This window comes from Cetorhinus maximus, chromosome 1 (genome assembly GCF_964194155.1).
Source record: "Cetorhinus maximus chromosome 1, sCetMax3.hap1.1, whole genome shotgun sequence".
Lineage (NCBI taxonomy): Eukaryota > Metazoa > Chordata > Chondrichthyes > Lamniformes > Cetorhinidae > Cetorhinus > Cetorhinus maximus.
In genome coordinates, this window is record NC_135879.1 from 62,887,986 (window position 1) to 62,948,933 (window position 60,948).

Consider the following 60,948-nt stretch of genomic DNA (forward strand, 5'->3'; position numbering starts at 1 on the left):
GCGACACTTGGTACCAAGAACATCTCCCAAATTGTGAATGACCACCTGTGGCCATTAGCGCTGTGAGGGCTTGCAGGTCAGAGCGTAACCCAATCAGAAGATTCTCAACCTGCTAGAAGCCCCTCTCCATGAGAGTCACCAATCTCTCATGGAGGAAGCCTGAAGCTCTGTCCTGAGGTTCATGCCAACACTGACACTCTGCCTGGATTCCTCCGCCACAGAGACCAAGTGAAGCACACACTTATGCAACCCTGCCAGATGCTCCTGCACACCCTGCCACTTGTCCTGCAGCTACTGCATGGTTGACATCTCCAGAGGCACATCATTACTGCCCAACTCAGCATGCGCCTGGTCACCTGCAGTCCTCCGGCTGTTGGAGCCATCGGCACTCTCTGTCCGTGCCATCTCCTCCAGCGACTGTGAAGTGCTCTCTCCACTGTGCCCCGGGACACTAGCCGACGTCACAATCCCCACTGATGTGTTTGTTGGTGCGCTGGTGCCTGGCTCGCTGAAAGGATGTGACCCAAGTTGCAAGTTCTGGCCCTCAGGTGTGGAGGTGGGGCTCTGGACTTGTTGGTGGCAGCCATGCGGTGGTGATGCTGAAATTAACAACAGTGCATCAGTTAGCGTTCAGTCATCCCTTTCCCCCGCAGCCTCATAATGCGCTCACCCTTCAAGAACCTAAGGAGATGAACATTGGTGGGGTGGTAAATAGTCAAGAGGAGGCCCAAACGTTACACGTGCATACAGACTGGCTGGTCAGATGGCCTAAGAAATGCCACATGGAATGTTATGTGGATAAGTGTGTGGTTAAGCACTTGGACAAGACAAGGAAGGTACGGGAATACATGAGTAATGGTAGGACCGTGGGAAGTCACAACAATTACAGGGATCTTGCTGGGCAGACCCGTTAAGGTAGCAGAGCAGGAACATAAGGCGTTTAACAAGGTCAAAGCCAGACTTGCCTTTATTAGTCGAGGAATAGAATGTAGGAAAAGGGAGGTCATGTTGCAAGTGCAGAAAACGCTGTCGAGGCCACATCTACACTTCTGCGTTCAGTTGTGACCTGCGCTTCATGGGAGGGATGGCATTGGAGTGGGGAGAATGCAGAGGTTCCTGACCTGGATGCATGCTGGCCTGGAGAGTTGGAGTTATGAGGAAACATTGCATACACTTGCGACATTTGCCGTGGAGCACAGGAGATTGACAGGTCACATTATTGACCTTCATAACGTCATAAGGGGCATAGAAGGTGGACAGAAGGCAACATTTCCCCTTGGCACAGGGATGACTAACGTGGTGACATTTATTTAAGTTGAGTGCCATGAGGTTGACAGGTGAGGTGCTGAGGACCTTTTGGACAGAGTGATGTGGGACGCACTGGCTGAAAGGGTGGTAGAAGTACAAACCCTTCTAAGATGATATAAGTCTTTAGATGTGCAGCAGCAATGCCATGGCATGTTAGGCCATGGGGATAGTAGTCACAAATGGGATAAGGTGACTTTGGAAGGTGCTAGAGACGCACATCCTCAAGGGGCCGAGGGACCTTTGTGTATGACCCACACGTCTGACTGTATCAGTCTGTGAATGAGCAGTGTTGCTGCATTAACGATTGCTGCAACCATCAGTGCTTTGGATGGTGGGGAGACAGAGTGGATGGAACTGTGGCCCTCAAATACCTGGCTGCTGCACCCCAGCCTCGCCGACACCTGCCTACCTGGCTGCTTGCCTCCTCCCCAGCTCCATGGCCTGCTCCTCATCAGTAGTGAGGTGCTGCAGCACGGTGTGCCCACCACCAGTTCGCTCACGCTCCCAGCTTTTGTTCTCAGTTTTTGCCTGCAGTACTACAGAGAAGAGCATTTATTGGGGCTGAGCACTCATGTACTCTGCACGCGCACGCCGCACTCCAACCACAGTGGCCCATCTGAAGCCTCCAGCGGCTCCTGTCCACACTACTGGTGATCAGTCACCAGAAGATAGTACGGCTGCTCCCAACCCCCTCCCCTAACGGCCACCTTGGACACATTCGGCGTCCATCAATTTGAATAACACATGGGTCTTAGAGACCATGGCAAGGAGGCGCAACTAGGTGCAGCGCCGAGGCCAGCAGATGGCTTTTGGCCACGACACCTTGAGGCTTCCCTTCCACCATCTTATCACCATCAATAAGACATATGTTGGAGTTCTGAGTATGTGTCTAGCTGCCTCCCCTGCAGATTGCCCCCAGACTACTCAAATGCGACAAACACCAACATATGCTGCAGGGAGAACCCATTTTCTCCTCAACCACTAAGGCTGATGTAAGCATGGTCACTGTTTGTTTGCCCACCCAGCGTGCGCCAAATTCCTAATGCAGTAACGACACTAAGACGTAGGTGAAGGGGGCCTCAAAGGCTAAGGCTACCTGCTGGGTCAAATGGCCAAGGCTGACATGGTACTCACCCTTCCAGAGCGCAACAAAACATTGAAGCGCTTGCGGCACTGGGTTCCTGTGCGCTGTACAGCATCTTGAGAGCTTACAGCCTCCGTCACCTCCTGCCACACCTGCATGGTCATGTGGGAAGCCCTCCTCCTCCCATCCTCCGGAAGCAACACCTCCCAGTGGTTTGACACCTCTTCCAGGAGGGCAGCAAGGCAGGCATCGGAGAACTGAGGGGCACAGTGGCCTCCCGCTGGCCTAGCCTGCAGCCTGCCCCCCCTCCTCCTCCTCAGTCCTCACCCTTCTGGTGCCCGGTCGCTGGCCGTGGTGAACAGCCTAAAGGAGGCTGCCTGGCCGTTCTTTATACAGACTGCCGGTTCCCCATTGGAACCGGTGGTCTGAACACACCTGCCGCCGATTTGAATTTCCCGCTGAACACGGGAGTGTGAAATGTGCTGGGCGGGCCTTAATTGGCCCGCCCGTGCAAAATGGCAGCGCGACCTGTTTCGCCGGCGGGGATCGGCTGCCCGCCTGCCACCAATTCAGTTGGGCCCGCCCACCCAACAAACGCAAAATTCAGCCGAGTGTTTTTTTGATCATTGTTTTTGCTTTAATTCCTTGGTTACTGAATGAGGTTATATGTTACTTAAATAAATATAAGCATGTGTGTGTCAGGCATTTTCTACCAGATAGAGTTAGATTCAAGTTCCTGCAGGTATATTTACTGCTTATTGGTTTAGGAGGGTCCCAGTCCCAATTTTGATCTACAACAGTTGTACTGAATTTTATTTTGTTCTGTCGGGCAACAATTGAAGTGAGAATCTATAACAGTCAGTCTCAGAATATCATTGTGTTAGAAAATCAACAAATTTTGGTAAGATTAAAGAATGTGTTTGCTGAAATTGATGATTTTCCAGCAAAATCTGCAAGAAACAAAATCGGCCACAGTCAGGGTTACAATATTTATTCTTACTGCAAGGTGTTGAACTTTGAACAGATGAAATATTGGTCTACTTTTTCTGTTGTGCCAAGTGATCAACTTTTAAAACTGAATAGTACATCAGCAATTTACATTTCTTTAGCGCTCTTTGCAAATGTCAAGCTAGATGTAAAAAGATTTTAAAATCATGAAGAGTTTTAACAAGGGTTTTAAAAGCAGGAAGGGTTGTGATAAAAGTTGAGGCATTAAGGGTGGAATTCCAGGAGCTGGAGCTAAAGTAGCAAGTCACAACCAATGGTGAAACACGGAACACTAGGAACAAGGAGTATATCAGTGTCTGAAATACAAAGATAAAAGCAAAATACTGCGGATGCTGGAATTCTGAAACAAAAACAGAAAATGCTGGAAAAACTCAACAGGTCTAGCAGCATCTGTGGAGAGAGAAGCAGAGTTAACATTTTGAGTCCATATGACCCTTCTTCAGAGCTGAAGAGACGTGGAAATGTGATGAAAGTTATACTGTTTAAGGGAGCATGTGGAGCTGGACAGAAGGCCAACGATAGATGGGGACAAAGGAGAGATTGACAAAGATGTCATGAACTAAAGGACAAAGGGAGTGTTAATGGTAGTGGTAAGGGCTAAAAAAGGTGCTGATAGTGGCAAAGGCAAGAAAGCAGAGTATGATAATAGCTGAACAAGGGGTAGCAGTCTGGAAAAAAAACATGAACAAGTAACAGATGGCTCTTTTGGGGATGGGGTGGAGGGTGGGGGCGGTGGTGGGGAGAAAAAGGATAGAAAATGGGATAGAAGGGGGGATAAAAAAGGGGATAAAACCATGGAGAAATGAATAAAAATAAAAATAAGTGAATAAAAAATAAAAATGAATGTATCCTCAATGAATCTATCCTCACCCCTTTTTTTAATCCCCTTTTTTCTACATTCATTTTTATTTTTTATCCACTTATTTTTATTTTTTTATGCACTCCCCAACTTACTTATGCCGGAATTGTACCAGTAGAGGTGCAGTTTTTGGCTGCATATTCACGATATGGCAGATAACGAGTGGAACAATGAGAAAGCAGTGGGTTGTGGAAGAGAGGCAGTGGTAGACAGTGTTGAAGGAGAATAAGGAGGGACATTGAGCAGTAAGCCACTGTAACAGATGATGTCATTATGTGACTTTGGCCAGTACAATTTCCATGCTGTGGGTGGGGAAGAAGCCTGATTGGAGAGTGGTAGGTGATATGTAAACATAATAATAAAACAATAAAATATTTCAGGATTGTAGAGGGAAAAAGAAAATTGGAGATGGGTTGGCAATTGGAGAGAGTAGAGTGGTTATATTTTTACAGGAGAGGTTAATAGAAATAGATTTGTCCGATATAGGAACATGGATCTGTCAACATCAATTAAAGTAAAAACAGCTTTGTAATTTTTTTGCCACTGATTCCTTATTAGGGTACTGTTTGGCACCTTGCACTATTAACCAGGACATAGTACTTTCCTGCATGTGCAGGATATAGGCACTCTGCTAGCTAAATTTAGGAACTTTATTGATTTCAGCATTTCCATGTTCTAGCAGGATGACAAGGCCATTTAATATTACAATGTGACTGACTTTACTCTATTGCAGGGATCTATATGGGTCCCATCTATCAACATCTTGGGTAGATTTTAACTGTTGGGAGTGTGCCGGCTGCATGGCCTATGGTCCTTACGGGAACTTTGGTCCATTTTAAGAGCAAAGCTTCATTAACGTACAGCCAAAAACATTGGGTCACATAGCCAACTTCTGGGGCAGAGGAAGGTAGGTTCGGGGGAAGACCCCTTCTTGGGACTGGGGAGTCTGGTGTGGCAGCGGCTCAGGCAGTTTTTGTGGAGCCAAAAGAAGCACTGTGGAAGTATTTGCATCACACGAACAGCAGCAGTTCAAAAAGGCAATTCACCACCATTTTCTAAAGGACAATTAGGGCTGGGCAATAAATGCTAGTCTTGCAGTGATGTGCACTGTTGTAATATGGGTTCTTTAGATATCCCAGTGATGAGATCTTGCGATTTATATATTTAAACATGAACCGTTTATTGTTAATCTTTAACTATTTACAGATCCCAGGTTACTGTCATGCATGGTGCTGTTATCTCCATGCAGGCTAGTTCCACGGTGTTCTTTCTAGACTGTTCTCTCAGTCCATTACAATGTGACTCTAGACATCATACTGTGAGCTATTCTCCAGTCCCATGTTAACCCTTGCTCTGTCAAGCACCTTTTCTTTACAATGGCATGCAGACACATATAACATGCATATCCCATAAACAAATTTTAAAGGACTTACCCACAGAGCTCCTCCTTGTCGGAGCACCTGGTGATATTGTGCAAAACATGCACTGTGCATGTTCTGCCCAATACTGTCCAAAATATAAATTGAAGTCCTACGTAAGTCACAGGACCCCAATTTGCATATTAAAATTGCCTGTCGCCTGATTCAGATGGGAACTCCAGCTATCCAGTGGTAAACCCTTCTAAAGTTGGTAATGGTCAGAATAAAAGCAGGGACAGAGAAGCTTTTCTCCACCAATTTAGAATTAACTCCACGTTTTTGCTCAGTGATGCCAGTGAAAATGTATCCACTTGAGTTTCTTTAATTGAAGGAGATACCATTCATTGATGTATGTGACTTATGTTATAATCTCTGCAGAGACCAATAACTTTTGAAAATAAATTCCAGTTAACAGCTGTAAGGATGACATGTCAAGATTTCAGTGGGTTTGGGGAGGGTGAGTGAGTGAGACTGGGAGTGAGTTGGACACACACTCGCACTCTAATGGTCATTTTTAATTACTGATTTTTTTAAAATGATCAAATTATTGCTCTTTATTTGCTCAGCAGGTTGTTCCTTTTCTTCATACCTCAACTTTTAAAAAAAAATTCATGCTGAATGTTGTGCCAAACCTTATGTTTTCGAAATTTGCACATCAGTCCCTTGATTGAGAAAAGTATGGAAATGTAGCCCCCCACGCGAAAAGCTTGGACAAGCCTGCTATAGAGAGACCATTGTCCTGGCATCATAGAAGGACAAACCACATGAGCCCTTGTCAGGCATGACCTCGGAGGATGGAGGCTTGGAGTCGTGGATTGGTTGCCATCCACCAACCATGGAGGCATCCACCTCCCTCCTGTTCATCCTTGCCTCTGACAGTAGTTGATAGCAAATGGCACAGAATGAACGGCAGCTCCATGCCTTGCAGGGATTTCAATGTATGAGACCCATGAGTCGGGAACAAACCTGTTGCCATGTGGGCTTCACCATTAAGAGGAGAACATAACTGAGCGTGGTTTCCATCCAGTTGCCTCATAATTATTAGGGTGTGCCTTTAGTCGGCCAATTATGCTGACCTTGAATTTCACTCACCCAAAAAGACCCTCCTCCCACTTCGAGGAATTGCACTTACCGACTAACTATGTTCTCCAGGTCAGATTTTTGAAAATGGTGTGGGTCACCTTTCCAACTCACTCCAAAATCTTCTACCCTCCCCTGTCACTCACCAACTTTTCCCCCATCACCCACCCAATATCACCATTCCTCTCCCTTCTGTCGCACTATTATCATCCACCTACACATGCCTTCCCTCCCCTCAGAGCTAACACCCGTTACAATCCCCATGCCCACCCTGACCCTGACCCCTCCCATTATCCAAACACCAGTGTAGTCCACCTCCGTGACGCCTGCATGAAATCTTCACCTACCAGACAATCACCCTGGACCTGCTGCCCTATCGCATCCCACTCCCCCCTCTGTGACTGTTCCCTCCGCTGTTCAGTACCCTGAGTTCAATCCCCAGGACCCCACTGTCAACAGCACTGACCCCGCCGCCTAGAACACGCTCTCTCCAACCATCCTTGCCCATAAATTCGCCTCCAGTCAGCCAGCCACAAGACCCCCAGATCCAACAAGAAAGGCCATCCTTCCATTCAATGCCACTGCACCCTTGCATTCCCTTGCTGCCTTTCCCCTTTCCCCGGCCACTCTCTCCCCCCCACTTCCTCGGACACTCCTCACTCCTTCCAAAGACAGTCTCCCCCCTCCCCTACCCTGGATACTCTCCCTCACCCTTTGCCTGCCTCCACTGTCCAGCCTTCGCTCCCCCCTTTTACCCTTCTATCCTCCCCTCCCCTCCAATCTACACTTGCCTCCCTCGTCCAGCCTCCACTCCGCCCTATCCCCCTTCCACCCTTCATCTGCCTCCCATGTCCAGCCGCCGCTCGACTCAACCCCCTTCCACCCTCCACTTGCCTCCCTTGTCCAGCTTCTGCTCCAACCTACCCCCTTCCAGTTCGCCTGCCTACTCTGTCCAGCCTCTGCTCCACCATAACCCCCTTCCACCCTTCACCTGCCTTCCATTTCCAGTCTTCATACAGCTTTTGCTACTGGCACCTGATATGAGTCAAGTTATGAGTGGTCCCCAAGAAGGCGAAAGCAGCTGAACTCAAAGTTGTGGAAGAAGTCAAGCCCGCCAGATGCACACTACTTATATAGTCGTAAAACTAAATGTTCTAATTTCTGATTGGCAGGGAACTTAATTCTGGCAAGGTGGCCTTCCAATGAGCATGCATGGCATGCTAATGCATGCTAAAGGGCATCCCAGTATTGTTCATCATGTTCGACCCTCCTTTAAAGTCCTGAGAACAGAATTCCAAAAGTTAATGTATTTGGGGAGGGCAAACAAAGCAAGGGAATACTCAATAAATGAGAGGATATTGAGAGGGGTTGAGGAAGTGAGAGACCATGGAGTGCATGTCCACTGGTCTCTGAAGGTGGCAGGACAGGTGGATAAAGTGGTAAAGAAAGCATATGGAATGCTTTACTTTATTGGATGAGGTATTGAACACAAAAGCAGGGATTTAATGATGGAACTGAATAAAATGGTTGCTAGGCCAAGCTGGAATTTTGTGTACAGTTCTGGTCACCACATTGCAGGAAGGACATAATTGCTCTGGAGAGAGTACAGAGGAGATTTACAAGAATGTTGCCAGGGCTTGCAAATTGCAACTATGAAGAAAAATTGGATCGGCTAGGGTTACTTTTCTTAAAACAGAGGAGGCTGAGGGGTAACCTAATTGAGGTGTACAAAATTATGAGGGGCCTAGACAGGGTGGACAGGAAAGACCTGTTTCCCCCAGCTGAGGGGTCAATTACTAGGGGATTTAGATTTAAGGTAATTGTTAGAAGGATTAGAGGGGACAGGAGGAAAAGCTTTTTCACCCAGCGGGTGGTGGGCATCTGGAATTTACTGCCTAAATTGGTAGTTGAAACTGAAATGCTCAACTCATTTAAAAGTTACCTGGATCTGCACCTGAAGTGCAGTAACCTGCAAGGCTACGGACCAGGTGCTGGAAAGTGGAATTAAAATGAGCTACTAGTTTCTTTCTTTTCTGTCTTTTGGCCAGCACAGACATGATGGACTGAATGGCCTCTGAATGGCCGATGTTGGGAAACTGATATTTGGCCTCAAACCAAATTATGTCCCCCGGCCTGCCATGCTTCCGCTTAGGTGAGACCAGATAATACTGCCCCATGTCTCCAGCTCTCCAGTTAAGACCGCTTGCTGTTTTATGCTTCCATCTTTTCTATTCTCACTCTATTAAACAAACGTGGGTAGCCTTCTGAACTGCCACTTTCTTTTAGGTGTTCTGGCGATCTCTAAAGCCCATCATTTTAGTTACCTTACTTTCACAACAACAATCTTCCCAGAGTAAACATTGCTTCTAAAATATTAACATAAACCATGAGCTGGATATTTGTCACAGGCAGCATGTGTCAAAAGGAATATGGCCTAGGGTGATGGAAAATTAACACACACAGGAATGTCTGAATGCCTTTGATAGTTCATGTATTCCTGTAACTGACTTCATCCTAATGATTTGATTGATAGACCAATCAGGATGTGTAAAATTTAAGTGATTGACAGGGGACATGAAAGGAACATTAGATTATAATAAAACACAAAAGGGTTGGGGAAAATAAAAGACTCGTTGTTAGGAAAAAGGCCTTGGAATTCGATAAGACCTGATCAGCCAACAATTTCACCATTCAAAGGAATGGTTTCCCTGGTTAATAATTTGCAAAGTTTTTCTGTAACTGCTGCTTCTAAGTGTATATTTATGTATTGTCAGTAATATTTATTATCATATGCTTAATAAACCTGTGAATATCTACCTGTAATGCTGTGAACCCTTGTTATTTTGAGGAGTAGCTTGTAAGTAAGAATGGTCCATCCTCTTAACAATATTGTAAGGATGGAATCATCTTACATTTGACAATGGAATGATTTTTTTAAAGTAGCCCTACATTTTGAATAATTACTGTAAACTAGTATTCCCACATGTTAGAATAGCGTGCAGCCACTCATTGCTCTGCTTGATGCATGAAAATTGCCACTTGAATGACATAACAGAAAATTATTTGCACCTGAGTCACAGCCTTCAGAAAAGGACAACAGGGGAAAAAGGAGCAAAATTTTAAGAGATATAAGGGTATATGTATTGGCATAAACATTAAAACACATAACTACAATTTCCAAAGGTGGGGTTCCAGCATCATCTGTTGAATTATTTCCCCACGGAATAGATCAAGCATTAGTGCAAACACATGAAGGAAGTTATATAACCAGCTGGTGTTAAATTTACAAGATGTAAATGTTTAAATCCTTAAATGGAAATCTGATAAGCAAACTATAATCAATAAGAAATGTAAAATGCAGACAAAGAATAAAGATTGATTATAATAAATATTAAAGTTAAGATTTTTGAATATTCTAAAATAGGATGGCTCAATTTCTACTCCATTAAATGTGATGAGAAAGATTAGGGATAAATACTCTTGGTATCTTAGTCTTGCTGATGGTGAGTACTTTGCAGCACATTTCACTAATTAGCACAAGACTGTATGTTGCTCTGAGTTTTATTCAGACCCCATAGGGATAACATCATTTGTTTATAATAACCAGGCTGGGACATCTATTACTATGCCTGATGTGCTGTTTTTCATTTCTGCTGCATGTGATTAAGTCATCTGGTTTTTAAATCACATGGTTAACTCTGCTACCTCAACAATTTCAGACACCTGTTCAAGTATTAAATGAAGGGAGATGTGGTACATTTGTATTGAAATTGTAAGAAGAATGGGTTTGACAGCTGTGTTATCTCAACAGTTTTCATTTGAATGGTGAAAGGTCACCTGCATGTTAAAAAATCATTAGCATTGTTTGTCACATGTGATGTGCAGTCTTGAAAATTGTTCTGGATTGAGTAAATGAGTTTCATATTCACAATGCCATTTATTTGTGCATTAGTTCCAGTATTATTTAGGAGTAATTGGCAAGTGCACATGCTGTTATCCTGCTAATTTCAATAACCTTAATGAAGCAAAGGTCCTACCTTAAATGATGTACTGTAAAAGGGCACTGTCTTCAGCAAATAATACAGTTAAACCTCTTTTTTGGTTGAGGGATAAAAGGTGGCTACGACATTGAGAAGAACTCCTCTGCTCTTCTTCAAATAGAGTCATGAGATGGAATTTTATATTCCCCTGCAGGCAGATTTGTGCAGTGGGTAGGTGGGTGGGTGGCTGTAAAATTCTTTGGATGGCCTTCCCGCTGGGCTCTCACCCGTCCCGACCTCTAAGCAATTTTACACTGGTGTATGGTGAGGCCTAGGCCGGTTCCCCCCACCGCCCTTGCACAATTGAGGGCCTTAAGTGGCCAATAAATTACCACTTAAGGGCCATTTCCCAACCAGCCTCAATTTTCAGGCTATTGAGAGGAGTTTAACGGCTGTTGCGATCCGAGCTGAGGTAACCCCTGGACAAACCTGATCCTAGAGTGGAACCCAGCTTGATAGATCCTAACTTTCATTTGTTTGTGTAGATACGGAGAGAGTAGCTACAGAACAGAGGCACAGGGGTCAGCTGATGACCTTTTAACGAGAAGGATAAAACATTTATTCAACAAGAAAAGATGAACTATATTACAATACTCCTTCACCCACACCTATAACTTTACAGATGTATGCAGATTTGTAAGGATAACACAAGTTACAAAAGCTATCTTATGCTCTAATGTACACAGTAAGTATACAGCCCATGTAAATCTATGGCATCCTGTGGTTAGACATGCCATACTCTGAAATCAAGTGACAGTTGCCACCTCAACCAGGTGCTATGGATCTCTCCTCAACTCCCCCAGACGCGTGTCACACCGTGAACCAACCAGTCTCACTGAATTCTGTCCTTCACACAAGGGTTTCCAATCTCCACTCTCCAAGACGTCGCCTTGGAATCTTCTCCCAAATTGATGCCTTCTCTCAGATGCCTCCTGCAAGTGTTCACCTCCAGAATTTCAAACTCTCCTAATGTTCCTCTTCCCTGGGTCACCACATGCATTCAAGCTGTCTTCCAGATGCCCTATCTTTCTGACTCAGCCGTCAACAGTATACCACTGCTTCAAATGCCCATAGCAAAGAATTACAGACCGTCAGTTGTCTCTTTGGACCTTCTTGCCTTTTGCAAACTGTTCTTGCTTTAAATCTGCTTTCTGTGGCTTTTGTCTCTTTACATCTGAAGCATGGAGCCTTTCTCTCTACCCCATTCTTAACTTCACTTAACAAGACATTTTCCCAAGTTCCTGTCCTTCGTTTGACTAAAAGGCCATCCTTGGACTTTCTCTTCTTCCACTCCCCTGGATTTTTGAGGTTTTTCTTTGGCTATCTGTCCCCTTTGCTCCAGTCTCTCCTGGCAGCAAATTTCAGAACCAGCTGCACTCAAGTAGCTTCCAAGACAACTGCTGTTTCTCTTCTTCTCTGAGTGTGTGTCTCTGGCCCCTGTTGCTAGGCAACATTCCAATCCTTCCACCCTTGTATGTTTACCTTTTACTTTATCGGAGTCGTAAAACTCCTCTTTAGAAATGCAAGCACCTTTTTAAAGTGAAACTAAAACTCCTTTTGACCTTTCTTAACACACAGATACAGAAATACAAATCAAACTTAAACTTTAAAATTAAAACCATTCCTAACACCCACAAATGCCAATATAACTTACTTAATCTCCATTTCCTAACACCTTCCCCTTTGGAGGAAAGAAAGCTTCACACAGTGAAGGTTTCTTTACAATGGCCTTACATCCACCTCACACAAACCTAACATCATAAACCTCTAACAATAGCTTATTACATACTATACAAATAAATTTTCATTTTGCTTCACAATTAGACATTGTATTGTACAATTACAAAAATGTATTTAAGCAAAGTCAATAAATGTAATAAGATTAGCAAGATTAACCCTTATGTTTCTTTTCCCTCTTATTCCCAGTCTTTAACTCAGCAAAAAATATTTCATTTAAGTCTACAGCCCAATCAATTTTTTTTTTTTGTTCACTGTAGGCACAATCCCATTCTCAAGCTCATTTTCTGAATCCAAATGTGGTAAAGCCTCATTTTGATTTAGCAAAGTCAAAATGGCATTTTTGTGCGTTAACACCTCATTTCTTCTCTGGTCAAAATCTCTTTTTGCCGTTTTAATGATGTTATTGAGAGGCTCTTTATGTTCATACAAAAGGGTTTCGTACTCCTGCTTGGTTTGATCTTTAAACTTTTTATGATATTATTGTTTCTCCAGATCCCATTTCAAACAGATCTTTTCCACTTATTTTTGAGCATTGTCAATTATATTCTCCCTGTGGAGCTTCATAGTTCGTTCCAATCCTTCAATTCTTATACATAATCCACGAACTATATCATTCCACTCCATTCCAGGTTTTGAATGGTCTTTTGCAAACTGTCCACTTGCCTGGGATTCCAACTGCTGTATGTTGCATATTATTACCAGCAAGCACTTGTAAATCTGTTTCTCTGGTCATTGAATTTTCCAGAATATTTTGCGATTTCAGTCTTTTTTGTCGGCAATTCTTGATTTCCAATTCTGCAGACACTTTAGTTGTTTTCATATTGTCCATTACTAAGGTTGATACATCAATAATTTTACTTAGGTCAGTTCTTTGCTCAACTGGACCACAATTCAGCAAAGAGTTTTTATTCACAGGAACAATTTTGGAACTGTCACACTCCATATCACACATCATACTTTCCCTTTCGTCCAGTTTGCTTCAAAGTTCGAGAATCTCATAGCTCGTTTCTCAACAAAGTTCTAACAGTTCGTTAGTTTTGGTTTTTAATTCTGCATTCAACCAAATATTCTGATTCACCAACAATTCCTTTTCTATCGCAAGGCATTTTCCCTGGTATATCATAGCAACTGGTGATGCTTGAAGTTCATCAAGATTTAACTGAAGACTGACCTTTGTTAAGTTTGCTTCTTTAAGTTTCTCATTTAGACATTTTAAGTCCTCAGTCAAGTGTTCTATTTTCTGTGACTGGTTCTCAATTGTTCTCACCAAATTTCTTCTTTCATTAGCAAACTCCTCTTTCACACATGAAAGTTGGTTTTCTACATTAATCAGGTTTTCCTTCAATTGCTTGTTACCTGCAATAAGTGTTTCATTTTTGGCCACATTAGTTTCCTGAAGTTTGTTAAGATCAACATGATCAACTGCCTGCTGCAATACAGTCATTACCACATTACTGTCTCCACTAGACAAATCATTACCCAGAATAAAATCCGCCTCTTCAATAGGTGATTTAGGACTCGTTCCCACCATAACAATTCCATGTACAAAGTGACTTTGTAAGTTAACTTTACACAAAGAAACACGTTCATAAGTTCCATTATTACCTCTTATTAATACTTGTTCCTTCATAAAACTATCCGGAACACAAATTGTATCATCGGCCACCATCAATGATTGGTTTGTCCCTGTATCTCTCAAAATTTTAATCTGCTTACTTATTTTGTTGGAGGAGCAAAGGAACACTTCTCCCTTTGATACAAAACAGCCAGACCCTCTGTTAGCTTGACTTCTTTCACCAGTAATCAAAGATTACTGTGAACCATATCCCCCTTTCCTGTATGTTCTGAGGGAACATGTTTCATCTGTACTACTGCTACAGTTTTAACAACCGTTTGCTTTGCTGACACAACCTTTCCTGAGGATTCCCTAGGCGTTCCTACTACTGCAATAGGTCTACCGTTTAATTTCCAGCAATCTGCCCTAACATGTCCTACCTTGTTACAATGAAAACACTTAGGCGTTCAATGTCATTTCCACCCTCAGCACCTTCCTTATGGTCTGAGGAGAAATTTCCTGAGAATTCCCAACCGTCCCTTCTCCCCTGATTACTTGCCTTCCTTTCACCTTGCCATCTACTATCCTTCTCAAATTGATGGGGATGAGAGAAAAATGGTTTAGATCTGTGAACCAATTCATAATCGTCAGCCATCTCTGCTGCCAGTGTAGCTGTTTTAACCTTCTGGTCTTCAACATGGGTTCTAACTACAAGATGAAGTGAATCTTTAATTTCTTCCAAGAGAATTATGTCCCTAAGAACTTCATACTTTGTCTCCACCCTTTAATGTCCTTATCCAATGATCAAAATTCCTTTGCTTTACCTTTTCAAATTCAATATAGGTCTGCCCAGGCTGTTTTCTTATATTCTGAAATTTCTGCCTGTATGCCTCAGGGACTAATTCATATGCACTCAGATTAGCATTTTTTACTGCATAGTAATCCACCGATACCTGTTCTAAAAGTGAAGCATAAACCTGATGAGCTCTACCTACCAACCTAGACTATAAAAGTAATGTCCAGATTTCTTTTTGCCACTTCATTTGCCGAGCTACCTTTTCAAATGAAATAAAGAATGCATCTACATCCCTTTCCTCAAACTTCGGAGGAGCTTGTACAAATTTAAACATGTCCCCAATGGGTTCTGATCTGGAAATAAGTCCTTCCTCCACTACTAGTGTCTCTTTTTTAACTGGCAGCATTTTAAGCTGGAATTCTCTGACTCTCTCTTTTTCTTTTTCCTCCTTTTCTATCCTCTCCATTTATAACTCCCTTCCCGGTTTTCTTTCTCCTGCCTTTCTGTCTGTCCCCTTTGGAATGCCCTTTCTCTTTCCTTTTCCTCCAATTCAATCTTTTTCATTTGCAACTGAATTTGAGCCCATTTCAACAACCCAACCATTGGAGAACTCAGTCTCTCGGGTATTCCTTCCAACTTTAGATGCTGTGCTATGCCTTCAATTATGTCAGATTTCCTTACCCCTGCAGGTAATCCTAATTGTAACTTATCTGCCAATTCCATCAGCTTACTCTTGGATAATTTCGGTAAACCAGTCAGAGTTATATTTTCCATCTGTAAAAAAGCCTTAACAACCTCCAACACCATTTCGAATTCCAACCTGTATAATACCTCACAGCAACTCCATGTACAGGAGCTTTTTACCTCCACATGCTTGTTAAAAGGATTCACAAATCCCACCAATGTCAAGGATTTTCAGCCCCAGACAAATTATTATTCCGCATCCAATCACCCGCTGTCTGCGTTTCAAATCCCACAAGAGCCCCCACTTGTTATGATTCCCACTGAGGTAACCCCTGGACAAGCCTGATCCCAGAGTGAAACCCAGCTTGACTGATCCTAACTTTTATTTGTTTGTGTAGATACGGGGAGAGCAGCCACTGAACAGAGGCACAGGAGTCAGCTAATGAACCTTTAACAAAATAATAAAACACTTATTCAACAAGAAAAGATGAACTATATTACAAACACCTTCACCCACAACTATACTTTTACAGATGTGTACAGATTTGTAAGGATAACACAAGTTACAAAAGCTATCTTTTATACTTTAATGTTCACCGTAAATACACAGTCCATGTACACCTATGGTGCCCTGTGGTCAGACACACCACACTCTGACCTCAAGTGACAGGTGCCACCTCAACTATGGATCTCTTCTCAACTCCCCCCAGACGCTTGTCACATGTGAGCCAACCAGTCTCACTGAATTTCGTCCTTCACACGAGGATTTCCAATCTCCACTCTCCAAGACCTCGCCTTGGAATCTTCTCCCAAACAAATGTTTTCTTTCATTCACCTTCCACATGAGTTCACCTCCAGGGTTTTGAACTCTCCTTCTGATGTTCCTCTTCCCTGGGTCACCACATGCGTTCATGTTGTCTTCCATGCACTGTCTCTCACCAACTCAGTCTTGACAGTACACCAGTACTTCACATACCCATAGCAAAGAATTACAGACCTTCAATTGTCTCCTTGAACCTTCTTGCTTCTTGCAAGCTATCTCAATTTAAATCTGCTTTCTGCAGCTTTTGCTTCTTTAAATTTGGAGCTCTCTGCCCTTCACTCTTAACTTCACTTAACAAGACCTTTCCCCAAGTTTCTGTCCTTCATTTGACTACAAGGTCTCCTTTGGACTTACCCCTCTTCCATTCTCCTGGATTTTTTGGGGTTTTTCTTCACTAGAGACTTTTTTGTTCTTTTGGGAAATCTGCAGTTCCCTCTCCCAGTGTCCAGTGTCTCTGGGGTCCTGGCTTCAACTGAACTTAAGACTGCTAATTCTTTAGTTCTGTGTGTATGTCTGTGGGAAGAACCTGCCTATCTGGCCCCCTTGTTGCTAGGCAACAACACTATTCTTTCTATGCCTGTGTGTTTACTTTCACTTTATTGGGGCCACAAGCTTCTCATTAAAATGCAAGCAGCCTTTTAAAGTGAAACTAAAACTCCATTTGTCCTTCCTTAACACACAGATACAGAAATACAAATCAAACTTAAACTTCAAAGCTAGAACTCATTCCTAACACCCACAAAATACAAATATAACTTACTTAAACTATCTCTATTTTCTAACTCCCTTGCAAGATGTTCTTGCTTTAAATCTGCTTTCTTCAGCTTTTGTCTCTTTACATCTGAAGCTTGGAGCCTTTCTCTCTGCCCCTCACTCTTAACTTCACTTAACAGGATATTTCCCAGGTTCCTGTCCTTCCTTTGAATAAAAGTTCATCTTTGGGCTTTCTCTTCTTCCACTCCCCTGGATTTTTGAGGTTTTTCTTTAGCTTGGGACTGGATATCTGTCCCCATTGCCCTAGTCTCTCCTGGCAGCAACTTTCAGAACCAACTGCACTCAAACAGCTTCTAAAACAATTGCTGTTTCTCTTCCACTGTGTGTGTGTGTGTGTGTCTCTGGCCCCCTGTTGCTAGGCAACATTCCAATCCTTCTACCCTTGTATGTTTACCTTTACTTTATAGGAGTCATAAAACTCCTCATTAGAAATGCAAGCACCTTTTTAAAGTGAAACTAAAACTCCATTTGACCTTTCTTGACACACAGATATGGAAATACAAATCAAACTTAAACTTTAAAGCTAAAGTTCCTTACACCCACAAATACCAATATAACTTACTTAAACTACCTCTATTTCCTAACAGGGCCTGGAGGGGAAGCCCAAAGTGACCCTGCTCAGGCCTTGGGTGGTAAGTGGGGGAGTGGTGCCTCCTTTAGCAGCCTCCTTTTAACATCGGACGCACCCCCGAAAGGTCTGGCTATTGTGGGTGCTCCTCCATGCTGGCCTCTTCATCAACATGCCTACTCCACTCTGCCCAATCCGCTAAGCCTCACCTGCCCTCCCCTCCCTGCCCTGACACCCCCAAAGCTCCCCTGGCCCTGAGCTCCTGGGACCTGGACTCTGGGGACTGCTTGTAGTCCCAGTCCTGCCCACTGCAGCTTCTGGCGCCTCGGAGACTAGGGCCAATCAGATTGGCCAGCAGGTCTCTGGGGTGGGACTTCTTCCTGAGTGAGGGGCGGAAGTCCCATCTCCGTTAATGCTCATTGGTACTTTAAATGGCTGTAGGGCAACGAATATTGGTGGCTAGTCCTTGGATGGCCGGATGGGAAATTCTGCCATCTGAAAAATTCTGGCCATGACATCTTTTACATTTGCCTGAGAGAACAGACAGGGCCCCAGTTTATCATCTAAAAGACAGCAGTGAAGCACACCCTCAGTAATCTTCTTTCTTCCTGGCAGTCCCTCAGGATTGAGGATGATTTGTTTCCGCCCTGGTTTATGGGTTATAAGCTGGCTGATAATGCACAATCTGCAGACTCTGCCACATGCAGGGAAGGTGGTGCTTGAAGGGTTGGGTGGATGAGTTGTTTGGGGGTTTGTGCCTTCTCTCCGATGCATGAACTTCACCTCTGCAGGCTCCTGGTGAAGTCCTTGAATGTCTTTAGTGCCTTTCTGAATAAGCCTTCTTCATTTTGTTCAGTCACAAGCCTGGGACCCCTATGAATCAGCAGGTATATTTGATCTTTTCAGGGATGCTTTGAGAACATCGCTAAGGTGTGTCCGCTGTCCCCCTGGGATTCTCCTGCCATGACCAAGTTCCGAGTTGAACAGTTGTTTAGGGAGTTGGTGTCAGGCATACGAACAACATATCCCATCCAGCGGAGCTAATTTTGAGTGACTAGTGTCTCAATGCTAGGCATGTTGGCTTGGGTGAGAACACTGCTGTTGGACTGGTTCTCCTGCCACCGGATTTTGAGGATCTTGCAAAGGCACCGCTGATGGTACTTCTCCAGTGGTTTGCGTTGCCTGCTGTATGTTGCCCAAGTCTCCAAAGTACATTCGAGCACAAGGGTCATTGATGCCTGGTAAACCATGACCTTTGCTTCGGATTTGAGATCCTGGTCCTCAAATCTTCTTTTCCTCAGTTCGCTGAAGGCTGAGCTGGCACTTTGCAGGCGATGATGGATTTTGTTGTCTATATCTGTCTTTGTCGAGAGGAGGCTTCTCAAGATATGGAAAATTGTCCACATTTTCTCATATTTTGCCGTTGACTTTAATTGATGGGGGGAGGTGTTGTACTGTGGGAGCTGGTTGGAAGAGGACCTTAGTTTTCTGGGTGGCTAGTGAAAAGTCCATTTTTTTTTATCTCTCAGCACTGCACTGGGAATGTCAGCCTTGGCTATGTGCTCAAGTCTCCAGAGTGTGACTTAATTGCACCCTAAATCTTCTGACGCAGAGATGAGACTGCTACCCTCTGAGACATGGCTGACACATAATGAGCCACCTTTCCATTATTTATGAGGAGTTATTGTTGTTAGAAGGGAGGCCACATCAAAGCAGCTACTTAATATTTTATACAGTTAATAAACATGAGGAAGAGTTAACCATTAGGAAGGGTTTCACAGCAAGGGAATGTGTCAGTTCACATTTACACGTTATGACGCAACATCGAAGAAAGAAAGAATACAATGTCCTCTTGGTCAACAGGTGCCAGTTTTAATGATAATTAGCTCAGTAAATTAATACTGATAATTGTACACATTTATTATCTGTATTTATTCTTTCATGGAATGTGGGCATCACTGACAAGCCCAGCATTTGTTGCCCATCTTGACCAGAGTGGCTTGCTAGGCCATTTCAGAGGGCAATTAAGAGTCCACATTGTGGATCTGAGTCACATGTAAGCCAGACCAGGTAAGGTAAGGATAGCTGATTTCCTTCCCTAAAGGTGCATTAGTGAACAGATGGGTTTTTACAACAATTGACAATGGTTTTGTGGTCACCATTACTGAGACTAACTTTCACTCCCTGATTTTATTAATTGAATTTAAATTCCACCAGCTGTCATGGTGGGATTTGAACCCTTGGTCTAGAACATTAGCCTGGGCTTCTGGAATACAAGTCCAGTGATATTACCACTATGCCACCATCTCCTCCCTTCCTTTAATGCAAACTTTCTTGTGAGTTCTGGTAAAGATCTGGACAACGCCTGGACTCAGATTTTCTCTCAAACTTGCCTTCAAATTCCAGGCCTTGGCTGGACATTAAGACCGTAGGCAGAATTTTCCAGTGCCCCCAGTGGTGAGTTTAATGGTGGCTGGTTGGGGGGGTGTTGAGGGAGAATGCGGCGGGAGCTCCAAAAATCAGTTTCACGCCAGCGTAAAATGACAGCAGGATCTTCCGCTCCTGCCTGCCATGGCAGGTCATAATTCCTGCCAGAGGACAGTGTGAAACCAAGATGAAAGCCTGACCGGAATCGCTCCTCTCACGGCCTACCATCCGCGATGCCAACAGGAAATCATGGCAGTCTAGAACACGTCTGGACCAACGTGGCATTGACATATCAGCACTTACCTGAAGAAGGCCTGGGACTGCCTCCAGAGTTCGGGATGGAGGCCTCCAGTGACCTTGGATCCTGGAACACACAGCAGTGGTGGGGGTATCATCTATCAGGTGTATCTTCCATCTTCAGAGCCTTTGAGGAAGTCCATCTTCCAGCTTCAGAGTGTTCCTAGAGATCTGTCTTCTTTCTTCAGGAAGTCCATCTTCTTGATTCACTGATGAGTCAGTTTTGTACGAATGCCTTTTAAAAATGGTGTCCAGATATGCTGGCGGGGCATGAGCCATCGTGCGAATCATCGCAAAATCCTCCAATGCTTATTTAATGAGGCTGGGGTCCCATGATACAGCACAAATTCCCAGAGACTTTCATGGTGGGAAACACTCCCCATGCTTGAAAGTTAGTCCCAGGAGGGTAAATTCCACCCCATATGTCTGCACTGGACTACATTGGGCTGAACCGTAAGACTTTACTTCTGTCTCTGGTTTGCTCCTTTTTTGGTTCTGTGAGCTTTGGAAAAGATCTGGGAAAAATCTAGATCTAGAACTTCTCTCAGGCCCAGCTTCAAATTTCTGAATTTCTCTTGACATCAAGAAAACATTTCTGCTCTGAACCATATTTTGGCTGTATCGCAAGATATAGCTTCTTCCTCTGAACTGCTACTCTTTTGACATATTTAAAGTGACTTCTATCAATTTACAGCCCTTTCCCCACCACTGCTGTAACTGAGACTTCTATTTCCTGCTGTATCTGTGACTGTCCAATGGTTTATCAGCTTCAGCATGTTCCTGGCCAGAAACTCACTCGCCTGGGCTGAATTACAAACCTCTGCTGCTTCTGGATTTGGTGGTGTCCCCAACTTCGCCATCATCTTTCTGATCCTACAACTGATTCTGTAAACCTCCTGCCACCTCATTCCCACAAAAATACCTTCAATAGTGTATCCTCTGATACATTTCCTTTAAATAGCTCCGGGCCTTCACTCTCTACACCTGTTTCTGAACTTGGACAACAACTTGTCAATGCTCCATGCTGACTCCACCCCACCTATGTCTCTCTCAGCTCGAAGGAAGTTCCAATAATGTGGGTACCAGCTGGAACCAGTTCTGAACAGGGAAATAAGAACAGCTCAAAACTGATGTTCCAGTAAAACATGCCAGTTAATACTGGTGGGCCAGCAGGAGATGCCAGTATTACTTGTGATATAGCTAGTACTAGTCAGAACAGGTTATTTTTCCAGTTTATCTGCTGTTCCATATATTGCACTTATATTAATTGTTTATGCATTTATTTGTCATATTTATTGCTGGTGCAGACTCGAGCATCAACTGATAACTCCCCCTTCCATTGTGTATTTTTGAGGATGGAAATGCTCAATGTTAATAAGTGTGATTCTGCAGATTTGCTGCTGGACAAAACACTCAAAATAAAAGTATGTATAAATAATATGCAGATTTTATTGAGAAAAATGTGAACAATACAAAATTAAATTTAAAATTCAACATTGATCACTGGAAAAAAATGCTGAATGATGGTTTTGGGAAAGGGGGCAACAATTACGTTATTCCAGGATAATAAGAAGGAAAACACATGAACATTATGCCAATTCATTTCGGGCCAATTTGTTTTTCCGGTTCAGATCCATGATTTTTTCTGAGATGTAGCTGTTCAGCTTTGCTTGCTCCTTTGAGACCTTATTCTCGCCCAACCTCTTCTTCAGATGATGAGTGAAACATGCTGCAGATGGGGAAAGAAGAGGGAAAACATAAGCATTGTCTCATTGAAACCATTAAAATTGTGACCGTAGTCAGCATTGTATAATTGAGATAGCTTATCACAGGGGAGAGGTGAGATGAAAACCAAAGGATATGGACATCTACAGTTTACTCTAAGAGTAAACAGTGCTTGTGAACATCTACCTTTGACAGCACTCATTTTCCTGAGTGAGAGCACGGGCTTAGCTGTTTGCTCTGTGCCACTGTAATGAAGCGTGGGCAAACACAACCATATATGGAGCTGCCTCTGAGCACGTCAGAGCCCCACACAGCCGTAGCTGGGGACTTAACAAATAGGGAATTTGTCCTCTGGCTTGTTACACGAGCTCACTACCGCTCAGTGAGCTCCACACCACCCTGCAATTGAACCTGTAGGGAAAAAAAAGGGAACATATCAGTAATCTGCCTGCAGACTAAATTATACAGACTCTGCATGAATACAGATGTGAAATCCACTGCTTTTAAGAATGATTTGTGTGTGAACCAGCACTATTTTTATCTGGCATATTGAGAAAAGCATACTTTCCCATCTATTGGAGTGTAAAGCACCTCTACGTGTGTGCTTGCCTCCCCGACTGTGCGAATAAATGTAGGTGCGGCTTCAATCTGTGCAGGCTTGGACAGAGTTGTTGCTCAGAAAGGCATCATGGGCTGCTGTGTCCACACACGCGATTGCTGTGGTCCCCAGGCTGCAACAGAAAGCAAGGTAAATAGTTAAGCTTATATGATTCCTCCGCAATAAGATAGCTAGCTGTGCCATTAGGGCTACAGTTATCTAAATGCATATTACTCTGCATGTAGGTGTTGAGAAGCTGGTCCTAGAGCTTGCAGTTGAGCCTCGGTACTTTCTGCAACCTTTCTTGGAGGCCTTGATTGATCTCAGAAAACTCCTCCAGCTTCTACTGCCTGCAGCTTCTGAACGGTTAGTAGCTCTTCCCAATTGTTGGCGGGTTCTATGCAATGCTCCAAATACGTTTCTACCCTGGAAGCACTAGCTGTAACACTCTTGGCTGCTAGATGTTGGGACATCACGCTTTGCAGCTTCTTGCTTTGGGCCATCTCTGCTTGGGCAATCTTATCCTTCTATCAGGAAAAAGAATTGAGATGTTCGCAAGCTTGTTAGCATTTTTGACGTGAGCAGGTATACAAGTTCCATGCGCTCTTTGCTTAGAGGCACATTGTTGTTCATACAGGTCTGTGAGATTACAACATCAGCTAACACAATGATAAAGAATGCATTGGGAGCTGCACATATACCCTGGTCGCAATAGCATCTTCTAGTGCTCTCTTTGCTTGTAGGGTTGCGAGGTACTGGTGTCACTTTCCACACTGATGTCCCAAACCTTTGGTATTTGGATGAGTGTGGACTTCATCTGCTCCTTGAGGCCTTCGCGGGACACTGCAGACAAAGAAAGGAAACCTCAACATGTCTCAAGGTACCCTGAGTTTGCAACAGCCATGAGCACAAAGTTTCAGCTTTTTCATTGAAATTTACCTCCAAGCAAAAGGATCTGTGCCTCATCCCCCATCCGGTTCTCCTTCCCAGAACCATAGTCAATTGAAACACCGACACTTGCCTGCACCCACCGTACCTTGTAGACCTTTGACTCATGGTGGGTCTCAAGATCAAACTTTTTAATGTCCTCTTTACTGGACACAATCCTGCAGACTTGCTTATCATCCAGGAATCGGGTGTAAGCAAACTTTTGCTGCACCAGCCATTCTTGGATCCTAAAGTTATGGATTGGATTGGTTTAAGAAAGCAGTACCAAAAGAGTTCTTCTCTCCTGAGTTGCAAGAATATAACCATGTCTCCATTTTACCCCTCTATATCTCCACTCAGCCAACCAATTTCCCTCTCCCCTCCCCTGCTTAGAGGGCAGCAACTTTTAAAATCTATTACAGTAGCTCTTAGAATCTGATCGCATGGACTTGTGAAAAATCAAAGATCAGAAATTGTTAACATCTCTTTTGACCATTCCCTTCCTCCCATATGATCTTTTTAAAAGTTCTCCTTCTCCACCCACTGGATGGCTTGTTTGCGCCAAAATTATCTTACCTGCTTTTCTCTTCACCTTTACTGTTTGATGGAGTAACTGAAATGTGCACTCTGGCTTCCAGCCTCGTTTTTAAACATGAAATTCAAAGTGACCAATCAGCGACCAGCATTGGGGCAGCTACTGGCCAACCGAGTAGGGCGGAACTTCTGTTTTACACGGGAGGGAATGATGGGAGATCTTCAAATCAGGCGCCAAAAAGAATAAAACCATTATCCAACAGGAGCAATCATGGAATTTGTTACAGGTAAGTAAAAATGAGACCTACTTCTTGCTCCCTCGACCCTATTCCCACTGCACAGCTGATCATCCAATTTCCCTGCCTCGTCCCCATGTTAACTGATATTGTTAATGGTTCTCTCTCTTCAGGTGCTGTCCCCTTCTCCTTTAAATGTTCTATCATCAACCCTCTCCTCAAAAAAACCGCCACTTTTATGTCTTGGATAAATGAGTTAATTGGTCAACCGCACTCTAATTGCATGCCTTCCTATGTTCTCATCAATTGCTGCTTGTGATCAATAACAGGGAGACTGATGTAAGAATAAACAGCGATGGTTTATTGAGACATAGGGCAGAGCACCAGATCATACATGCTCACTCAGAAACCTCCAGAACTAGACTTCCAGTTCCCAGTTGCCCACAATTGCCCCCAGTTGTACAGTGATTCGTCAGTGCTGTCACATGATCAGTACACTTGCATTCTCTTAAAAGGGCAGGGTACCTCAATCTACCACGTCCCTCCCCCTTTACTTAAAAGTACAGCTAACAAGCTTAAAACACATTAATTTCCACAATAACTATTTACAGGTCAAGTCTCTCAGGAGGCCTTCTTTGACAGGTTGAGCATCGTAGCCCAACAACCTCGGCTGGTGTTTCCGAGACCACATTTTCGGGGGCAGTTGCCCACTATGTCCCTCAGTGGATGATTTCACCATCTTCGGGTGCAGTCACGTTCACTCCTGCTGCCCCTCCACTCCAAGCTGAAACAGATAAAGGGCAACAAGCACAAAACAATACAACGATGAGCTACATGATGTGTCAGAAGAAAGAAGAAAAGGAAAAAAGAAATCTTTTTGCTTTTCTTTCCAAGGACTGTCAATGATTTCTCTTTTTCTTCCTGCATGTCCTTTCTTTGGTAGCACTGACCCATATTTCTGTCTTCTCTTTAATTTCGCTTTTGGCTGGACTAGACTCAGGCGCAAGCTGAACATGAATGAGCTCAGTAATTGGGTTTTCTGACAGCTCTTCTGAGAATTCAGGGCCTTCTAGCTTTAAAACTTGAGGGCTTTTATGCAACTGCTGCTTTGGCTCTTCCAATTATTTCCTATTCTCATTCATAGTTTCCTGGAGAATTGCTTATTGTTGCCCCTTCTCAGCTAATTTGTTCCTTAACTCAGCCAGAGATAGGCTTAACTCTTCCTTATCTTCTTCATATCTTTTTCAAGGCGCAAATTGGGAGCTGATTGAATTTTGTAGGGCATGAAAGTCCTTTAATAGATTTTCCATTTCCTTTCGAAGGATGCTGACTTCAGCTTGAACTCTGACCCGGGCCTCTGCCATTGGGTCTTTGCTTACTCATTTTTTCTTGCAGCAACTCTTCTGGTTGGGAAATTAGCGGGCCCTCAAGATTTATCTCTCCCAGCCAGTTCCTTCCAAGGAGACTCAGTCCCCTGCCTGACATTACAAATAGGGGTAATTTTGCAGACTGTTCCTCATACTGCACCTTGAATTCACATACCCCTTACACATTTATTTCTTCGTCCATGTATGTCCTCAGCTTTGTGTCCAAAACTCCTAACTTCAAAGGATGGGTTCCTTTACTCAGATATCTAAATGTATGCTCTCCAATGATGGACATCGATGCTCCCATATCAACTTTCATCTTAATGGGTTGTCCGTTAACTGTAATGACTACTTGGATTGGCTTGGTTCTGCCCACTTTGAGGTTATATGATGAATGGATGTCTGATTCTATTTCTTCTGGCTCTTCCATGAGGCGTATTTTATGATTTTTCCTTCTGGCTTTATAGCGTTGTTTTAGCCTTTCTCTGCAGTGCCACATTATGTGGCCATAGCGGTGGCAGGAAAAGCACTTGACTTGTTTGAGTTGTCGTTCGCTCACTGAAGGCCTGGATGTATTTCTCTTTCGTTTTGTGGGTTTTCACTGCAGTACCATTGTTTTTCAATGGTCTGGAGCTAGAGAGGATTTCCTGCCTTTCCGTGAAGTCCAAAGCTTTCGTACCTTTTGTTGTCGGATTGTCCCACTCGACCAGATGGACGGCGCCAATTTGTGTATCTTTTGTAACTTCGGAATTTCTAACAGCACTCTCCATCACAGTAACTAATTCTAATACCTTATTGAAGTCTAGACTAGGTTCAACTAGCAAACGCCTTTGGATAGTATCGTCTCCAATCCCACATATCAGCCGATCTCTCAACATATCACTAATGGACGTTCCGAGTTCGCAATGCTCAGTTAATGCCTTTAAAACAGCCACATAGTCAGCTATTGTCTCCTCTGGAAACCTGTTCCTTGAATTGAACTTGAAGCACTGCATAGTAACTGAAGGCTTTAGTCTCAGGTGGCTCTGTAAAATTTTTATTAACTCATCGAGTTGGGGGTGTCAGGTGACGTAAGGCTACGGATCAGTGGTACATTTTGCTCCCACGTGAGGACAAAAGAATCACCCTCTTCTCCTTCCCCGTGATGTCGTTAGCAGTAAAAAAAGAACTCTAGGCGTTTGACATACTGAGACCAGTCATCTGAAATGGGGTTGAATGGATCAACACGCCCAAACTGCAGCATCGTGAATGACTGCAAGGGGACTGCACTTCCGATAGGCTTTCCAGGTAATGACGAATTCAGGTGTTTGGTTTACTGCGGAGTGGCGCTCTCGCTGGGGTTTCTTATAATATTCTGTCCATAGCCATTTTTCATTTATTTACCGGTTTAAATGCATTGCCGCTTTAAGAGCAGTCACCATTTTTTTTAACGTCATCTCTGCAGCTGTTGGTTTTTCTCTGCTGGGTTTTGCACTCTTTTCAAATCTTGGCAGGATCCCTGCGATTCTGCAGGTTTTAAAAAAATTTTAAACTGCAGGACTGCTTTTTGCTCCGATTGTTGGCTGTCGCCTTTTTTACAAGTACAGATGCTCTTTCCAATGAAATTTGAAATTTATTTTCTTTTGTTCTTTATCCTCGTCACCACTTTTATGTCTTGGGTAAATGAGTTCATTGGCCAACTGAACTCTAACTGCACGCCTTCCTATGTTCTCATCAATTGCTGCTTGCAATCAATAACAGGAAGAGACTGATGTAAGAATAAACAGTGATGGTTTATTGTGACATAGGGCAGAGCACCAGATCATACATGCTCACTCAGAAACCTCCAGAACTAGACTTCCAGTTCCCAGTTGCCCACGCTGTACAGTGATTCATCAGTGCTGTCACATGATCAGTGCACTTGCATTCTCTTAAAGGGGCAGGGTACCTCACGTTACCACAGCCACCTTCCTTGCAAACTATCATCCCATCTTCAACTTCCCTTTCCTTTCCAAAGTCTGTGAATGTGTTGGCCCCTCCCAAATCCATGTCAATCTTTCCAGAATTCAATGTTTGAATCCCTTCCAATAGATTTGCTCCCATTTCACAGTACCACAATGGCACTTTTCAAAGTCACAAATGATATCCTATTGGGGGGGGGGGGTTGTGGATGTTGGGAAGGGAGCCTATGTTTGACACAGGGGACCCAGGAAGGAGGAAGTTTGCCTTTCACTGACCAGCAGCTCGCAGGTTTAAAGCGGCTGGCCTACATGGGCACAGGCCTCTCCAGCTGCCATTATATCAGAGTGGTGGTGGGATGGGGCCCTTAATTGGACATTAATTTCCCACTTAAGGGCCTCAATTGGGCCACAGGTGAGTGACCCACCTAATGTCGCCCCAGCCGCCTGTAAAATCTTGTTGAGGCAGGTCGACCGGTGACGGGTATGTCTTATTTATGGGTCAACTCAGCTGTTTTCCTGCTTGTGGGTGGCCTGTAAAATTCAGCCCATGGTGATAAGTTGACCAAGTTTGGGAAATAAATATTCCAGGGTACACAATATTTCTAAAAGATAGGCAGAATGGCAAAGGAGGAGGCTAGCCCTGATGGTAAAGGGTGACATAAAGGACTTCACTGAGAAGGATCTTGGGCTTGCAAGATCAGGAAGTAGGATCAATATGGGTGGAGATTAGGAATAGTAAGAGTCAGAAAATGCTAGTGGGAGTACTTTGTAGGCACCTAACAGTAGTTATACCCTTGAATGGAGTATTAAACAAGAAATTATTGGAGCATGTAACAAAGGCAATGTAATAATTGTGGGTGACGTTAATCTTCATATTCACTGGACCAATCAAATTAGCAAAGGTGGTCTGGAAGATGAGTTTGTAGAATGCTTTTGTGATTTAAGCCTGGTTTAAGTGGAGCACATCCCAATGGAATCACTCCCTCTTTCCTGAGTACTGGTGCCAGTGCCCATGAATAAAACCCCCTTCTTCCCACACCACACTTTGAGCCATGTGTTTCCTGGAGTGATACATTGTGGAACCAGTTAGGGATAAAGCTATTTTAGATCTAGTGTTGTGTAATGAGGAAGGGTTAGTTAGGAATCTCATAGTAAAAGATCCACTGGGAAATGTTGTGCTTAATGCAATTGAATTCCATATAAAATTTGTCATCGACTAACTCCAATCACAAACAAGAATCTTCAACTTAAAACCAATTGCATAGGTCTGGGGAAGAGCTGGCTAAGGTTGATTGGGCAAATAGACTAAAAGGCATGGTAAATAAACAGTGGAAACATTTAAAGAAACAATTCAAATGTTGAACGAAAATACATTCCATTCAAAAACAAAAATTTAGCAAAAAAGATTCATTTGTACCTTACTAAGGACATGTTATGACACAGCAGTTGGTAAAGGCTGAGTTGTTTAAATCCCAGAGGGAAACTTGAACAACTGTCATAACCTATATTTTCAATTGGTATGTTTGAGGTGCAGCTCTGAATTCAGAAATGAAACCACTAAGCCCCCAAGAGGTTTTTTTTATATAAAACTAAATTAAACATTTATTAATTTAACAAGAAATTAAACGCATACACATGTCTACAAATTACTACCATTATAACTTTTAAACAAGTTCCCAAATTAATCACGCCCAGGTAAATCTTCACCAAGGCAACAATAACCCATAGGCTTTAAACAGACACCAGGCAAAGCACATTTGACCTTACGAATTCAAAATGAGGTTCCTTTGCAGACACAGTCCTAGGCTTACAGGCTGGTTAGATCTTACATGCCTCTGACTCACACACACAAACTCCTCTCGGTTTATACCTAGCTTGCCCTTTGAATGTAAATTTTCTGTTGTATACTAGCTTTTTTAATTTTACCTCTCCTAAAAATAATCCTTTCATTCCACAAATTTTATTATTAATATAAACACAATGCTTGGTGTATCTTAGCTAGATGCAAGATTTTACCCATTCTTTTGAAAGGTTTATTCAACAAATGCAAATGTACTCTTTACCTTCTATCCTTGCATTTATCTAATTAACATCTCAAACTACTGTACATCAAAGCACCCAGATTAGCTGTCTTTAATCCAATTAAGCCATACACAGACACATACACATAGGGCAGGATTTTTAGCTCGGCGGGTGGGCGCGCACCCAACCCGACTGAGCATGAAATGACACGCGATGACGTTGGCTGAGCATGCTGACATCAACGTACAGTCGTGTAATAGTTCGCCAGAGCCGGCAGTCTGTATGCCAATTAAAAGGCCTATTAAGGCCATTAAGTTATCAATTGTGCTCAATTTTTTACTGCCCATTCAACCTAACAGTTGACAGGCAGGCGAAAAGGCCTAGCGGCCTTTGTGTTGTTTTGGAAACCTCATCCATGGGCGGGATGAGATTTCCAAAATCAAATACAAATGAAATAAAAACTTTAATTTTTAATTAAAAACATGTCCCTGCTCATAAGACAGTCACATGAGGGGACATATTGCATTAATTTTTTGTGCTGTTTAATAATTTTTTCAATATATTCTTCATCTCCCTAAGGCAGCTCCGTGCCTCAGGGAGATTATTTAGCGCTCTTTCACGCGCATGTGCGAATTGTGCGCTAGGCCTGCTCGCCTTCCTACCCCCGCCCACACAGTCAGCGCTCAACATTGCTGCTCGCGTATCATGCTGGGCGGGCCTTAATTGGCCCGCCTGCATAAAACCACGGAGCACTGTCAGTTGTGGTTGGCTTCCCAACTGCCCCCGCCAATCTCGCACACCAAGGGCAAAACTCTGCCCATAGACACAGACCCTACTACAATTCCAATTTAAAAATAATTTCCAATAACATTAATACCTTTTCATGACAGAGGTTAAAGATAGTAATAGAGTAAAAGAAGAAGCTTATAATGTTGCAAAGAATAGTAGTAAGTCTAAGGATTGGGAATGTTTTAGAAACCAGAAAAGGGCCACCAAAAAGTTGATAAAAAGGTAAAAAAGAGTAGAATATGAGAGTAAACTGGCCAGGCGTATAAAAACAAATTGTAAGAGCTTTTACAAATATATAAAAAGGAGAGCAGCTACAGTAAACATTGGTCCCTTAGAAGCAGAGAGAGGGGAAATTGTCACGAGGAAGGAGGAAATGGCAGAGATATTGTACAAATCTTTCATTTCTGTCCTCATAATAGAAGACACAAGTTACATACCAGAAATAGAAAAAACCTAGGGACTAGTAAGAGTGAAGAAGTTAAGGTAATTAATATCAGCAGAGAAAAAGTACTGGAGAAACTTGAGGATTAAAATCCGACAAACCCCCAGGACCAGATACCTAAATCCTAAGTGTCTAAAAGAGATAGCTGCAGAGATTGTGGATTCACTGGTTATGATTTTTCAAAATCCCCTAGATTCTAGAACAGTCCCAGGGAGCTGGCAGTTTACAAATGTAACATTGCTATTCAAGAAGTGAAGGAGAGAGAGAAAATAGGGAACTACAGGTCAGTCAGCCTGACATCAGGCATTGTGAATGTGCTGGAGTCTATTATTAAGGAAGTCTTAATAACACATCTAGAAAATGATAGTATGATCAGACAAAGTCAACATGAAAGGAAGATTGTGTTTGACAAATTTATGAGAGATTTTTGGGGATGTAACTAGTAGGGTAGATAAAGTGGAACCAGTAGCATACTTAGATTTCTAAAAGGCATTCAATAAGGTGCCACACAAAAGGTTAATAGGCCAGATAAGAGCGTGTGGAGTTGGGGTTGAGATATTAGCATGGATAGAGGATTGGTTAATAGACAAGAAGCAAAGAGTAGGGAGAAGTGGGGCATTTTCAAGTTGGCAAGCTGTGACTAGTGGAGTGCTGCAAGGATCATTGCTGGGACCTCAGCTATTTACAATCAATATTAGTGACTTAGACAAAAAGTTAGAAAGTAATGCATCTAAGTTTTCTGACAATACAAAACCAGATGGGAATGCAAGCTATGAGGACACAAAGTGGCTACAAAGAGATATAGATAGTATTATGAATGCTGAACATTATAAGATGGTTATGTTTTAAATTGTTTCCTTTAATTCAAGGTAAAATGGAGTAGTTTGGCAAGAAGGATGTGACCTCCTATGAAATATGTCCATAGACAAGCCTACTTGTTATGGAGACAGAAAATCAAATTGAAGTTTATTGAAAGTAAGGTGCAAGTTTTAACACTGACAAAATAGGAGAAGCAGCTGGTCATGCTGTGTACAGACTCACAGACTCTCAGGGTCAATCAGTCAGAGAGGTTGCTGCCATGCCAAGCAGAGGAAAAGGACTGTTTTTGGGTTAACCACCAGAGTGCTGGTGAGGAAAGATCCCCTGTTCAAAATAACGAGGCTTGTGAAGAGTTAAAGACAAAGGAGTTGTTACTTGATTTTTTGTTTATTTTACTTACCAGTGGGTGCCTTGCTACTAGAACTCCATTTGATTATGCTCAGAAAATTGAGTAAAGCAGCTTTGTTTAAAAGGACATTGGAAGATTCACCCTGGTGGGGCAGGGAGAAGAGATTCTGTTAAAGCCGGAAGGAACTTGGGAATTTATATATAAGACTACATTTCTGTGGAGAGTGCGATGTAGTGTGTAAACATGGTGTGTGGTTTTCGGTCATGTTAAGAAATTCATGGGAAATATCTTTTCTGTTGTTTAGTGTATTGGCTGGCTACTAAGTAAGTGGTTAGTCACTGTTGATTTTAGTTTGTTTGTTACAGTAAAAGTCTTGAAATGTGAAATTTTGTCATGCAATTCGTATCTATTGGGAAATTCATTTCTCTTCTTAAAAGTTATTGATCCCTATGGGGATCTTAACAATGGGTTAAGTGTGCATAGTAGCAGATGGAATATAATGTGGGGAAGTATGAGTTCATTCACTTTGGTTGCACCCAAAATGGGTGAAACTTATAAATCTTGATGTTCAGAGGGACTTGGGTGTACTCATACAAGGAACACAGAAAGTTAGCATGCAGGTACAGCAAGCAATTAGGAAGCCAAATGCTGTGTTGGCCTTTATTGCAAGGGGATTGGGGTACAAGAATTAAGAAGTTTTGTGACTATTGTACAGGGCCTTAGGGAGGCCACACCTAGAATACTGGGAGGAATTTAGTGGCCCCTCACTGGAGGAGAATTTGGAGGTGGGGGACATTTAATTGGGCAAGAGGGTGCATCTTAAGGATCCTGCTGCCTTCCCACCCCCGAGAGCTGCTAGCCAATGAGAGGCCAGCAGCTCTCTATTGCTTGTCAGTGCAACCTGGAGCAGTGGTAGCTGCTGACAATGCACCCACCAGAGGCCCAAGAACAATGAGGGACCCCAGGCCAAAGGTGAGTGAAGGTGCGAGGGGGCTTGCGGGAGGAGTCTGTAAAGCACTTTGGGCCATCCTGTGTTCCTGAAAACGCTCCATAAATATGTCTTTCTTTTCCTAAAATTTTGCTTTAAAATATAAGCAATAACATTCTTATTAATAATAATTTTTACTTCTTTATGTATGAAGGTAGCTAGAGAAAGTCTCATTTGATGTTTGGGAAATATCACCTGTTTTGGCATAATTTCCAATAACAGCCCAACAGCCTCGTTAAAAATATAAAGTTCTTTTATGAAAAGTTAAATTCTACTTCTGTTAGATAGATTCACACGATTTTAATTTGTGATTTGGAATTATGTTTGTAATTCCACCCATCTTTCAGGGAAAGATGGATGGAACCGCAAACAAATTGCAAACCAGTGACCTTCAAAATAGATTGTAGGAAAGTGAATTGGGAGCTAAAGAAGCTACAGGGAGCTAAAATATTAACTTGGATAGTGGGACATTAGTAGTGATGTGGCCCATGGATCTGAGTGTGAAACAACCTAAGCAAATTAAATTATGTTGTTCCAGTTAAGGAATTAGTAGTGATACAGCTACAATAGACCAAATGGGTACTTTCAGTACTTCATTCCTATAACGTTAACTATTGTTACCTGTAGAGACTGTTACAGAAGCTGGGGAGTATAGGATCAAACATGACATTCTATCTATTATATAGGCCTTGTGTATAGCTCAGACCTCCTGTGTCATATATATTTCCTGTTATATTTTACCCAGCACAGTTCACTGATAACACCTCCAAATCAGCCCCTCCTGTGACTGAACATGGGCAACTTTATGGGAGATCTTCTAGTCACAGATCGAGATGATGCATATGTTTGAAATACAACGTGACTTCTTAGTCATTTAAGGATTCAGGGGCTGAATGTTCGTCTCAGCGAGTGGGGGTGGGGCCCGCTCGCTGAGGCGTAAAATGACACAGGGTGACGTCAGGTGTGTGTCCCGATGTCACCGCGCATCATTTAGATTTTCAGTTTGGCCCGCCGAACTGTCAAAGGCCTGTTAAGGCCATTAATGAACTAATTCAGCCTATTGAGAAAGCTGCCCATCCAACATTAAGGTGGGCGGGCAGGCGAAGAGCCCAGGCGGCCTTCACATTTTTCATGGAACTTCATCCACGGGCGGGATGAGGTTTCATGAAGGGTTTATAAATAAAATACTTTTTTTCATTAAAGTTCATTGACATGTCCCAGCTCATGTGACACTGTCACATGAGGGGACATGTCTTAAAATTGTTTTTTCTTTGTTAAAATTTTCGGAACTTAAACTAATCTCCCTGATGCAGCTCGGTGCCTCAGGGAGATTTCTGCGCTCTTTCGCGCACATGCGCAAGAGACCTCAGGCCCCGACTCAGGGAACCCCCACCCACCCACACAGGGAGTGCTCAGCGCTTCCGGGTGCGCATCACGCTGGGCAGGCCTTAATTGGCCCGCCCACATAAAATGGCAGCGCGGACCTGATCGGGGGGCGCTGATCGGGTCTGCGCCCACCCCCGCACAACTCCCCCGACGGGGGAAATATTCTACCTCAGGGATTTAAATCCTACATCAATTCCTCCCATTTAAATTGCTGAAAGCTAAACAAATGAGCTTAGGCCAACTGGAAAACATATAAAAAGAAAACAACCTTGGAGCAATAAATCACGCTGCTGCCAGGACACCAGCACCATTATCTTTCAAAAATTATATTTTGTAAAGAAAATATCATTGTTTCCAATATTATTGTGGGATACTGTGAAGCAGGCTTGTGGGGGCTGTGTGTATGTTGTGTGTGACTAATTTAATTAAACTAAAGACAGTCAGACTACAAGGTTTAAATCAACAAATGGTGAAGTGTAAAGCAGACATCTCTGAAGTGGAGATAAGTGAGCTAAGACGGGATACTAGTAGATACAGCATGAATAGGAATTTGATTAGAAGATAAATGAGGAGTGAATTTTTAGCCATTGAATTTCAAAGAGAGAAAAAGTAGGTTTTACAACTGGCAAAGATAATAAATAAAGCACAGTTATTAAATTTATTTTTCCAGAAAGTAGTGGCCATAAAGACAGCATGAAAGGTTTTAGATTCTGGGAAAGGTAACTTTCAAAAGAAAGTTAAAAACAATGGATTTAAAGATGAAAGGGGAAAATATATTTAAGGAAAGATTGAAAGCTTGGTGTGTGGCCATGTGATTTTGAAGAATGTGCTGTGCGAGCACAGTCCTATGAAGTATTATGATCCCCAGCTGAGATTACCCCTGGACAAGTCTTATTCCAGGGTGGAACCCAGCCTGATAGATCCTAACTTTTATTTATTTGTTTAAATACGTGGAGAGTTGCTACGGAACAGAGTCACAGGAGTCAGCTGATGAACTTTTTACAAAAGAATAAAACACATATTCAACAAGAAAAGATGAACTATACTACAATACTCCTTCACCCACAACTATACCTTCACAGATATATACCGATTTGTAAGGATAACACAAGTCACAAAAGTTATATTATACTTTAATGTATACAGTAAGTACACAGTCAATGTGAACCTATGCCACCCTGTGGTCAGACACACCACACTGTGACCTCAAGTGACATATGCCACTTCAACCAGATGCTATGGATCTCTCCCCAACTCCCCCCAGACACTTGACACACTGTGAGCCAAACAGTCTCACTGAATTCCATCCTTCACATGAGGGTTTCCAATCTCCACTCTCCAAGACCTCGCCTTGGAATCTTCTCCCAATCTGACGCTTTCTCACAGACGCTTTCCACAAGGGTTCGTCTCCAGGGTTTTAAACTCTCCTTCTGATGTTCCTCTTCCCTAGTTCACCACATGCATTCAAGCTGTCTTCCGTGCACTCCCTCTCACCAACTCAGCTGTCAGCAGTACACCACTGCTTCACATGCCCATAGCAAAGAGTTACAGACCCTATGCTGTCACCTTGGACCTTTTTGCCTCTTGAAACCTGTTCTTGCTTTAAATCTGCTTTCTGCAACTTTTGTCTCTTTAAATCTGAAGTTTGGAGCATTTCTCTCTGCCCCTCACTCTTAATTTCACTTAACAGGGCCTTTTCCCAGGTTCCTGTCTTTACTTTGACTACAAGGTCTTCTTTGGACTTTACCCCCTTCCACACTCCTATATTTTTGGGGTTTTTCTTTAGCTTGGGACTTCTATCTGTCCCCTTTGCTCCAGTCTCTCCTGGCAGCAACTCCAAAACCAGCTGAACTCCAATAGCTTCCAAATCAAACTGCTTTTTTCTTCTGGCCCCCTGTTGCTAGGTAATAGCACTGTATTTCTACTTTTGTGTGTTTACCTTTACCTTATAGCAGTTGTAAACTCATTAGAAATGCAAGCAGCCTTTTAAAGTGAAACTAAAACTCTATTTGACCCCTCTTAACACATAGATACAGAAATACAAATCAAACTTAAACTTTAAAGCTAAAACTCATTCCTAACATCCACAAATACAAATATAACATACTTAAACCATCTATATTTCCTAACAGAAGGAAGCAGCTTCTAGCCATCTTTATAGAAGTGTCTGGTTGTTCCAGAAAGCACGGTTTTGTTATGAGCCTTGGATATCGATTGTCAAGTGAGAGGGAGGGAGAAGCTTGTGAAATACCCCCCTTATAGCAACAGTGGATGCCTTCCTGTAATATTACTGGATGTTTTATAGATTAAGAATCTATGGGTATTGTTGCCTTGAAGGAGGTCTTTATTCATGAGTCTAGCTAAGTAGGAATCTTTTGGGAAATGTTATAAGACTAAACTTAACTGTGTAACTGTAATCTTGTGTGGTTAACTTTTATTTTGCTAACAAATGTTTTAATTCAATATTTAAAATCTCCAAAAGTGGTAGTGGAATCTTTACTTCTGACTTCAGTACACATAATAATATATAAATAATAATAATAAAAATACAAGTTCCAAATCATTATGATAGCTTGGTCAAGTTCCCTTTGGGCAATTAGCACCTACCATTGCATAACAATTTATACAGTGCCTATTAACATAGTAAAAGGATCACGATGCCCTTCAAAGCAGCATAGTCAGACAAAAATTGACACTGAGCAATAGAAGGACACATTAGCACTTGGAAGATTTTAATGAGCATTTCAAAGGAGGAAAGAGAAGTGGACAGGCGAAGAGGGGGATTTCAAGAGCTTATTGCTTATACAGCTGAAGACACAGCTATTAATGGTAGGATCAAGGAAGTGGGGAGTGCACAAGAGTTCTCAGTGAATTATAGAGTTAAAGGTTAAAAATGAGGGGGCGGGGAGAACAAGGACATAGAGGGGTTTGAATACAAGTTTGAGAATTTTACAATAGACCCATTGTTGGTATGGGAATCAGTGCAGGTCAGCAAAGCACAGAAGTGATGGATGAACAGGATGCTGTGGGCATTGGTTTGTATGAAGTTAGGATTATGAAGGATAGAAGATGGGAGTGCAGCCAGGAACACATCTGAAGCCAAGTCTGGAGGAAAAAAGTATGGATGAGGGTTTCAGCAGCAGATGGGCTGAGATGTGCGGGGAGACAGTGGTTTAAAAAGCACATAATTGTTTGGGTTTATAAATAGAGGAATTTAAAAGCAAAGAGATCATGGTGAATCTTTACAAATCATTGGTTATGCAACAGCTGGAGCATTGTGGAAAATTCTGGACACCACATCAGGAAACAAGTAAAGACCTTAGAAAAGATACAGAGAAGGTTTACTAGGATGTTACTAGGGATGAGGTATTTCATTTATGAGGAGTGGTTGGACAGATTATAACTGTTCTCCTTGCAAACAGATAAGGTTAAGTGGTGACTTTGGAGATTTTCAAGATTATGGCAGACTTTGATAGATAGAGATAAAAACAAAAAACTACTGCGGATGCTGGAAATCCAAAACAAAAACAGAATTACCTGGAAAAACTCAGCAGGTCTGGCAGCATCGGTGGAGAAGAAGAGTTGACGTTTCGAGTCCACGTGACCCTTCAACAGAACTGAGTGTAGTTAGGAGAGGGGTGAAATATAAGCTGGTTTAAGGTGGGGGGCAGGGGGAGAGAAGTTGAGGGTGGGGTGGAGAGACCAAATGCAAACTGGGCGAGCGCTTTTCAGAACACCTGCGGTCTGTCCGCAAGAAAGACCCAAACCTCCATGTCGCTTGCCATTTTAACACTCCACCCTGCTCTCTTGCCCACATGTCTGTCCTTGGCTTGCTGCACTGTTCCAGTGAAGCCCAATGCAAACTGGAGGAACAGCACCTCATCTTCCGACTAGGCACTTTACAGCCTTCCGGGCTGAATATTGAATTCAACGACTTTAGATCTTAAACACCCTCCCCCCATCCCCACCCCGTTTCTTCCCCCTCCCTTTTGTTTTTTTCAATAATTTATATAGATTTTTCTTTTCCCACCTATTTCCATTATTTTTAAATCTACAACTAATACCTTGTCAGTCTTTCCACCCCACCCCCACTAGAGCTGTACCTTGAGTGTCCTGCCATCCATTCTTAATTAGCACTTTTCTTAGATAATATCACCACCTTCAACACCTCTTTGATCCTTTTGTCTGTGACATCTTTTGATTCTCTGCTCCTATCACTGCTTGCTTGTCCCTACAACCACCCCACCCTCAACTTCTCTCCCCCGCCCCCCACCTTAAACCAGCTTATATTTCATCCCTCTCCTAACTACACTCAGTTCTGTTGAAGGGTCATGTGGACTCGAAACGTCAACTCTTTTCTTCTCCATCGATGCTGCCAGACCTGCTGAGTTTTTCCAGGTAATTCTGTTTTTGTTTTTGATAGATAGAGACTGTCTCTGTTCAAAGTCATGAGGGGGCTAGACAAAGTAAATAGGAAGAAACTGTTCATGCTCGTAAAAAGCTTGAGAACAAGAGGGCACAGGTTGAAAGTGATTTGCAGAAGAAGCAAATGCGATATGAGAAAAAACTTTTTCACACAGCCAGTGGTTCGGGTCTGGAATGCACTGCCTGGAAGCGTGATGGAAGCAGGTTCAATCAAGGCATTCAAGAGGGCATTAGATTATTTAAATTGAAACAATGTGCAGGGTTATGGGGAAAAGGCAGGAGAATGGCATTGTGTCATAATGCTCATTCGCAGAGCCGGTGCAGACAGGATGGGCCAAATGGCTTCCTTCTGCACCGTAACAATTCTGTGATTCTGTGAATCTATTCCTCTTGACAAGTGGATCAAAACCAGTGGTTATAGATTTAAAACTAATAGCAAAAAATCTATTCCTCTGTCGAGTGGGTCCGTAACCGGAGGTTATAGATTTAAAATTATTGGCAATAGATCTAGAGGGAAGATGGGGAATTTTTTTTTCACCCAGAGATGGCAGCATCTGGAATGTTCTAAAAGGGTGAAGGAAGCTAATTCCATAAATAATTTTAAAAGGGTGCTGGACAGATACATGAGGATAGGAACTTACAGGCTTACGAATAAAAAGCGAGGATACAGGACTAAGCAAAATTGCTCTTTCAAAGAGCCAGCAAGGGCATGACAAGACAAATGGACTTCTTTTGTGCTATAATTTAATGGGAAGATGGTGGCATAGTGGTCATGTCACTGGACTAATAATCCAGAGGCCCAGACTAATGCTCTGGGGACATAGGTTCACATCCCATCATAGCAGGTGGTGGAACTTAAATTCAATTAATAAAATTTGGAATGGAATGCTAGTCTTAGTAATGGTGATTACTGGGTCGTAAAAACCTATCTGGCTCATTAACATCCTTTAGGAAAACAAACCTGCCATACTTACCTGACTCTAGACACATGGTAATGTTGTTGACTCTTAACTGCCCTCTGAAATGACCTAGCAAGCTACAAGGGCAATTAGGGATGGGCAACAAATGCTGGCCTTGCCAGTGACACCCACATCTCATGAAGGAATAAAAAAAAGTGAAACTGGTCAGGGTTTAGAATCTCAGCTCAGGATCAGATAGGATAGTGAGGTTGCCAAGCGTGGTTTGACCTGAGACAGTGACCAGGGAGAAGGGGTGGAATCAGTTGCTTGGGAATGGTGTTTGAGGCAGAGGCCAAAGGCAATGGCTTTTGCCTTAATTTGAGGAAATTGGTTTTATCTAGAGTGCAATGGTTCTTCAGTGGCAGCAATGTGAAAACTGGCATTTAATCTAAAAAATTAACAATTTTTATGCCAGGAGCTATGACAATTAACTTAAATATGGGCAAGAATAACAGAGGAACGATGTCAAGGTGCAAGGTCAATTATAGCTTGGCATGTAATGGCATTTAAATTATACCATAATTTTCTCATTCTTTCACAACATTAATTAGATCCTACAATGTAGTCACGTGACAATGGTGCAAGTCTGACTTGACCAATGGGTTATCTCATTGCTGCTTGTCGGATCTTGCTGTGTGAAACTGGCATCTGGTTTTCCAACATTATAGATGTGACTAAACGACAATGGCTTTAGCATATCCTGCAGTGATGCAGGAGGCTTTACAATTATAAAAGCAAAATATTGCAGATGCTGTAAATCTGAAATAAAAACAGAAAATACTGGAAAAACTCAGCAGGTCTGGCAGCAACTCTGGAGAGACAAATAGAGTTAACGCTTTGAGTCCTTATGACTCTTCAGAGCTAAAGAGAAGTAGTAATTTGATGGATTTTATATTGGTTAAGATGGAGTGGAACAGGTGGAGCAAAATAGGTCAGGGATAGGTGGGATTTAAGGAGAAATTTGACAAAAATATCATGGACACAGGACAAAAGGAGTGTTAATGGTAGTGTTAAAGACTAAAGAACGTACTGATAGTGGCATGAAGGTAAGATAAAATAATGTGTTCATAGCAGAACAATGGTCAGCGCTTTGTGAAACCAAAACATTAGAACAAGTGACAGATGGTACGGGGTTGGGAGGGGCTGGGTTTGGGGAGAGACGATAAAAAATAAATAAATTAGAAACAGAATGAATGAATGAATAAATAAATAAATGGTTTAAAAAGGGGATAAAGATGGAGGAGAATGTTCATGGTCTGAGGTTGCTGAACTCAATGTTAAGTCCAGAAGGCTGTGAAGTGCCCAATCGGAAGGTGAGGTACTGTTCCTCTAGTTTGCACTGGGCTTCACTGGAACATTGCAGCAGGCCAAAGACAGACATGTGGGCATGAGAGCAAGATGGTGTGTTGAAATGGCAAGTGACAGGAAGGCCTGGGTCTTGCTTGCGGACTGAGTGAAGTTGCTCCGCAAAGCAGTCACCCAGTCTGCATTTAGTCTCTCCAGCGTAGAGGAGACTGCATTGGGAGCAGCGAATACAGCAAACCAAATTGAATGAGGTGCATGTGAAGCGCTGCTTCACCTGAAAGGTGTGTTTGGGGCCTTGGATGGTGGGGAGGGAGGAGGTAAAGGGGTAGGTATTGCACCTCCTTTGCTTGCATGGGAAGGTGCTGTGGGAAGGGGATGAGGAGTTGGGGGAAGAGGAGGAGTGGACGAGGGTGTCACGGATGGGGAAGGGTGAGGGAAAGATGTGCTTGGTGGTGGCATCATGCTGGAGTTGGCGGAAATGATGGAGTATGATCCTTTAAATGCAGAGGCTGGTCAGGTAAAGAGTGAGGACAAGGGGGATCCAATCATGGTTTTGGGAGGGAGGGTAAGGAGTGAGGGCAGAGGTGCGCAAGATGGGTCGGACATGGTTGAGGGCCCTATCAACCATGGGGGGTGGGAGGGGGGGGAATCCTTTGGTTAAGGATAAAAGAAGACATGTCAGAAGCGCCATTTTGGAAGGTAGCATCATTGGAACACATGCGACAGAGGCGGAGGAACTGGGAGAATGGTTTGGAGTCCTTACAGGAAGCAGGGTGTGAGGAACACAAGCACACTGACTAACCCACAGCTACCTCAACTACAGCTCCTCACACCCTGCTTCATGTAAGGACTCCATCCCATTCTCCCAGTTCCTCCACCTCTGCCGCATCTATTCCGATGGTGCTACCTTCCAAAACGGCACTTCTGCCATGTCTTCCTTTCCCCCCCCACCGTGGCTGACAGGGCCCTCAACCGTGTCTGGCCCATCTCCCGCAACTCCGCCCTCACCCCTTCCCCTCCCTCCCAGAAACATGATAGGGTCCCCCTTGTCCTCATTTCTCATCCCACCTGCCTCCGCATTTAAAGGATCATCCTCCGCAATCTCCAGCATTATGCCACCACCAAACACATCTTCCCCTCAACCCCCCTGTCAGCATTCCATAAGGACTGTTCCCTCCATGACACCCTGGTCCACTCCTCCATCACCCCAACTCCTCATCCCATTCCCAGGGCACCTTCCCATGCAATCGCAGGTGTAACACCTGCCCCTTTACCTCCTCACTGTCCAAGGCCTGAAATATTCCTTTCAGGTGAAGCAGCACTTCACTTTCACCTCCTTCAATTTGGTCTGCTTTATTCACTGCTCCCAATGCGGTCTCCTTTACATTGGGGAGACTAAACGCAGACTGGGTGACTGCTTTGCAGAACACCTTTGCCAGTCCGCAAGCATGACCCAGACCTTCCTGTCGCTTGCCATTTCAACACACCACCCTGCTCTCATGCCCACATGTCCATCTTTGGCCTGCTGCAATATTCCAGTGAAGCCCACACAAACTGGAGAAAGAGCGCCTCATCTTCTGATTAGGCACTTTACATCCTTCCGGACTTAACATTGAGTTCAGCAACTTCAGGCCATGAACACTCTCCTCCACCTTAACCCTCTTTTTAATCTAATTATTTATTTATTGATTTTGTTTTTAAATTATTCAATTTTTTATCCTTTTTCCCAATCCTCCACCCCCCCCCCACCCCCGTACCGTCTGTCACTTGTTTTAATTTAACAGAGTGCTGACCATTAACACATTCTGCTAAATTACCTTTATCAGCCCCTTCTTTAGTCTTTAACACTCCCTTTGCCTTGTGTCCATGACATCTTTGTCCAATTTCTCCAGCTCTCACCTATCCCTGACCAATTTTGCTCCACCCCCTCTTAAACAGTATAAAACCTATCACATTCGAACCTCTCTTTAGCTTTGAAGAAGTCATGCGGATTCTGTTTCCACAGATACTACCAGACCTGAGTTTTTCCAGCACTTTGTTCAATCTTTACAATTACGACATTTATCTCAGCTCAAGGTTCACTGTTACTGCGCAGAACGTCGGCGCTGTCGGAGCGCCTGCCTATTGGACCGTTCCTGTCTCCCAGTTCTCGCGGGATTTCCCGCACTTTGCCCCGTGACCGAGCAAAAGTCTCGCGCTAACTCCTCCTCTTCCTCTTCCCAGCTCTTCGAGCAACATGGCGGTCGGTAAAAACAAGAGACTGACCAAAGGAGGTAAAAAGGGAGCCAAGAAGAAGATGTAAGTGTGCCAAAATCGGGTGAGCGGCCATCCGCTCATCCTTTTCAGTAGGGATCGTGCGCGATATGGGAGATAATCCGGGGGATGGCGTTGATATTTAGGGGATTGTGGTACTGGTGAGTGCGGGGAGGGAGAGGAAAGGAACGGTGGCCGCCGGGCCTGGGCTGCGAGGCTGCTCTGGACCTGCTTTACAAGCGCGAACGGAGACCTGTGCCGCCGGGTGTGGCGGTTAGGGATCGCGAAAACTATAAAAGGAAATGTCCGATGTAACTGAGCCGGTTGAGTCTGGCCAAACCTCGGAACTGAGAGCGCGGGCTCCCCGGAACAGGATATGTAGCCCCGGTGTAAGAAGAGTTGGTCTTTATCTTCCTGGCGTCGTTCGGAGAGCTCTCGCCAGGTGCGGCTGTACCTCGGGGTTTTTCACCGAGCAAATTGAACCGGACACAGGTTGCTTACGTTCAGTTGCGAGTCGATTGCAACTGAACCAGGGAACTGCGATTCCAGTACTTTTCTGAATCTTGTTACAACGTGTTTTTACAGCGTGGACCCCTTCTCCAAAAAGGATTGGTACGATGTTAAGGCTCCAGCGATGTTTAACATTAGGAACCTGGGCAAAACCTTGGTTACCAGGACCCAGGGAACTAGTAAGTATTTAGATCCTTAAGAATGACATAATGAGGTTATCTCTTGAGCATATTTAAGCCTTCAGAAAATATTAACCCTGACTTGCATTTTTTTAAATAATTCATGAAAACATGTTGTAGCTAAAATTTCTGCACTAAAAGTAAGACCAAGAATTTTGTGGGTGGGGGATGAAGTGCAAAACCTGTATCTAAATCATACCTCTTGTTTTCCAAAAGTGCCAAAAACCTTCAACTAGTGAAATACTTTTAAGTACAGTCACTGCAGTGAAACCTTATAGATTCCTCCTGAGCAGTGGATTCCTCTTTCTGTTTGATAATGGGAGTATGCATGATATCTTATTTCGGCCCTGGATGACCCAATAATAACTGGGTCCATCCTGACGTTCCCATCAGTATCTCCTGAAAAATTAATTTTGTAAAACTGGGTGCTGCTAGGTTAAATGTTGAATCTGTATTCTCCAATGTGTTAATTTGCCTTGTTTTCTCAACTATCACGTAGAAATTGCCTCAGAAGGCTTGAAAGGCCGTGTATTTGAGGTGAGTCTTGCTGATTTGCAGAACGATGAAGTGGCCTTCCGTAAATTTAAGCTGATCGTGGAGGACGTTCAGGGCAAAAACTGTCTGACCAATTTTCATGGCATGGACTTAACACGTGATAAGATGTGCTCTATGGTTAAAAAATGGCAGGTAAGTTTATCAATCAGCGTGTCCGGGATTAGAGTTGTGAATTTCACTGCTCTTGATTTTCTTTAGTGCCAAGTCAACCAGATGAATTCAGAAATACGGTGCAGTTAATGTGAAACCACTACCAAGGACCAAAATTACAATGGATGATCTGTATTTTGTATATATGTTTAGTTCCATGAAAATGTTAAATTTGAACGGGACAGATTTGGCTTGTTTCAGATTTGACTTTCCATAATCTAATGTACTTACGTCTGAAGTGTTTTATACTTCATACTGAAGTGTTATAACCCTTACTTCTGCCTCAACTGGGGGCTTTTTGCGGCTGCAGCACATAGTTGCCCTCGCTCAAAACTTTGCCGTGGTGGCTTGTCTTCATTTGAACCCAAAGTGATCACAGGGAAGCTGTTTGTCCTTGGAGGCCATAAGACATAGGAGCAGAAATTAGGCCTTTCGGCCCATCGAATGTGCTCCGCCATTTAATCATGGCTGATAAGTTTCTCAACCCCATTCTCCCGCCTTCTCCCCGTAACCTTTGATCTCCTTACCAATCAAGAACCTATCTATCTCCGTCTTAAATACACTCAATGACCTGGCCTCCACAGTCTTCTGTGGCAATGAATTCCATAGATTCACCACTCTCTGGCTAAAGAAGTTTCTCCTCATCTCTGTTCTAAAAGGTCTTCCTTTTACTCTGAGGCTGTGCCCTCGGGTCCTAGTCTCTCCTAATGGAAACATCTTCCCCATGTCCACTCTATCCAGGCCTTTCAGTATTCTGTTTCAATCAGATCCCCCCCATATCCTTCCAAACTCCATCGAGTAGAGACCCAGAGTCCTCAAACGTTCCTCATATGTTAAGCCTTTCATTCCTGGGATCGTTCTCCTGAACCTCCTCTGGACCCTCTCCAGGGCCAGAACATCCTTCCTGAGAAAAAGGGGCCCAAAATTGCTCACAATATTCTAAATGTGGTCTGACCAGAGCCTTATAAAGCCTCAGCAGCACATCCCTGCTTTTATACTCTAGTCCTCTTGAAATAAAAGCCAACATTGCATTTGCCTCCCTAACTACCAGCTCAACTTGCAAGTTAACCTTAAGAGAATCCTGGACTAGGACTCCCAAGTCCCTTTGCACTCCAGATTTCTGAATTCTCTCCCCATTTAGAAAATAGTCTATGCCTCTATTCTTCCTACCAAAGTGCATGACCTCACACTTCCCCACATTGTATTCCATCTGCCACTTCTTTGCCCATTCTCCTAACCTGTCCAAATCCTTCTGCAGCCTCCCCACCTTCTCAATACTACCTGTCCCTCCACCTATCTTTGTATCATCTGCAAACTTAGCCAGGATGCCCTCAGTTCTTTCATCTAGATCATTAATGTATAAAGTGAAAAGTTGTGGTCCCAACACTGACCCCTGCGGAACTCCACTGGCTGCCATCCTGAGAAGGACCCCCTTATCCCTGCTCTCTGCCTCCTGCCAGACAGCCAATCTTCTATCCATGCTAGTACCTTGCCTCTAACATCATGGGCTCTTATCTTACTGAGCAGCCTCCTGTGTGGCACCTTGTCAAAGGCCTTCTGGAAGTCCAAGTAGATAACATCCACTGGCTCTCCTTTGTCTAACCTACTCATTACCTCCTCAAAGAATTCTAACAGATTTGTCAGGCATGACCTCCCTTTGATGAAACCATGCTGACTTTGCCTTATTTTACCATGCACTTCCAAGTATTCTGAAATCTCCTCCTTAATAATGGACTCTAAAATCTTATCAACGACCGAGGTCAGGCTAATCGGCCTGTAATTTCCCGTCTTTTGCCTCACTCCCTTCTTAAACGGTGGGGGGGGGTTACATTAGCGATTTTCCAGTCCTCTGGGACCCTCCCTGACTCGAGTAATTCCTGAAAGATCACCACTAACGCCTCCACTATCTCTTCAGCTATGTCCTTCAGAACTCTGGGGGTCCATCTGGTCCAAGTGATTTATCCACCTTCAGACCTTTCAGTTTTCCTAGCACCTTCTCCTTGGTAATGGCCACCATACCCACCTCTGCCGCCCGACTCTCTTGAACTTTGGGGATGTTACCCATGTCTTCCACCGTGAAGACTGACGCAAAGTACCTATTCAGTTCCTCCGCCATTTTTTTGTTCCCCACTACTACTTCTCCAGTGTCATTTTCCAGCGGCCCAATGTCCACTTTTGCCTCTCTCTTACCCTTTATATATCTAAAAAGGCTCTTGCAATCTTCTTTTATATTACTGGCTAGTTTACCCTCATATTTAATCTTCTCCCTCCTTATTTCTTTTTTAGTTGTCCTCTGTTGGTCTTTGTAGGTTTCCCAATCCCCTGGTTTCCCACTGCTCTTCGCCGCATTGTATGCTTTCTCTTTAGCTTTTATGCTGTCCCTGACTTCCCTTGTCAGCCATGGTATCCTCGTCCTCCCTTTAGTATGCTTCTTCTTCCTAGGGATGAATTTTTGCTGTGTCTCCCAAATTACTCCCAGAAACTCCTGCCATTGCTGTTCCACTGTCTTTCCTGCTAGGCTCATCTCCCAGTCAATTCTGGCCAGCTACTCCTTCATGCCTCTGTAGTTGCCTTTATTCAACTGTAATACCGTTACATCTGATTCCAGCTTTTTCCTCTCAAATTGCAGGGTAAATTCTATCATATTATGGTCACTTCCTCTTAAGGGTTCCTTCACCTTAAGCTCCCTTATCAAATCTGCCTCATTACACATCACTAAATCTAGAATTGCCTGTTCCCTAGTGGGCTCCACCACAAGCTGCTCCAAAAAGCCATCTCGTAGACATTCTACAAATTCCTTTTCTTGGGATCCATTACCAACCTGATTTTCCCAGTCTACCTGCATATTGAAATCCCCCATGGTCACCCCATCTCATCCAAACACATCAATGTTACCATGGGTGGGATTTAATCCAGGTGGCAAGCTGGCAATGCACCCACCTCGGATCAACGAGGGACCAAAGGCCAATGATTGAGGGCAGGATGATGGTCATGGGGTAGGGGTGGGTGGAGATTGGAGAGATGGGCAGAGAAAGTGGCTTTAAGCAGCCTGATCCCATTCCGATGTCAGGACCCTCAATCAGACACCGAGGGCCTTTGTATTAGGGCAACTACTCATACCTGGCTTATACCAGCGGCAGCAGGGTGAAGCCCTTAAGTGGGCATTAATTACCCACTCGAAAACCTCAATTAACATCCAGGCTGGAAGGCCATCCACACGGGCCTTGCTGCCTTGAAATTAATCGAGTGAAGGCAACAGGTTCTTCACCTCCAAACTTGCGCTATGGGTGGGCACTAAATTTGACCCATTTATGTGTACATCTTCCAGCAGGAATGAGAATCCTTTCATTTTGTTTTCTTGAGTATCAACTATTGATCACTGATAGCTCCCCTAACTGATTCAGTTGGTCATTGATCCCTGTTCCAGGGACTTAATGCACATCTAGGTTGACACTGGAATGCAGTACTGAGCTACTATTGGGGAGGTGTTATTAGGTGAAGCATTAAATTGCAGCCCTGTGAAGTGAACATAAAGGATCTGGAGGCACAGTTTGAAGAGCAGGGGAGTTTTTGAGTTTCCTGGCCAATATTTATCCCTCAGCTGAGGAAACTGATGACCTAGGCATTTCTTTCATTGCTCTTTGTGGGGCCTTATGTGAAGATTAGCTACTGCATTTATATTACAACAGTGCCTAGACTTTAGCACTCGTTTACTTTCTTTCCTCTTCCCCCAACATTGGCAGTGAGGATAACTCCATCAACTCTTGACCCATCTTGTTTGTCCAACTAAATTCAGATTGTGGTTTATGCTTAGAATTGATTGAAGGCTTACATATACATACATACATAAAAACAACATCCGTAGCTGTTCTTTTTGAAGTGTAGTCACTGTTGTATATATGGAAGTAATGTTCTACGGTTTTGTTAATCTGACATTAGTACTGTGAATTGTACTCATGAAATTTCTTAATTTATTCTAATTGTAGACCATGATTGAAGCCCATATTGATGTCAAAACCACAGATGGATACTTGCTGCGCCTCTTTTGTGTAGGATTCACAAAGAAGCGCACCAACCAGATTCGTAAAACCTCCTATGCACAACACCAGCAGGTCCGCACGATCCGCAAGAAGATGGTGGAGATCATGACTCGCGAAGTGCAAACCAATGATCTCAAGGAGATTGTCAACAAGTTGTGAGTAATCTGACAAACAGATTTTATGTTCTGACATGTTTTTAAGACTTTCTTAGGTGGCTTTTCCCTGGAGTAAAATTGAAATATAAGTGCTAAATATATGGCAAATTGCTCTTGTTGGTAGGCTTTTTTTGTACTAGCATGAATTTTGAGTCTGGGCAGTTGCAACTCAAGCCACTTCAGCATGGGTTGTTAGTCATAGAACTGTTTCTGGATGTTGGACACTTGATTTTGGAAATTGAATTGAAACACTTGTTCTCACTTTTATATACTCATATAACTACCATGTTGATTATACCATGTCCAACTAAATTTTGGTAGAGCCTCGACTATTAGAACTATGTGCCTGTTGTTAAAGTTCACTAAAAACCTGTGTATCCTGTGATTTCACACTCCCAAATGCCATCTATCATTACGGCATTAGTTAACTTAATTGCCCTATGTCCAGGCCTCAGCTGTTTTCCTAAACAGCCATTTTCAGAAACAATAAAGTTACCATTACTCTGCTAGTGTATTCTACAAGCTGTCAACTGGTAGGAAAGACATAGAGGAGCAAATTTGCAGGGAAATGAGGGATATGCAAGAACTATAAAGTAGTGATAATGATAGTAAACAGAGAGGGGGAAGACTTTCTGGAAAGTGTTCAGGAGAATGCATTAGATGTTTCCGGGCCAACAAAGAGGGAAGTGTATCTGGTTCTGGAGAAAAGTGGAACTGGCTCAAGTGTCAGTAGGGGAACGTTGAGGGAACAATGATAACATCAAGGTGTAGGGAAAGGGTAAGGAGCAATTGAAGTAAAAATAGTAAATTGGAATTAAAGATTGGCAGGCAAAATTACCAGAACCATTGGGTGCCTTTCAAAGAGGGGACAGTTTGGGTACAGTTGAGGTACATTCCCACAAGGACAACCAAAGTCAGAGCTCCTTGGATGACAAGGAGTAAGATACCTAAGGAAGGATACGCTTACCATAGAGGGAGTGCAGTGAAAGTTGACCAGACTGACCCCTGGGATGGTGGGATTGTCCTTTGAGGAGACTGGGCCTGTATCCTCTAGAGTTTAAAAGAATGAGAGGTGCTTTCGTTATATACAAAATTATCAAAAGGCTAGATACAGGAAGGATTTTTTTCCCTGGCTTGTTGGTTGGGGGTGGGGGGGGTGAATTTAGAACCAGGGGACAATCTCAAAATAAGAGGTAGGTCATTTAGGACAGATTAGGAATTTCTTCACTCAGGGTAGTGAACCTTTGGAATTCCCTACCACAAAGGGCGTCATATAAGTATATTCTAGACAGAGATCAATAAAATTCTAGATATTAAAGATATCCAGGGATGTGAGGATTGTGCAGGAAAATGGCTATGATCTAGCTGAATGGCAGGGCAGGCCTGAGGGACCAAATGGCCTACTCTTATATTCTGTGTTCAAAGTCATAGCGAAAGGCAATATAGGATGGTAAAGAGGAGGTATTAAAGGTTAGCTGTGTTCAAAAGTTGTTAAGTTGCCCCAGAACCAAATGGGATGCATCCAAAGATGCTGAGGGGAAAAAAGGGTGCAAATTATGGAGATATGGGCCATAATCTTCCAATCCTCCTCGGGTGGGGGGGGAGGTGGCAGTGCCAGAGGACTAGAGAATTAAAATTGCTACAGGCCTGTTCTTAAAAAAAAAGGGTGTAAGGTTAAACCCAACCACTAAGCCCTGCCAGTTTAACTTTAGTGGTGGGAAAGCGTTTAGAACCAATAATTCAGGACAACAGTCACTTGGGAAAGTGTAGATTAACTTGGGGAATGCCAGCACATCTTGTTATGGGCAAATAGTGTTTCACTACTTTGATTTGAGTTTTTTGAGGTAACAGCTGGTTCATGAGGGCAGTGTGGTTGAGGTGTATGTGGACTTCCAAAAGGACTGTGGTGAAGTGTCACTTAATAGAGTTGCCAGCAAAGTTGAAGCCCATGGAATAAAAATGAAGTGGATATGAAGTTGGCTAAGTAACAGGAAACAACGATGAATGGTTGGTTTTTTGGACTTGAGTAAGAGATACAGTGGAGTTTCCCAATGGTAGGGTACTAGAAACATTGCTTTAGTCTATATATGAATGACCTAGACTTGGATTTGTAGGTCAGAATTTACAGATGACACAAAGTTTGGAAGTATTATATACCCTGAGGAGGGTAGTGACAGACTTCAAAAGGACATAGGCTGGTGGTGTGGCTAGACACATGGAAGATGAAATTTAATGCAGAAAAGTATGAAGCGATGCATTTTGATAGGAAGATTGAGGAGAGACAATATAAAATTAAAGCATAAGTTCTAAAGGGGGGTGTAGGAGCAGACTGATGGTCTATGTGCACGAATTGTTGAAGGTGGCAGAGCTAATTGAGAAAGTATTTTAAAAAGACATAGAAGTTCCTAGGTTCTTTAAACAGGGGCATAGAGTATAAAAGTGTGGAAGTTATTTTGGACCTTTATAAAACTTTAGTTTAGCCTCAACTGGTATACTCTGTCCAATTCTAGGTATTGTGCTTTAAGAAGGATGTGAACGCTTTATAGAGGATCCAAAAAGATTTACAAGAACAGTTCCAAGCATGAGGGTCTTCAATTGAAAAGACATTGGAGAAGCTGGGTTTGTTCTCCTTTGAGATTTGATATGTACTCGAAATCATGAGGAGTCTAGACATAGTAGATAAAGAGAAACTATTCTCATTGGCAGAAAGGTCAGGAACCAAAGGATATAAATTTAATGATTGGCAAAAGAATCAGTGACAGCATGGTGGAAACATTTTCGTAGAAAGTGGTTAGGATCTGGAATGCACAGCATGGTGGAGGCAGATACAATTGGGACTTTCATAAAGGAGTTGGGTAAGCATCTAAAGAGAAATTTGCAGGGTTTGGGGACAGGGCAGGAGAGTGGGACTAGCCAAGTTGCTCTTGTAGAAAGTTGGCATGGACATGACTGGCCAAATGGCCCCCTCCTGTGCTGTAACCATTTTATGATGATGAAGGTTTTGTGTGGTGAGGTTGCAAAGCTGGCGGAGGTTTACAGGATTGGATGTTGAGTAAGCAATTTGACAAGATAGGCCTGTGAAGGGTTAAGATTGGTGGAGAGGTAAAAGTTGATTATTGTTAGCAAACGTGGCAGCTATCCCATTTTGCATGATGTCACCAAGAGGCACTGAAATTCTGGGGTTTGGAAACTTGGCTGAAATAAGCTATTTCTGGAGATCCTCTAGTTAGAAGTTGATTGTTAAATGTAGAACTGTAAGAATGAGATATAGAAACGAATGATTATAGTTGATTGTGTCAACAGCTGGAAGAGGTGAAGAAGGGTGAGATAATGTGCCACCATCACATGGATGTCATTTTTGACTTTGGTTTCACTCATTTTGTTTGCCATGGGTATGGAACTTGACTGAAGAGATTCAAACAAGGTCATGAACAGCAGAGTTTTGGATGACCAAATTTATGAAGGATGGAAGTATTGCAATAGATAAGTCTCGAAGTCCAGGCATGGTTAAAAGTTTCAGCAGCAGATGACCTGAAGCAAAGGGGTAGATATTCAAGGGGTGGAAATAGGTGGTCTCTCTGATGGCGTGAATATATAGTCAGAAGCTCATCTGCGGGTCGAATATGGCACCAAGGTTGCAAACCGTCTGAGCCTGAAACAATTGCCAGGAAGAGGGGTGGAGTCAGTGGCTACTGAACAGATCTTGCGGTGGGGATCAAAGGCATGGTTTGGGTCTTCCTAGCATCTAGTAGCAAATTTCTGCTCATCTGACCCAGTCTCTTCCAACCTATATCCACAAGTCTAGTGATCACTTCACCTATTTCCTTCCTGGCCCTCATTGTCTCGTTTTCACCTTGGGCATTTAGTTCCTTGATGTCTCCATTCCCACCAGGGTGGCCTATGGACCAGAACCCATTCATCCTCTTCCTGCCTCTTTGAACTTGTCCTTGCAATGAACAACAACTCTGACTCTACTGGCTTCCTCCAAATTAAACGTGTTACTATTGAAACCTGTGAGCTATGCTTATCATGGGATGCATGGAATATTCCTTTTACCACATTTGATGACTATTAGTGCCAGTTCCTGCTTTTGCCTCAAAACTGGAAAATTTCGTCATCTTTGCTTCCAATTTGCACTTCACTCTCATCTTTACATGGCCTGGGTCCAGTTGAGATTCTTCCCTTCCCTGACTTTTCTCTCTCCATTTCTGGGAACGAGCTGTCACTCAGTATCTATCTTATGCCTACTGACTCCCACAACAATCTTCATTACGCTTCCTCCCACCCAGTTCCCATAATGACTGTTCCATTCTCCTAGTTTCTCCATCGTATCTGTTCTGAGGAAGCCACCTTCCACATCAATGCCACCCATACTTGTTCAGTTCTCCTCCACTGTGATTGGCGCATCCGCCTTCACACCTCCCCCTCCTTTCAAGAACTTGATACAGTTCCCTTTGTTCTCGCCATCCACCTGCCCTGCCTCCTCATTCAATGATTGTCCTCTGCTATTTCCAGAGCAATGCCATCACCAAACACATCTTCCTGCCTGGCATTCCAAAGGATCTGGTCCCGGTGTACTGTTTTGGCTGCTGACATTGTGGTGGCATGAGACGCTATTCAGTTTGGAAGACCAAACAAACAATGGGTGATTGCTTTGCTGAGCATGTCCATTCAGTCTACATGCAAACTTCCAGGCACTTGCCAAAACATTCCCCGATGCCAATATTCCTTGCCTCCCTTGAGTCTCACCTTAACTGGGGTATCGTTCCATAGGACATTTCCACCATGCGCTCTGCACTGCTAAGAACTAGCTGGTGGAAATGGGCCATGGAACGGTGAGACAAAGTACAACAATCCATTGAATGCTACTAGATCTTTTCCATGTTTTGTGCAATATGGCATACATTTCCCCCCCTGAGTTTCCCCTGCTGAGCTTTGAAGTACATTATTTGGAATTGTCAAAAAGTAGAAGTTGATCTTCCAGTCAAGATGCTTGTCTCTTGTTTTTCTGAATCCCAGACTTGTGCTCACTTTGTTCTTGTTCATGTAAGATTCTGGGCAGCAGGCTCTATTATATGTCCTAACAAAGTTTTTTTAGACAGCAGTAATACAGACCATATTCAGGGGGAAATTGATCTTTTCTAAATTTTAAAATAAAACAGGTGAAATGGACATTTTGAATGGAGATAAAAACAAAAAGCTAAAAGCTTTTTCCCCCTCCCCCCATCCCCACCCCGTTTCTCCCCCCTCTTTTCAATAATTTATATAGATTCTTCTTTTCCCACCTATTTCCATTATTTTTAAATCTAAAACTAAAACTTTGTTAGTCTTTCCACCCCACCCCCACTAGAGCTGTACCTTGAGTATCCTGCCTTCCATTCTTAATTAGCACTTTTCTTAGATAATATCACCACCTTCAACACCTCTTTGATCCTTTTGTCTGTGACATCTTTTGATTATCTGCTCCTATCACTGCTTGCTTATCCCCACAATCACCCCACCCTCAACTTCTCTCCCCCCCCGCCCCCCACACCTTAGACCAGCTTATATTTCACCTCTCTCCTAACTATACTCAGTTCTGCTGAAGGGTCATGAGGACTCAAAACGTTAACTGATTTCTTCTCCACCGATGCTGCCAGAACTGCTGAGTTTTTCCAGGTAATTTCTGTTTTTATTTTGAATGGAGATGAGTGTACAGTTATATTGTCTGGCTGTTTTGACGATGAGAAATGGATGCATCACAGTTGTACCCCATGTTCTAAAGCCTGCTTTCCAGCAAGGTTCAGTCTGAGACACTATGCAGTTCTGTGCCCTGGCTGACATGACTATATAGAATTCAGCACAATTCAGATTTCAAACCATCCCTCATCTGTGATTGTTCTATAGTGAGTGACACACTTGTCAGTGGCTGCAGACCTCTATATTTAAGTTGTAGTATTCCTGTTTTCATAAACTTTCTTCCTAGTATACTTCAAATAATCTTTTACCTTGAGTAAATTCTGGAATATGCAAGTGCATGAATGAGTCTAGTACTCGCCGACCTTTGTTTGATGGCGTTTCTAGTATAGAGAACTGTAAAAGCTGGAAAAGGCCATTTGACCATTTAACTTGAATGTTGTTAGTTCCTGTAATGTTCTTAGCAGTCCAATTTTTGTTTTTTTTAGGATCCCAGACAGCATTGGTAAGGACATTGAGAAAGCATGCCAGTCCATTTACCCGCTCCATGATGTGTATGTTCGAAAAGTCAAGATGCTAAAGAAGCCCAAGTTTGAATGTAAGTGTGACTGACCTGTGCCTTTTTGTATTTGAAACGTTATGCTTTAGATCTTACAAGCACATCAAATCATGAATAGCATTAAACAAAATTAAAAGACAGTTATGGATACTGATGTCTAGAATGGAGAGATTAGATCTGGAAAATGGATGTCTTCCTATTTCGGGTATCCAGTATTTAAAACATTGGGTGGGAGTCTCTTCTGGATACCAAGTCTTCTATGACAAACATAATTGGTCTGGATTTGTTCACCTTTTAATGCAGAGATGCTTTGAAGTGAATGTGAAGTGGAAAGGAGCAGGAGAACACGCATGGCAAGAGGTTACTGAAAATTGAATGGAACTGAGTTTTCAGTATTTTTAGAGATGGAGGAGATTTGAGAGCAGGACCTGGGGAGCTGAAAGCTATGCCACTAATAGTGGAACATGGGAAGAATTTTTAATTTATTAGATAGCAAGGAGTCTGTGGATGAGGGTGGGAAAGCAGAACATGATACTTTGAGTTGTGAGCCAATGTCGGTTTACAGGAGTATGGACAGGAAGATGAGGGCTTTGGAGCAGTATCTACTTTTGCTATATTTGAATCCACAGCTGCATGTAAGAACTTCCTTACACACCTTTTATGGGCTCTGTCCTGCGCTCAAATTCACCGTTGAAATGGAGCAGTCAAATGAGCTTCCTTTCCTCTATATGCTAGTTGAGAAATCTGCCAATGGGTATTCTCCTGTCTACTGCAAGCCTGCCTTCAACTGTCAATATATGCATTGGGATTCCTACAGTTCCACATGCTAGAAGATTGGCCTTATTGGCCACCTCCTAAATAGGGCCTGGGCCATTTTCTCACCGTGCAAGCTTGAGGCTGAAGTAGGGCACATCAAAGCCATTCTGTGAGATAATGGCTACCCTAGTCAGCTGATTGCTCACTATACTGCACAAAGTCATGAATGGGCCTAAGGCTGCCACCTTCGATTCTGAAAATTGCCCAGTCTACCTCAGGGTAAGGTGTCCTAAATTTGAGCAATAGGTGAAGCTAGCTGTTTTACGCTGTTACTATGCAGTAGCAGCACAAATGGTATTGTCTACTAACAGGAAGACGCACTCAAGCTAGAAAGACATTCTGCCTACCACACAAATGAGTACTGTGGTATATGAATTTTAGTGTCAGTGTGATGCCAGGTATGTAGACCATATGTCCCAACGATTGTGGATTGTGTCAAACAGCACGCCCCTTCGGCTGTTCGCAACAGGCATAGTACAGACCATACCCAACCAGCCCATACTTGCAAAACTCAAACATAGTGTCCAACGTTAGTTTGATTCCATGATTGGGCAACACTTGCTAAACAATCCTGAGTGTGTCAAGAATTATGCTGAAAACCAATTTAAGGTAATCAGTTGGGCTTACAGTGTGACTTAACTTACACATGCTAGAAGCTATGTATGTTCACACATGGGTCCCTGTCCATTGTAGACAGAAGGAGCATGTCCATGCATTGTGCCTTTTTCAACTAAACTAAAGCTTGGGGGATAGTCATTCCCCATGGCAATGCCCTGATCAATTAGAGTTGACCTGCCTGGTTTGAATTTGAACAAAAGCTTGGCAATTAACTGTCCCCTGGTGCATTCTCCATGGCAATGCCTCTGCCAATCATTCCACTTGGCAACCAATTAGCACTCCTTTCTCATGGTATAAATTGTTGTTCCCTTTACTATTGGTATTGCAAAGTGTCCTGATGAGTGCAAGATGAAAAGCTTCAACAGCATGTCTTTTTTTTGCAAGCAACATTCAAGTTCAGTACAACCAAATGACTGCCAATATATATTGCATTCTTCATCTATTTGTTCAGTCTCCTTCAAAAACGAATATTTCTCAAACACCATTTACCTTTGACATTCATTCTGACCATCCTTAATGATCCTATGGATTTCTAAATCTCAAATTGTAAATTTTGAGAGCTTACCCACAACCGATAAGCTAAAGTGGGCTAGTTTACTTGTTTAATCCTTCTCTCCCTTATTGAACAAGGATGTCATATGTGTCACATGTGTGTTGCCAGCTATCACTAACTCGTGCCAACGCAGGATTGCCAGTCTGTGCTTGTACAGTGGCCAGTGCATCCGCTGAGCACCAATGCATCATTCTGCTGCGCCCAGCCTACCAGTACACCTCTGCGCATACGTGCAAGGCTTTTACATCTGTATGGACACACCACCTGCAATGTATATGACTGGAAGTTTAGGTTTAGCTTGAAGAACAATAAAGCTATGGACAGGGACAGATATCCTTCCAAATTCCAATGGTGAGCCAGCCAAATTCAGTAGAGTGCCCTGGCATACTATGCACATCTCTGGATCATGTATCAAATTGCTGAGCCTGCCAGAGAGGATAGGCTGAACCCCAATCTCCCGTGGGTAAAACTCATCCCAAAGGAGACCCTGCTTACACAGAAGTTGCATGAAATCACAAGAACCCAAATTGAGCAATAATAACACAGGATTTTGAATGTTGCGTAGCTGATCAAGAGCCATTAAAATACTTTGTGTAAAACACCCCTTATTTTATGACCGGACTTCAAGTCTGCTGTTAAATTTTATGCTTAAATTACATTTCCATGGAATTATTGCCTAATTTAAAAATAAAATGCTAAAACAAAAGTAGCCAGTTTTTTTCTTCTGACCACTTTACTGGTCTGCTGTTAACTCAAAAGATGAAAAATTGCAAATACAAGAAATCTGAAGTAAAGCCAAAATATTGAAAACACATAGTATGTCTGTTGGTATCTGAAAAGGGAAGACCACATTCCAGATATAGTCTTTGTCAGAGTAACAGTTGAACAGAAATCCTTTGCCCCTAACGCCCAATGGAATGTTGTGTTAGGTGACTTTAATGGGTGAGTTTGGAAAATAGCATCACAGTATTGCACAGGTATTCAGTTGTAACTTACTTAGGCTGTGGTTATGCAAATTACAGCTGGTATTTTTAGTGTATGTGTACATCTGAGTCCCCTGAATTCAGATTCTGGACTGGCAATAAAATATGTTAAAAACAGCATTTTAAGTTGTCTATACAAACCATGATGCGTTGGACCTACTTGTACAGCACAGTTAATATTGACGGCAGGTTTAAAATCGAGATTGCGGTTTAAGGTTTCACCTGTGGTCACTCCAGGATCTGGTGATTTATCCACCTTGTATTCTTCCTAGCTTTTATTAGAACCAGTATCTTCTATTTTTAATAACTCCACCCTCTGTTGACGGCCTGTGTAATTACTCCCATCACCATTTATATTAATTGATATAAAACATTTAATGTGCCAGAGCTTTATATTCCGCAATTGTATTTCCCCTTTCATCCCAATGCAATCCCACCAGTTCAATTTTTTTCGTTTTGTCTTTCTTGGTGCCAGTGTTCTCTTAATTTTTTTTAAGTGCTTATTAAAGCAGCATTATATTATCAGCAAGCCTATTCATGTTTCCTTTTTGTTCTTTCATTTTCCTTTCACTTCCCTATTATACTAGTATATTCTCATTTTTAGCATTAACTATATTTTATCCCTTTTGAGTTTTAATCTAGCCACAGAACTGTTTTTTTTTGGCTGCATCTCAGAGTTTACCCTATTTCCAGAACTCTTGTATCTTACTCCTTTCTACTCTCACATTGAACCGCACCAAGTTGATTGCTATTTCCCACTTGTTTTCCAACTTTTAAATAAACTATTTCTCCCTCCACATTTCCCAGAACTAAATCGAGCAGTGCTTATTGCTTTGAACTAAAACTTATTGACTCAGATATGAGGCCTGGTAGCATTCTCAGAAGCTATTTCCCCTCTTTAAACACAATCATCACCTTTTACCCATCTGTATTTGTACAATTGGCATTTATCCCTCTACTTCATTTCAATTCTTTAAGTAGACTATGATAGCCATTTGAATTTCCTTTTCTACTCATATATAACAGTGTGGATTCTATTTTAACATAACCCTCTAGAATATTGAGAATCTTTTCTTGTACTGCCCTCAGATCTTCTCTTAAGTTAATCAGCGATTTGAACTTTAGCCCTGTTCAAACATAAACTTTGCTTTTCAATTACATTGTATCCCGCTGTAATTACCAGTGCTGAGAACCATTTTATTTTCAGTGCTTTTGTATATTCATTCAATCCTCCCTCCCAATTTTTGCAGTATCAACCTTTTATTCTTAGTGACCCCTTTCAATTTCTGAGAATCATGCAGACCACATTTGATCTTATTGCTGAGGTAAAAGATCTTGGGTAGGATGGTGCCACAATTTACAACCCACAGTTAATGGGAAGTAGAAAATGGCCAGAATTAAATGGAAGGGATTTATGACCAAAGACTGTTGGATGACTAGGTTATGTGCCTAAAAAGTGTCGGGTGTTCATATTTTGTGGATCTTGTATTTGTAAACAGTAATTTAGTTGTGGTCTTACTAAGGTTTTTATAGCTTCATCTACATGTTCCCTCATCTTACACTCTTCAAGGTTTTGTTGATTTTGAGATATTGAACATTTTTAATAGGCAGAGAACATAAGAAATATGAGCAGGAGTAGGCAATTTGGCCCCCGGAGCCTGTTCTGCCATTCAGTAAGGCTTATCTAATTGTGGCCTTCCAAGTGCAGGCTTCCCCTCCATAAACTTTGACTCCTTTGTAGAGGTGATGGAGCTGTGGGGCACAGCAGCAATGGAGATGGTAAAAAAAAATGCCAGTTTTAACTAGAGTGGCTGAATCATTAGAAAACTAGTTAGATATATTCTAATTTTAGAATCATGGTAACCATCTATGGCTTAGTTATGAGAGATGGATGGACAAATGTTCTGACTGACTTTTACAAAATAAGCTTGTTAAATATGGATTTTATATGCCAGTTGGGCTGACCTGATCATGATGTACAATTAAGATAACTGAATAAAATATTTTCTTCTAGTGGGGAAACTGATGGAACTGCATGGTGAAGGAGGAAGTGGCTCAAGCAAACCATCAGGTGAAGAGACTGGTGCTAAAGTAGATCGAGCTGATGGATATGAACCCCCTGTCCAGGAAACTGTCTAAATATGTATAATAAAACATCTCTATCACTGCTTTTTCCTTGAATTTTATTCAATTTAATATGAATGTTAAGTTTTAAAATATTTCGGTAAATCAAATTTATGCAACCTGCCCTCATAATGTAATCCTTTAAACCCACCTATCTACTGGTATACCTGCGCTATATCCCTCCAAGGTCAGTACTATATAAACTTTCTGAACTGCAATGACCAAACACAACTGGGATTTATGCAATTGAAGCTGAACCACCACCACCGCCTCTTTTCTATTTCTTCGCCCTTGAGTTAAAGACCAACATTACATTAGCTTTTTTGTATCTGTGCAGTAGCTCTTGATTTGTTTACCGGGACACCCAAATCTTTCCTCCTCGATCGTTCTTGTTGAGAAAATACTTTTCTTTGATCTGAAGTGGATGGCTTTGCACTTACCCACGATGAATGCCTTTTGCCCACTCGTTTTATCTGTAGTCCTTTTTGTAATTCCTGTTTCCATC

At 42.8% G+C, this 60,948-nt stretch overlaps 1 protein-coding gene and 1 long non-coding RNA gene across 5 annotated transcripts; one reads left to right on the plus strand and one right to left on the minus strand.

The window, feature by feature from the left end:
• Positions 1-21,890: 21,890 nt before the first annotated feature.
• LOC144680231 (uncharacterized) lies at positions 21,891-43,272 on the minus strand. Of its 4 annotated transcripts, none has more exons than XR_013576511.1 (5): positions 43,234-43,272; positions 25,091-25,265; positions 23,019-23,959; positions 22,373-22,917; positions 21,891-22,190 (listed from the first exon to the last, which is right to left on the minus strand). It is a non-coding gene; the product is annotated as an uncharacterized LOC144680231 (long non-coding RNA). The 4 variants fall into 4 exon arrangements; XR_013576512.1 differs by having other exon boundaries at positions 22,373-22,597; positions 22,778-22,917; positions 23,019-25,265; XR_013576510.1 differs by having other exon boundaries at positions 22,373-22,597; positions 22,751-22,917; positions 23,019-25,265.
• A 191-nt stretch (positions 43,273-43,463) lies between these two features.
• Positions 43,464-60,489, plus strand: rps3a (ribosomal protein S3A). The gene is made up of 6 exons (XM_078541264.1): positions 43,464-43,570; positions 44,111-44,214; positions 44,714-44,901; positions 48,906-49,114; positions 55,279-55,388; positions 60,334-60,489. The coding sequence occupies exons 1-6, from the start codon at positions 43,509-43,511 to the stop codon at positions 60,456-60,458; spliced, it is 798 nt and encodes a 265-aa protein (XP_078397390.1). The 5' UTR covers positions 43,464-43,508; the 3' UTR covers positions 60,459-60,489.
• Positions 60,490-60,948: the final 459 nt, after the last annotated feature.

Bases quoted from the DNA above. Each gene is read 5' to 3' on its own strand.
- rps3a (XM_078541264.1), top strand. From the start codon at position 43,509: ATGGCGGTCGGTAAAAACAAGAGACTGACCAAAGGAGGTAAAAAGGGA. The intron at 43,571-44,110 runs GTAAGTGTGCCA...GTGTTTTTACAG, and splicing joins AAGGGAGCCAAGAAGAAGAT to CGTGGACCCCTTCTCCAAAA. The intron at 55,389-60,333 runs GTAAGTGTGACT...ATTTTCTTCTAG, and splicing joins AAAGAAGCCCAAGTTTGAAT to TGGGGAAACTGATGGAACTG.